The sequence below is a fragment of the Chanodichthys erythropterus genome, chromosome 11 (assembly GCF_024489055.1).
Source record: "Chanodichthys erythropterus isolate Z2021 chromosome 11, ASM2448905v1, whole genome shotgun sequence".
NCBI classification, from domain to species: Eukaryota; Metazoa; Chordata; class Actinopteri; order Cypriniformes; family Xenocyprididae; genus Chanodichthys; species Chanodichthys erythropterus.
Genome location: NC_090231.1, coordinates 23,001,703 through 23,065,598, shown reverse-complemented (window position 1 = coordinate 23,065,598; position 63,896 = coordinate 23,001,703). Strand labels below are relative to the sequence as shown.

The window sequence follows — 63,896 nt, the reverse complement described above, 5'->3', positions numbered from 1 at the left end:
AGAAAATTAAACAGAATGATGTCTCTCCATATTTACAGTGACTAAAATTCCAAACATTTACAGAACATTTGGGACGTTCCTAAAACGTCCTCTTTTGGTAATGAAAGTGCTGCAGTTCAAGGTTCCTTATATGAGTTTAGGCAGACATTCCATTTTGGTTAATTTTATGGTCATCTAAGAACCAGAGGTGGGAAGTCCAGGGGTCAGAGAGTAAAAGTCCTGCCATATTTTTATTCCACCCACTGAAGCATTAGTGAGATAAATAAATGTTTAATTGAGTGATGATTGACTATTATTTAAGAAACCTGATGATAACAAGCAGAATCACCAAAGGAGAAAATCATTATTTTAAGTTACCATCATCAAGGTCAGGGTTTGTTTTAGTTGAGCTCTTGACCCTTGACTTTTTAATATTAGATTTTGTTTGGGCAGTTTTAACTGCCTTAAAACCAACCAGACAAGCAAAGTTAAAAGATGATCAGGTGGTATTGGTTATATTTTCACATAATCATTATTTGATCTGAATCACTGAGCTCATTTGTTTTGATTACAGTAGCACTGTGATTCTACAGCAGAAAATCAACTTTATCAATACAATTTTTTTTTTTGAAAGTTGTCCTTATCACAAAAAAAAGAAAAGTTTTAGACACACTGACATCAAGAAGCAGCCTGTGGATCTCAACAATGGTGATGCAACATATTCTGATAAACAGATCAACTCTGAACATTAGAAAACAAGCTACTAAAGAGTCACAGAAAAACAGCAAAATTTAAATAGTGAGAATAAAGAAATAAAGACAATTCAGCTCATAATTTATGAATGCAGCAATGCATGATGGGAGGCATGGATGAATTTGATTGGTGGCACCTAGAATGCATTGCAACACGCTTTATTACTCTCACCATTGTTGAGATTCACAGACTGATTTTTGATGTCTGTGTGTCTAAAATAAATCTTTTTTTGTGATAAGGGCAAACAAAATTGTATTGATAAAGTTGATTTTCTGCTGTAGAATCACAGTGCTGCTGTAATCTATAATGTAAATCTAACTAAAATTGAGCTCTAAATGAGTTTAGTGATTCAGATCAAATAATGATTATGTGCAAACATAACCAACACCACCTGATCATCTTTTAACCTTGCTTGTTTGGTTGGTTTTAATGGAGTTAAAACTGCCCAAACAAAATCTATTATTAAAAAGTTAAGGGTCAAGAGCTCAACTAAAACAAACCCTGACCTTGATGATGGTAACTTAAAAATAATGATTTTCTCCTTTGGTGATTCTGCTTGTTATCATCAAGTGTCTTCAATAATGGTCAATCATCACTCAATTAAACATTTATTTATCTCATTAATGCTTCAGTGGGTGGAATAAAAATATGGCAGGACTTTTACTCTCTGACCCCTGGACTTCCCACCTCTGCCAGGAATGTTACAAAGAGGACATTTGGGAAGTTAACAGAACGTCCTATAGTTATAGTCCCCTAAACATTCCCAGAATGTCCTGAATGTTCCCTGAAGCTCCATCAAATAACATCCCCCAAACCTTAAAAGAACTCCACATCGTGACCATCTCTGAACTTTCTAGGAACGACAGGTTAGATGTTGATGTTTTATAGAAAATAATAAAGTTTAAAGTCACCGAAGGTGAGCGTTTGCTTTAGATGGGCTCTTGATTCTTGATTAGATTTTAAAAAAAAAATTAATACAATATTTTGTTTTTTTAAATACAGTATTTTTTTTTTTTGTTTTCTTAAATTACATACAAAATGTATATAAAAAATGATCAAATGACTGGCAGCACAGGGTGTCAAACAAAAACCTTAAAATTAAGATAAATTCTGCTTATTTAAAAAGCTGAAAACACTGGCACATGACTAGCAACAACAGAAATTATCTCTCTATATCTCAGCATGTTCACTTAATACCGTCCAGTTTGACTTTATTTCTGTCAAAAAAATCTTAATGAGAATGAACAGAGGTTTTATTGTTGATGTTTTATTGAAAATAATAAAGTTTGATGTCACCATTATGGAGGTAAACATTTGCTTTAGTTGGGCTCTTGACCCTTGACTTTTTAACATCAGTCTTTCTGTGGCTGTTTTAGCTCAGTGTTTCTGAAACGTATTAGTAAAAATAGCAAGAGGAATTCTGGTCAGATGAGATTGGTAGCTTATTGATAAGAAATCAATCATCACATTGTGGCCTGTTTCACTGATCTCTTCCAGAGTTTGATCTCTGAATATATTAGCCTTGTGACAAAATTAACATTAAAAAAAAAACAAAAAAAAAACGGGTATTTGGACGTTTAATTCACTATATAGAAAGTGTTTTCAGTTGTGTCTTTTAGGCTCACACAGACATCAAGAATCGGCGTATGAACCTCTACAATGGTAGCAATCATTAAAAAGCTTTTTTGTGACTTTATCTTGTTTTGTGACGTTCAGAGTTAATTTGTTTATCTGAAAATTGTCACCATTGTTGAGGTTCATACACTGATTCTTTATGTCTGTGTGTGTCGATATGACACTTTCCAAATAATTCATACATAATGCCTCAAAAACTTCCAAAATTTTATAACAGAATAGGTTTTACACATTCATTAAAGGTCCCGTTTTTCGTGGTTTTTTGAAGCTTTGATTGTGTTTATAGTGTGCAATATAACATGTGTTCATGTTTCGCGTGTAAAAAAACACAGTATTTTTCACATAATTTACTTATCTGTATACCGCTGTTTTCACTGTCATAAAAACGGGCTGATGACTTCCTTGTTCTATGAAGTCCCTCCTTCAGAAATACGTAACGAGTTCTGATTGTGCCAGCGGTTCCTGTGTTGTGATTCGACAGCAGCTTAGCGCTCCTTGCCCGGAAAGGTCACACCTCTTACCATAACGTGTGCTGCACATAGTTTTACATGTGGATTATAGAGTGCCCCAGGGATGACGCGTTTTTGTAGGCAAAACCCGGAAGCGAGTTAGTATTTTAGGACTTCCGGTTCCAACACCATCAAGTCTATGGGTTTTTTGAATGGGCTTTTGCTAAATCGCCTGAAATAAGGTCTGTGGTTAACAAAGCCTCTAAATACTTTCACGTTTTGATCTATGACATAAAACACACCAGTTATAACCCGTGTGTGATTTTTTTTTAACATTTTTTACTGTGACTTAAAATCGGCGGTTGCTAACAAATTGCTAAAAGGGACTACTTCCTTTGGCGGGGACTTTAGACGTCATCATTCAAAACGGGACATTTTGGACAGCATTTCTCATGAAAAAGTGGATAAGTGCTCATACACAGCACAGATCATAATCAGCGAGCATGTTTTTAAATAGAGTTGTTTTCTAAATAAAGTTTGAGGACGCTTGGTGGTGACGACGTTGATCCGCAACCATGGTGTGCTGTAGTCCGTTTATAGCCTACTGTTAGCTTTTTATATCTGACTACTTTATTTAGGCTTCAAAATCTATAAATGTTATGTTAACTTGTAAAGATTATCTTGATAGACAAAACTTGTAAGTGTCATAACCCTTTGTTAAACACAGAGCTTATTTTCTGCGATTTTGAATGAATTCTGCGAAAAATGAATAGGCTTTCAGTCGAGGGAACCCGTGCGCCGCTAACTTCCGGGTTGGCCTACAAAAACACGTCATCCCTGGGGTATTCTATTGTGGTGTTGTGCCGAATGAAAACAAAAGACAATAATTCCCGAGAGACTGAACTCTTTAATCTCCACAAGCAGCGACAGAAAATGCACAATGTTAGCACTCACTCAGAAGAGTACCTCATACGGAAAACAGCCATATACATAAACATAGTCCCCCCCTTGTGGCCATTATGTGCACTGCAGTCCAACATTAACTATTGCAGTAAGGATACCACAATAATAATTTTTGGGAACCGAGTTAAACATAAATTGTAACCATTGATCTCTAAGTACAGCGTCCCTGGGAAGGCCAAACAAAGGTGATTGGACTGCGGGATGAAAATAACACTGTTTCGACAACATGGCGACAAACACACTCTACAAACGCAACTCTTGCTCTTCTCCTTGGGAGCGCAACAAGACCACGCCCCCTTTTTTGTGTATTCCTGTGGGCGGAGGTTAGTCAAAAAAGTGTTTTAGTGACATCATTAAAGAAGGAAGTAGAGGGATGTAGTCCAAACTGGCCGTTCGATGTAGGCGACTTCTGTTAAATAAAATATCTCGCTTGGCATTGAACTTTGAGCTTTAAAATTTTACAGATTTTATTTATACTCTAACAACAACATTACACACTAACTAAAGCTTGAAACATGGGATCACGAAGAATGGGACCTTTAATTACGAGAAATTTTTAAATCTAAACAATGTTCTCAGAGATCAGATTCTGAGAGAGATCAGTGAATCATCAATAAGTAGCCAACAGCATCTGAACAATTTTTTTCTCACAAAGTTGTTGTAACAAATGTACTTTAGAAACACACAGTTACAGCAACCAGAAAAAAAAAAATTAAAAAGTCAAAGGCCCAAATAAAAGCAAATGTTTACTTCCATAAAGGTGACTTCAAACTTTATTATTTTCAATAAAACATCAACATGTAAACATTATTTCATTCTTTCAAAGCTTCTTATTAAGAATTAACTGAAGTCAGAGTGGTTTGAAATAAATAAAGATGCTGAGATCTAGAGAGATCTGTTAGTGTTCAATGTTTCTGTTTCTGAGTTTTGTGAGGTTACCATTGTGCTGGAGAGCAGAGCCTGTGCTTTAGTCAGTGATGAGCTCAGAAAAACTGATGTTATACTGTAAGTTGCTTTATATCAATGATAGTTATAGTGATAGTTATATCAGCTCATTTATGTGTATTGTTGCTAGTTAATTGTTGACTGCAAAAGATTTACATTTTACAAAAAAATGTTTCACAACAGGCAGAAGCTTCTTCCAATCATTGTCCATTTCTTTTTTTTTTTCTTTAACTGTTATTTTCATTACTGATCAACATTTGGCACCCTGTGCTGCCATGCATTTTTAATGTTTATTTTTATTTTACAGTGACAGCAACATACTTTTTTGTTGTGCACAGTTACCTCTGGCAAGTTTCAGAGAATTTGCAGTTTACCAACAGATGTAGATTTAGGGCTTCCAGATGGACAGAATGTTTCCTGAACCATTTTGCTCATTGACTCCTGTCATTCATAATGCATTACGAGCCTCTCACTAGCACTAATGTGGATATTTCTCTCTTTATCTCCTGCCTGTTTGCATGGTGGGCTCACAGAAAGCGTCCTGAACAGATGGCCTGTGCCATAGCTCTCACCTTAATTAGCCTCTTATCCCAGAGCTCCTCTTCTATTAAACTATACCAGAGGAATACATATCAGCCAGAGCTGACACACGTGATCCACACAACTATATCACACTAACTACTCTACAGAAGTAAAAGTTATTTTTAAAGAGACATGTATTGTTACATGTAATTAATATTAATTTTACCATCTACTGATTATTTGGTTACACTTTTTTGACATTACAGTGTATTAACACTAGTATTTAAATTTATTTGTATAGCGCTTTTCACAATACATATCGTTTCAAAGCAGCTTTACAGAAAATGTCATGTCAACATTACAATTTAGAGTGATCTGCTAACAGAGGTCATTCTGTGCAAGTTACGTAATTTCAGAAATGTACATATACAAATCACGCGGTTAGCTAACAATGTGTTAATTTAAGGCAGAAACAATGAGCTCATTGAACTAATGAATGCATGTTAACAAATGATTAGGATATATAGATCAATTTTGCATTGGTGCATGTTGATCCAGAGTTGCGTCATCTGAAGTCCTCGCAGGGGTTGAGGTCGTCTCGTCACGGGTGTTGAGGCATCTGAAGTCTTCATAAGAGGCTGGATCCAAACTGGAGCTGACGTACTCTCTAGTTACCTCAGGATGGGCATCCCGAGACAAAACAGAAAAGCTAATGGAAAATAATTATTGTAGCTGCTGTTCATAATAACATTAACTGAAGGTAATCATGTAATCATGCATTTGATCTGATATACTGAGTAATATCAATTAACTATGACCCTGTTTCACAGAAAGGGGTGGATTAAGCCAGGAGTAGGCCACAGTTCAATTAGGACATTTAAGTACCTTTTATAAATGTGCCTTATGTTAGTCCAAGTTGCTTTCAGTGAAAACAACTCAAAAATGCAGTTTAGTCTGGAACTAGGCCTAAGCCTTGTCTGTGAAACCAGGGATAATTTACTGTTTTCAGTATGGTTAGCACATTAACTTGTAATTATGTCACCTTAAAATAAAGTGTTACCAATTATTTTCAGGCCAGAAAAGGTAAAGAAAGTGAGATTATGGAAGTAGCTTCTTTCCCTTTTACATATAGTTTTTGATATTCAAATCATTTTTGAATTATTCTCTAGCACCAATAACAAACTTTTTATTTGGTGACAAAAGTGCTTATAATACGTTTTCGCTTATTCCATTTCCGCCACTAAAAAAAAAAAAAAAAAGCCACTAAAAAAAAACATTAATTGCAGTTGCGAGTTATAAAGTCAGAATTCTGAGAAATAAAGTGGCAATTGCATGATATAAAGTCAGAATTCTGAGTTATAAAGTCGCAATTGCGTGATAAAAAGTCAGAATTCTCAGTTTTTTTCTCGCAATTAACTGATGGTCAGTGTCTCTGTCTGTAACAGTGCATCCAATGATAGTCATGCTGCAGTTAAAGGGATAGTTCACCCAAAAATGAAAATTTGATGTTTATCTGCTTACCCCCAGTGCATCCAATATGTAGGTGAACGCAAATTATGATTTTTAACTGCAACCGCTGCCGTCTGTCAGTCAAATAATAGCAGTGATTGGGAACTTGAACAATAAGAGTCGAAAAAACTTCCATAGACAAATCCAAATTAAAACCTGCGGCTCGTGACGACACATTAATGTCCTAAGACACGAAACGATCGGTTTGTGCGAGAAACCGAACAGTATTTATATAATTTTTTACCTCTAATACACCACTATGTCCAACTTCGTTCAGCTTCCTGTTAGTGAGGTCAAAAAACGCGTTGTGATGACGGAAGTGATGTCTTGCCCATATACTTCAATGAGCGCGAGACATCACTTCCGTTGTCAGAGCGCGATCAGACCTTACTAGCCGGAAGCTGAACGAAGTTGGACATAGTGGTGTATTAGAGGTAAAAAATTATATAAATACTGTTCGGTTTCTCGCACAAACCGATCGTTTCGTGTCTTAGGACATTAATGTGTCGTCACGAGCCGCAGGGTTTAATTTGGATTTGTCTATGGAAGTTTTTTCGACTCTTATTGTTCAAGTTCCCAATCACTGCTATTATTTGACTGACAGACGGCAGTGGTTGCAGTTAAAAATCATAATTTGCGTTCGACTGAAGAAAAAAAGTCCTCTACATCTTGGATGCACTGAGGGTAAGCAGATAAACATCAAATTTTCATTTTTGGGTGAACTATCCCTTTAAGTCTGAAGCTGTTGGAGTAAAAAAAAAGTGTGACTTCAGCTTTGTCTGATTTATTGCGCCTCCGCCACAGCTGATTCTTATTATTATTATTATATTGTTATTATTGTGTCAAATTCAGTAGTGTATCCATTCTGTTAAAAGCAACTTTTATTCCCCAAATACCTCGACTGTAATTTGCAGAATTGCATGATTCTACCCTTGAGTTGCAAAGTTAATGAAACATGATAGGTATTGGTTGTTTTAGTATTAAGCCCACTAGATGGCAGTAAAAGCTTTTTTTTTTTTTTTTTTTTTTTTTTTTTTTTTTTGAATTTTTTTAAGTGGCGGAAACGGGCTTCCATAAATCAGTAAACACTATTACTGTGAAATATTTTTACAATTCAAAATAACTCTTTTCAACTTTAACATATTTTGAAATGCAATTTATTGTTGTGAAGGTAAAGTTGAATTTTCAGCATCATCATAGTCTTCAGTGTCACATGATCTTTCAGAAATCATTCTGATTTGCTGCTCAAGAAACATTTGTTAGTTGAAATAAGTTGTGGTGCTTAATATTTTTCTTTTTTGTGTCTATGATGAATAGAAAGTTCAGAATAACAGAATTTACACATACTTGCCTCATCAGTCTATCTCTCCCCATACGTTACTGTGAGATATATCACATAACTCTGTATCTCCACATGGAATTTCCTTTTTTGCAGGCTGATCTTACAAAAAGTACTGTGACTGTCATCAGATTGTAATACCATGGTATTTTGAAACTATTCTACTGAATGTTTTTACACAAGAGTAGGCTACTTAAAATGTTCCATAACATTTTTTTCAGGTTAAGCTGGGTTTTCCCCAGGGATACCCATTCATGGATGATAAGGTATTTTCCATTGTGACATTACTAAAAACTGTTTTTGACCTGAATAAGCGTTAATTTTGTGATACGTCGCCATCTTCTGGGCATTCTTACGCTGAAGTCATGAGAATTAGGTACTTCTTTTCTGCACTAGATGTCAGTAATGTTACCCACATTCGAAGGAAGAATAACAATGGTGACTAGGTATATCATCAACCGTTTCTCGGACAAATGCAGCTGGTGAAATTAAGTGTACTTAAAGATGTTTACTATATAGGCCTACGTATTTCAGATGTCTGTTGAGGCCAAGATAAACATGAGATCGCTATTACATCGCTGATGCCTGTGATACAGGACCGTTTCGCTTAATGGTCATGGACATTTATAGACATGCAATCCTTTTATTAAAGTAAACCTGGTCCGTGATTAAACTAGAATCAGAAAATATAGGTTATTGATGTTCTTCCGTATTTGCGTCGTTCGCGATACCTGCATATTCATCATCATCACTCCTTATTTGCATAGCCTACTACTTTCGCTTCCTCATCGGGAGACAGGAGTTGATCAACTTGATCACTTTCTGAAACAAACATGACCAACAGCGTCGACGATCAAACGCCGGTTTCGCGGAAAGAAGTGTTCGTTAAGTATTTACAGTACTACGACAAAGTTAGTTCTGAAGGCGATCTGAAAGTGTGTTCAGAGACACAGGTGACAGATGAAGCCAGGCGCGTGCTGCTGTTGTCGGAGGAAGAGCCGCGGAAGAGATTCAACACGCTGGACTTCTACGAGACTCTGTATAAGTACGCGCAGTACAGAGACTGCCAGAGACACGTCCACGACTTTAGAAAAGCCGCTGAGTTACTGGAGATGTTCTGTGTCAACCTGTTTTTGTTTCCGTGGAAGAAAGAGATTAAAACATTAAAGGTAAATAAAGCTGCTATCGACAGGTCTATTCTCTCTACTCTTCCATCTGATGACAATAACTGCTTAAACTAGCCACAAACGGTATGCTGTTCTTCTCTGTTCTCCTAGCCTGGTCTGGGGTACTTTTCAGTTGGCCAGGCCAGCTGTGAGATCAGTTAGACCATCTAAAGGCAACTTAGCCAGGCTGGAAGGCAAGCGGAGACCAGTTAAATCCAGGATTTTACACTGTTTTAAGATTTCTTTTGTTATTTTTTTTAGTGTGGATGAAGCTGAAAACAGCTTAAACCAGCATAAGATGGTTTTGCTGGTCTGTTGACAAGTCTAAACCAATGAAAAATACCACTGGTTTAAACTTTTCTGGCATAACTTTTATAGCAGAAAATTTATTATTATATTGTGTCCATTATATTACTATATCTTATATATATATATATATATATATATATATATATATATATATATATATATATATATATATATATACATACATACAGCCTGAAAATATATATTTATATGTATAGCCTATATATGAGGCTAAATTTCAATAACATATCTCGACTGTCCTCTATTACTTTTATTTGGTGTCTCAAAGACACTGGGTATAAAAATAAAGAATTCAGTGATATTTAAAATCCAAATTTTTTTAGGTGTTTGCACTCTTAATCTCAACAGAACATGAAGGTTATTATGGATGGTTCTGTTACATTCATTTGACACAAAGTCAGGACATAAGGTTTAATTATTTTAGAAGTGAAAAAAGAGATCTGAAACTTGTCAAATACTACCATTAATTTTGACTGTTTTTTTCTTCTTCTTCCTGTTCTCTCAGACATTTACTGGACACTTTGTCTATTACATCAAGCCTGTATTGCCTTTTGCCAGGAGTATTCTTCAGATTATCGGATACTGCATGGAAACAGACACTGAGTACAGACTGTCTGAAAATTTTGACCCTGAAAAAGCCAAGAGTATGGGATTCGACCTGTTCCTTGCCAGGTTAGAGTGTGAGTATCTTCTGGAACTCATGAACCAGAGATCACATGTAGAATGTCTGGAGATCCTCCATACAAGAGCTTCTCCTTTGACCTTCAGTGCTGGGGAAGATGTTTCAGAACCTATCAATGGCATCTGTAATCTAAATGAGGATGATTATAAGGATGATGGGCATGTTGAAGGTGGTTCACTGATAAACCCAGGGGAACAACAGCAACAAGAATCACTTAAAAGCCATGAACCTCAAAATCAGGAAGTCGACAAGTCTCAAGACAGTACTATATCTGATGTAGAAAGACCATCCAGCTCATTCATGACTGATGATAAGTCTATCTTGGAGATGCGGGAGAACTACCCAGACCTGGCTATCCGACAAAAGCCCATTTTCCAAAAGTCTCAAAGAATTATGCAGCCTCTCAAGGCCCAGGAGTGGGCTGGATACAGGGGCCACAATGCAGGCCTGTTCCACGAGGTCAGTACTGACATGAGTGGCCCCCAGTCCATAGCCATACACAACGAGACCACCCCAGGTCATAGAAAGCTACACATCTCAAACACACTTGTAGAGGCCCAGCCCTTAGATGACAAACCGTTAGTGCTTCAATCCGGGACACCGCTGCAAGGACGCAACCGTAAAGGCTCAACGGATGACTGCCTGGTTGAGCTCACTGATCGAATGGGGAAAATGCACATGAAGGACCTCAGTGCAGATGAACCCCTTAAATACCCCATAGAGGAGACCGCACAGGCCCAGCCATTCAGTGGACATAATGAGGTCATCAAAACCCCACCCACAAAATCCCCAGATGGCATGAGTCTGCCCATCTTGTGCAGCCCATCCCAGGAGCCAGTCTGCAGCATTGCAGGTTGCGGGAGCTGTACTGGATCTGATGGCGATCTTGCACAGGAGGACACTATCAAAGAGCCTCCTCAGTCAATCTACATCCCTAACGAATGTACAACAGTGTTTGGACCACCAACTCACCACATTCAGACTGCCAATGAGGGCTCAAGCGCACACAAGAGTCCCACATCTCAACAACCAGAAGACGAGCTAGACCAAACATACGTGATGGTTTAGAGACACGAAGTATTCAAGGTTTTTCCTTATCCGTGCCAGAGATTTTAATGTGTGCTACAGTGTGACAGTGCAGTGAATCTCGAAATAATATCTTTGTTCTAGTAATGTATGAAGCATTTTTATTGATAGCAAGTTTTTAAATTAATAAAGCCAATTTCAGAATAGCTTTGGTATCTTACAAATTCTGAAGGTAATGGGAAGAATGTCTGTGTGTGCCCTAACTTGTATCATAGATTTTAAAGTGAAGGATTTTTGCTGCTATAATTTTCAGGAACCCAGCTAACATTTCATGGTTTGTCCATGGATTCTGTCTGTCCTATGTGAATTAGCCCCAGTAGGGCCAATATCTCAAGCCCTTATCACACCTACATTGGCCCCACCATTAAATGTTGTCTGGGAGCTTGCTTGAGTCAAAATGATTCTTAGAGCTTCATTTTTAAATACTGTGCCTTACTAAATGTAGAGAGACAGCTAAATGTGCACTTGTCTTAATGGAACATTTGTTCTGCAGGAATGAATGTCTAACCTTGGATTCATGTAGGTTAATATAAGTGTTAAAATATGGTGTTCTGGTGAATCTTATACTGCCTATTATTGAAAGTAATAAGGTGCAAACATTTTTGTATTGATCTTACAGTACTACTGAGGCTATATTAGAGCATGTCATAAAAATTATGTGACTGTGGATATAAAATGTAATAAAATCAATATTTTCAAATATTTCATGTAGTTTATTAAAACTTATTGGTCACAGTAACACCTTCAGTAACAAATTAACAATCAGGATCTGTATTTGCTAGTGATGGTATCTGCAAGTGGCAGAATGAACAGAACTGAAAAAAGAAAAAAGGAAGGGATCTTTCATTAGACCCGAGTATGATGATGTAAATGTAAAATACCTGTCCAAATCACAAATAATACATTTCCATGCCCTGAAATAGCTATTCTGAATTAAAAATGTCCACTCGCGTAACAAAAGAACTGATGGAAATATTTCCAAGTGCAGTAGTTTCAGATCATATGGAATGATTTCCATAAAACTAAAAATAAAAAGAATTTTCTGTTAAATGCTTAAACCAAGTTTACAAGGACTACAAATGCAAATACACATAATAATAACAACAACCATAAAAGGCAGCATTCAAATAAAACCCATCATATAAATGTAATTTACAAATCCTACTATGTAAATCTACTTCTATTGCAGGAGGAATGTTTGCACAATGTGAATTCAGTTTCAAGTCAAAACAGTGCTTGTTTTATCTGTCTCTGAGAAAGCTCAAGACATTTATAAACTGACAAGACCATCATTCTCTCTGATCCTTTACTCAAGAGCAATGCACCTTCAGTATCTTCTCTCTGTTCTCCTCATATTTATGCAGCATCTTCTTAAGATCATGATCTGCTGGGATTACCTGCCCACCAATGTGTGAAAAAAAAAAAAAGAAAAAGATATAGTGCATGGAACATTATTCATGAGTTTGTCTCGTCAACATTATACAGTATATCACAATATATATCATTTGATGCAGTAAGGCTTTTTAACCTATGAGTATTAGCAGAAACTCACAAGAACTGGAGCAGGAACTTCAAATGACTTCTGATGAATCAGCCAGTCTTCATACAGGTTATGGATGGATTCTAGGTATTCCTAAAGTGTGAAAATCAGTGAAAGCATATCTTTCAAAATATATAATGTGTAATATTTGTAATCTAGCCTTCTGATAACATGAAACATGAGCAGGAATAGAAACTACTTTGGTTTTTGTTTCAGATTTGTTATTTATTTTGCATGCACAATAGTTGAATTATAGCTCAACATCAGCTCACCAAGGGAATAACCTTTTCCTCTTCTCTGCACCTCTGCTTTAGTCTCTCGTAGCATGTCTGTGGAGAGGTCTGCAGGTAAACTGAATAAAAACAGACGTGAACACACATGTATTAGTAACATTGCGCAACAAAAATTACAAAATTTAAATGTATCCACATCTAACAAGCAACATGCAGTGAAATACAGAAATATTTGCCATACCAATAAGGTCCACAGGAATAGCAATGTTCTTTATGATCCACTCAAACCATTCACTTAAAACAGCAAAGTCCACCTCAGGCATCTTTCCACTGTCATCCAAACCAAATAATACAATTTTCTTTAACATTAGTAGCGAAACATTTAATGATGTCAAATAGTTAGCATATAAAGTTATTTCAGACTTCTAATAAAATCTACCTTTTAAAAAGGTTTTCCACAAAAATGTACTTAGCGCTGTAAATAGATCTTTCCAGCATTCTGATTGGCTGTGACTGATGACAGAAAAACAACAGGTTATTGCAGTCATGATTAGTAATCCATTTCCTCTGTTCACAGGAGCTCATTTCGGTATTGCGGAACAGAAACAGATACATGTAAAGCAACTAAACAAAACTGACTGTAGGGATGTGAAAGAGGACTTGTACATGCCATTGGTGAGACATGCCGATCCAGCATTGTGAGTTGCACATATGTCTGAAGAGTGAGCCCCCATCTGGTTGGATCCTGGTACATCAATCCCTGTGACACAATAGAATACATTTATAATGCCAAATTTACATCGCAAAGGTGGAACAGTTCTAGGGGCTAAGGTGGTTCAGAGCAGGCTTTTATGTGGCAACAGAATTTTGTGCAGGCACAGAGCAGCCTTATATGCATGCCTTAAAATAATCAAAAATAAGTCAAATGCCAAATTTACACTGTAAAGCGGACGCAAGAAGTGTTATATAAGTGTTATTACACAGATTGTTTAATGCTGCTCAGAGGTGGCATAAATGCATTACACAACAATTACAACTGTATGATTACATACTAAGGGCTGAGGTGGGTCAGAGCAGGCATAATTAAGTCTGGCTTTTATACGGCATTGCATCTTTACACAGAATTTTAAGCAGGCACAGAGCAGCCTTAACTTGTTCGTGTAAAGATGCCTTAATGCAAAAAAGAACAGAACAAGACGAAGAAAGACAAAGCACATTAAAGGGTTACTTCACCCAAAAAGTAAGATATTTTTGATGAAATCCAAGAGGTATATGGTTCGTCCATAGGCAGCAATATAATCAACACTTTCACGACACGTGTGTGATGCTGACACAGGAGCCGGCCAATAATGAGTCCGCGTTCTGAAGTAGAACCTGGAAGCGCTGGACGACGTATGAGAATGACACAGAAGAGAAGAGATTGTATTCTATAGTATAAAAGTATTCTTGTCGCTTCGTAAAATTAAGATTGAACCACTGCAGTCACATCGACTGTTTTATCAATGTATTTAGTACCTTTCTGTACCGTGATGATTATATTGCCGTCTATGGACGAGTCATATACCTCTCGGACTTATCAAAAATATCTTAATTTGTGTTCCGAAGATGAATGAAGGGCATACGGGTGTGGAACGACGTGAGGGTGAGTCATTACTGACAGAATTTTCATTTTTGGGTGAACTAACCCTTTAAATCCATAGTAAAGTGCTACTGGATCCCTACCAATGGATTGCAACCCTTCACATTTCTCCATTTTGACACAGGCTCTGTCAGCACCTGAAACACAAGACACGTTTAGTCGTCTATTAAATAAATGAATAACAAGAATAGAGGGAGAGAGATTACAGGTACTGTGAGAAATATTATTTATTATACATTTACTGCATTACCTCAATGTCACTGGTTTTGCTGAAGTACTCCAGACATGTTGTCTTTCCACTTGCAATATTTCCTTCTAACCAAATCTGAACAAAAGTGGATGTAAATTTCAAAACAACATTTTAACAATTATTATGTTCGCTGCGTTCTCAGCCGTTTAAGTGATCCTCTTTCAGAAAAGTAACTTCATCTTTGGTAACTCACCACTGATTTCTTCTCTTCACCGTTTCTAACCAGTTTTCCTTCAGAAGAAGACAACATAATGAGTCTCTTCTTGGATTCAGATCTCTATGGCAACAGTCAAAGGATCGAGGATGCACAAGGCAACAAGCTTAAGCTCATGTCAGTACTATTAAAGCAAACCTGCCTGCATAATGTAGCTCGGTTAGTGAAGATATGAAGAAGATCTATAAATATTATAAAAATGTATATGAATGAATGTTGTGGTCGCCGTAATATTACGTAGAACGGAAGCTGGCGCATGACTTACTGTGAGTGAGAGATGTGCTGCTGCGCGAATGTCCGATGAAATGTGATTCCATTGCAGGTGTTTGTCGGATAAGTACATTTGTTGACAGAGATTTGTGTGAACATAGAGGCAAAACAACGCGACAAAACCTTTTTAACGAGTTAACAATCATCTCGCTTGTTTAATCGACGTTTAGTAGTTACATATACAGATATGCTAGTGTGATGATGCTCATGATGCGCATAACTTGCGGTGTTACGTGCTACACTAATGAGCAACCAAAACATGTCAAAATAAAAGTCACAATTTTTAAATCGTCACTAAAATATAAAATGACAAAATAAGTACGCATTATTATTGTTGTTGTTATTATTATCATTATACTTGCCTACAGAAATTTCGAGCAAGTCTTTAAGCATAATTTAAGAAAATTCTATTTATTACTTGAATTCACAATGCTACACAAACAGTATTGTCTTTATTATGCACAGTTGCAATACTGTGGGTGTTCCTTACACACAATTACAATTGCACAATTGCATGTTCTCTCTGTTAGTTCACTTAAGAAAGCCTTTTCAAAACTAATTAAAAAAAAAAAAAAAAAAAATGCTGCAGTGATGACATTTTTTTGTAGATCAACCCAGAAGTTAGCATAACACTGGTTCCCTTGACAAAAACCCAATAGGATTTTTCAAAAGGCTTTTAAATTATTGCAAAAATAAGCTTTGTGATCAACACAAGTTCATGATACTTACATGTTTTGTCCATCAAGATAATTTTCACAACTGAATACAACTTTTATGAATTTTTAAGCCTAAATACAATTGCCAGAAATAACAGGCTAACCTCAGGCTATAAACTAACTACACCAGAGTTAGTTTGCAATAGTGAAAGCAGGCTAGTTCGTAAATGAGTTTACCTATTTGGCTGGTGACGTTTAATGTCCCCAACAGCTTCTGTAGTCCCATTCAGCAACTTCTTAGCAACCGCCTTTTACAAGACACGTAAAAGCTTGAAAGAAAATCACTTACTGGTGTGTTTTATGTTGTAGAATAAAATTTGAATATATCTTGAGCTTGAGTTAACCACAGACCTTATTTCAGGCTTTTAATCAAAATCCAATTGAAAAACCCCATTGACGTCAGGACAGTGGAACTGGAAGTGCTAAATGATCATTCATTTCCAGGTTTTGACCTACAATACATCATCCCTGCAGAACTTTATTTCGGTTCTTCAACCCCCGGTTTCAATTGAAAAATGTTTTAATTGAAAGCAACTTGTACTGACATATCTTAACACAAGTCAATGCCATTGTTTTGTCTCAAGATACACAACAGTAATTTTTTTTTCTAAGGCACATTTATAAAAGCTACCTAAATACCCTGATTGAACTAAGGCCTAATCCTGGTTTAACCTAAACCCTCTGCGAAAATGGGCTCAAGTGTAGCCTGTTGAAAGCATTAAAGGGATAGTTCACCCAAAAATGGAACAGAAATTATGATTTTTAACTCCCAACTGTTGCTGTCTGTCAGTCAAATAATGCGTGCCAATGAGAACTCCATCTATAAGAGTAAAAAAAAACATGCACAGACAACTCCAAATTAAACCCTGCGGCTCTTGACGACACATTGATGTCCTAAGACACGAAACGATCGGTTTGTGCAAGAAAGTCACCTACATCTTGGATGCCCTGGGGGTAAGCAGATAAACATCAAATTTTCATTTTTGGGTGAACTATCCGTTTAATAAGGTAATGCAGAAAAACCACACACATTAGAAACCGTGTGTTTGCTTCATATTGTTTGTCTGTCACAATAGAATTGATTAAAAGGTCTGTAAAATAATGTGTGACTGCTTAAATTAAAAGAGTGAAATCAAGTTGACTTTTATTTTGATTGGCATGAATATATGTCACCAAGTAATTAGATCAGTCAGAATCACTGAGCAGAATCACAGTGCTCTCTTGAGTCTTTTGTCTAAAGACAATATATCCTTTTTTGCATTCACTTTACTTTTACTTGTTAATTTTCAATGCATCCAGAAACATTATCACCAGATTTAAGATTTTTCTAAACGCATCAATACTGATGAAAAACTGCTGAGTTCAAACAGCATTTAAAAAGAAAAAAATGTGAATTTAGTCATTTCCTGATACTAAGAGGAAACACTCAGTCAGGAAGTAATGTTTCAAGTCTGTCAAACTATTATGAGAACAACTCAGCGGCATAAAATATGAACAAAGACCATATTAGTGCCACAATGGAAGTTGATTTGCCCTTTTTGAAGTCCACAAGAGGTCTACTGAAAATAGCAGAAATGGTGAGACATTTATGAACATTTAACATGGTAGTTAATTGCATACTTTATTCTTTAATACGTTTTGGCAAGGACAAATGCTCAGACAATCACTGACTTGTTTAAATAGTACAGTGCACAGGCATGGCCTTGAAACTTTGAGTCAGTCATGTAACAATTTCAATCATGTAACATCTGGTCTAAAAGCTTTTTACTTAACCTCTTACTAAATTTCTTACTTAAATCCCTTGGAAAAACTCGTATGTATTATTGTCTTGACAGGTGTGTGTTTTTGTGGCTTTTGTGTGTTATGCGGTGGCATCTAGGCCTCCCTACATTGCCGTAACATGCATGGAGTTTTTCATCACATTTGGTTTTCTTCTGCTCTACCTACTGAAACTCAACAAGATGTTCACTTTCTTCTTCTGGCCCCTTATTGTAAGAGCACAAATCTAATACATTTGCAGTGTTAACACTATGCAAATATCTGCAACTGCAGTTGTTATTGCAAACACAACTGTTGGTAATGCACTTTTGCTTTCACAGGATGTGTTCAACTCATTCTTTGCAGCTGCACTGATGTGTATTCTTAGCCTGGTAGCAGTTTCTACATACACAGTGAAGGGCACTCTGAGCGGAGGGGTGAGAATGTACACACATCCTCCATTCCTGGAACTCTCTCTTTATCTTTTTTAGTAATTATGTAGGCCTTAAATCTATATCAGACCTTTTCAAACCTAATCCATCATTGTGAATGACCCAAACATTATGTTTCTGTCTTTTGGTTGACAGATCGTGGGCTTTGTGGCTGCAGCCTTTTGGTCTTTGGATGGATATATCCTTTTCAAAAAAATCACATTCAACAAGTCAAGAACCACCACAGAGGCCCAAACAGGGAAAAATTAAAGCTCTGCAGGACCAGATCTCTCATTTTGTGAACAGACCATTTTTATAACCAATGTAAGATAGTAAAATAGGCTTGTATAGTAATCATTTACTTCCCTCACATTTGTCCATGTGCATCAAATTGAGGATCACATTGTTATTGTCTCAAAACGGTTAACCCTGATTGATTTTTTTTCCTCATTCCATAAGTAAAAATGTACTTTTTGAAATATTATTGTTACCAGAATTATTATGCAAATTTGGGGTCCACCGCAGCAAGAACACTCTATTCAAACCATATTCAGTAGGCCTATAAACACATACAGTGTATATTTAAGAACGTTGTAGAAAAGTATTCACAAAATAGGTTAATTATGCTACATTCAGTGGTTGCATTTATGACTTATGCCTGACTGACCTCACATACATTTTTTTTTTTTTCCATGATAAACTTCTAAAAACATTCTGAAAACTCTATTATCTGCTAGGAACAACACGTTAGCCAAAGTTATAAAGTATCAAAAACCTTCCATGTTTTTGAACTAGCCTTTTGATAGGGGCTTGAAGTCACACCCCAAACCTGTTTTACAGTCCATGCCCCAAAAAGGCTTAAATCTGTCCATTCGTTCAGATGTAAATTGTATGCAGTTGTTGCACGGATATACAGTTGCTTCTTAGTCCTGTGAGAGATGTCTCGCCCACATGCTCTGTTAACTTATTAACGGTCTCCAGATTTCGGGAATGCAGATTCTGCTCTTTTGTGCGCTTCGTTTCCGCAGTCATTATTTCCGTTTCCACTCCGTGGAAAGTTATGTCGATTTGAGAAGAGTAGCTGTCTCATAGCTGATAGTAGGACGCACCACTGTGAACTTTATTCGGGAACAGAAGAGTTTCGTCAGCGTGATGGGGGACATCGAGGCGTCGGATAGTAACCGATCACGACAGACTGTAATTCATTCTCTTCTCCCTAGTAAAGAATTCATCTCCTCCCGAAAAGGACTACTGCTGCTCGGTGAAGTGGTACGCTTTTCGACTTTTATTTGTTAAATTCATCCATGATAGTAAGTCATAGTCGCATTGTTTTGTGGAATTTTATTATCTGCTTAATGTTTAATTGCATTTTATTTATTGTGCTGTTGGCAGCTGGATGCAGTCACTTCACACATAAGTGCTTTCTGCGACATAGATCTTGCAATTCTTCTGATTTTAGTTTTTTTTTTCTTCTTCTTTTCTATCTGCATGTTTTTCACTGATTATTCTTTAGGCCTTATTATCTTTTAATGTTTGTTCAGAAAAGTTTTCTGCTGCTTTGCTGAATGAATAAAGTAAACGAGAACGAGTAAATGAGCTGTTTTCTATAGTATATAGGTCAAACACTTTCAAGTTTCCTCATTCATCTGAAGGGGGAGTTTTATCTAGGCTAGTAGTCTACTGGGTTTCTTATAAATGTGTGCTAAACAAGTAATTAATATTGTGTTATTTACATATATAAATAATATATATTTTGAATTCAAAATTCTGCTGTTTGTGTACAAAGCTCTCAACAATCTTGCTCCTCCATTCCTGTCAGAGTTGATTATGTACACAATCCAGCCAGATCACTCAGATCACAGACTAGGCATCTGCTACAGGCTCCCAGATCCAGACTGAAATGCAGGGGTGACAGAGCCTTTGCAGTTGCTAGCCCCAGGCCATGGAACAAATTGCCATTATCTATTAGAAAAGTTACATTGTCTGAGTTTAAAAGCCTCTTAAAAACCCATCTCTTTTCCCATGCTTTTATTGCTTTGTGACTGTGTACTTTTTAAATGATGGGAACATTTTAATGTTGTGATTGGGTCTATGCAAACTTAGTATAGCATTTTCGTCAACTTATGTTGTTTTAAGCGTGCTTTATAAATAAATTGAACATTGAATAAAAATTTGGCCAGTTGTTAGGCTATATTTGTTCTTCACCAATGTTAAATAATGATAATAAATAAAATAAAATAAAAAGGTCAGCATTAAATTGAAATTTCACAGCAATCTATTTTCCAAAATTCATATTATAGATCTTTTTTCTTTTCTTTTTTTTTTTTTTTTTGACCTTGTAATTTTTAATCAAAATGTCATAACTGGATCTTCTGGTGAAAACGACAGACTTCTCTCTGGTGACGTATGCTGGACTTCTCCAATCATTTAATCTGCTTAAACTCACCTCTGTTAACTCATGTTTGTCTGCCTCCATTTTTGAGTGCAACATCCACATCTCAAAATCCAGTCAATAACCGACAAATAGAACCAAGTCCCCACCCTGCATTTTTTTTATTTTCTGATAAGCTGTTACACTTGGTACACATCAAAATATGTTCAAGTAGTGACAGAAAAGATCTAGTAAAAACATTTCCCTCTCCCTATTCATTAGTGAAACCCAACGAGAGCGATCACAAAGCCAGAACATAGACGACTTCCCGATGTTCCTACAACTTTTACTAATGTTTCACTATGTAAATTTTGGGATGAAAAACTTAATGTAACTGGAAAGTCCTTATGTTGATATCATTTCTAAATGTTCTCATAATGTTTGGAGAAAATGTTCTTGCAACAAAATTCTTGGAACATCCTTTTAACATAAGAATGACAACTAACTTCAAATGACTTTTCAAAAATCTGCTCCTTGATGCAAGCAAAATAATCCTGCTTCTGTTAATGTGGGAAAACCGACATTTCACAGCTAAGTAACCACTGACAAATACCCCTTACCCCACCTTTAAACCTAACCATACCAAAAACCTGCCCCTAACCATACCCGTATCCCACCTCAATAGGAGCAAATGTAAAATATGAACACAACTTATGAATACGATAAAAAATGTGACCTTTTCTGCTTCATTGATTAACTGTAAGTCTGATGTTTTTGTCTTTTAAAAGTTTTGCACACTCTCCATATCACAAATACTGAGCAATAGACAAAATAAAGAACAATAATTAAATAAAAATGCATCCTCATGTTTCCTCAGGTGCTGTCGTTCATCAGCTTTGTGTGTTTTGCTGCTTCAACAGCCGCTGCTTTCGTCACGGCTCCCTTCATTGAGTTCTTGGCAGCTCTCTTTCTGCTGTTCGCTTATTCTACAAAGTTCAATGAGAGATTTAAGGGCTTTCACTGGCCCCTCATGGTAAGTTTACTGACCCATGAAATGACTGTGCTGGATCAAATCATAATATTTGGTCATGAATACCTAAATTCTGTCCTCCTTTTAAAATCTCCGTGTCTGTTGTTTTATCAAGGACTTCCTGCGCTGTGTCAGCGCCTCCATCATCTTTTTCATCATTTCTATAATTTCTGTGTCAAAATATCCGGATGGAGCCTCAAAGGCTGCCGGGGTAGGCTCACATCAGTTCAGTCAAATTCTCTTTATCAGCACCATCAGTGACAGCACTGTTTATTCATGATTTATAGTTATACTACATGTGACTTGTGTGATGTTTAGATTGGTCTCTGTTTTTCTTTCTCGTTCACTTCTTAGGTCTTTGGCTTCTTTGCCACAATAATCTTTGCCCTGGACTTTTATTTCATCTTTAATGATCTGGCCAATTTCCTCAAGGGAGGTGACTCCGGTGAAGAACCACCAAACACACAAGGTATTATACAGGGCTCTTATTTGCAATACCGTTCAAATGTTTGGGGTCAGTAAGATTCTTTTTATGTTTGACAGAGAAATTAATACTTTTATACATTAAATTGATCAAATGTGAACTGTTTTAACATTCTGTTCATCACAGAATCCTAAAAAAAAAGTTGTTATAGTGTCGACAAAAATATTGATTTCCAAAAGGATCATGTGACTCTGAAGACTGGAGTAACGGCTGCTGAAAATCCAGAATTTATATTATAATTTAAGCTATATTAAAATAGAATACAGTCATTTTTTAAATGTAAAGAGATGGGGGGAAAAAAAAACTTCCAATGTTTGAACAGTAGTGTCCTCTTGAGATCTCAGCGTATTCTCTTTTCTCTGCTGATGAAATGCTTGCACAAACCTCTCCACATCATACTAAACCAGTAAAACAATTAGCAAGACTGCTCACAGGAAATGGAAGGGTGATGTGGTTTCATAACTTCATAAATAATCATCCACAGTGTAAGCATTTATTGTAGTTATGTGACCAGGCTGGTTGAACTCCTTCAGTATCATGAATTAACCCCAAGCAATCTGTAGTAGCAATCCTCTAGCATTGTCATGTGCATTAAACGTCCATGGCAGATTATCTTCACTGGGAATTCCCCGTCTATTTTTTCTTTTTCCTGTTGTTATTCAGAGGCTATGCTTCTTCGTTTCTTTTCCAGAATAACATATTCTTCTTTCTCACAGATGATGACTCAGACTCTGACTCGGACTAAAGCTGTGTTTGTGTCCAAAATCCTGGCGTGTGACCACTACAGTGCCTGATAACCAAAACAGACTTTGGTATCATTTTTTTTTTATTGTACATAATTTTGAGCTTTTTGTGACTATAATTAAACAGTCTAATTCAATTGTTACATCACAGAATAGTAGCTATAGAGTTTTCTATAGTATATGCATCCATACAAAGTCCCTCTCATTCGATTTTCCCAAAGCTGTGAATTATTCCAGTGATAGTTTCACATCAGTCAAGCTAGGTGACTGCTTTTTGGAAGAAAGGACAGTATTGTGCCATATATAATGTTAATGTTCTGCCTCCAACAGCTTAGGTGTACTCATAGTATGATTACACGCGTGATCGCTTCAAGTTTTTACAGCATGTACCAGTCTTTTTAAATTTCCTTATTTGGGAGCTCTGTGTGTGTATGTTTACTTATTAGAACTATTCTGGGAGAATGTTTTCTCAAAATACGTTCTCTTAAATTGTCTTTTTAAAAATAATGCATGACGTGGTGATGAAGCCCTGTATTGGGAATAATAATTGTAATGTTTTGTAGCAACAAAATAAGTTTACATCATAAAAGAAATTAGCAGGTGGTTGGCTGGCCACAGTTACCTGTCTCATTTCCACACGTCTACACATTGGTTTTATTCTTGTAATGTCGATATAATTCCAATGTCTTGCCAAAGTACTGCAAAAAAAGGCAAGATTTGTCCCATCATGTTCATCTTGCAATGTAGTTTTCTTACAGTGGCACTGCTCAGCTATTGAACCTGTATTATAAATGTGAGCTTCAGCAGTGCATAAGGGAGCGTCTCCAGGTTTACCACAGTATTATAAGGCATGCTGCACGCATCCACATGTAAACCACCTTCTAGTGTTTCTGAAGAGTGGATATGCTTTAAGAACATGCTCTGTCAGATTGCCACATCAATAAATATTTTTGTGTGTGTGTGTGCAATTATTGTAGTATTGTTTATTTTAAGCATATAATTTTGCCAGTCATTTTGAACGTAGTGGTGAAATGTGGTGTATTTCTGTAGATCTGAATTAAAATGCAGTGGATTCCATATAAATGCAGTGTACCATATTAAGGGTTTTTCATTTATAGATCAACGTCCATCCATCCATTTATTTGAGGAAAAGATTGCCATCACAAATATTTTCAAACAATTAGCATTTTGTAAGTCTATGCACAACTCTATAAATACAAAAATACAAATTTATAGCACTGTTACATGGAATAACACATTGTTTTCTTGAATACGGGCAATGTCAGCAAAAAACAGTACAATCATAATCAAAATTTGAGTCCCTCAAAATGTCAGCATAGCTCCTTTTGAAATATTTCAATGATTTATAAGTTGAAAACACAGTCCGAACCATATGGTCAAAATCTGGAGTTATTTTGATGCTAAAATCTTCCGATAAGAAGTTTAGTAGCATAGTCGAAGCACAGTGAAAGCTTTTACACATTATTAAAGCATAAGCACACAGTATTGCTTTCAAAATAGGAAAAAAAAAATATCAATGACTTTAATGCAGAGACTTAAATCATTCTTGTGATTGTCTTTCAACATTTTCAAGCCCACACAGTGTTCATCTGTGACTATAATGTGAGTCCACACCTCAAAATTACTTCATTTCAACATTGGTCTTATTCCAAAACGTAAAAGTGACTTCACTAAAGAACTTTAGAAAGAAAGACATAAGTATGACTATAAACGAATATTACGAATGATCGTTTTCTAGGGGGTAAAAAAAATCATTCCACTAATTGCACAAGACCTTCAAATCTGTGGTAAAACATACATTTCGTTCCCCTCACAATGTCGTTCCATGACACTCCTTTTAAAAAGACCCATTAGAAGATCAATAAAGCACTTTAGAAATACCACACCCACATAAGCTGTTATTCTGCTAACGTTGTAATAACATTAGTGTTCGGAAGTTGAGCGTTTTGACTAGTCAAGCTTCTACAATTAAGGCACACAGAAAAGATACACAGTTTAGCTAATGCATTCATATGTACTGCAGTACACTTGTTCCTTCAAATACAGTCTGTTAGTTTCAGTCATAAGAATTCATACAAACAGGAACCCTTCATGAATGTCATATCATACACACAGATACGTAATATATACACCTTCTTCAAAAACTCTATCCTTGCTTAAATCAATATATACAGATAACTGGACAGGGTTGAGTACAGAAACAACCACATAGAACAAAAACAATAGACAAGATTTAGTATCTAAAAATCTGAAGTATCTAAAGTTTAGTATCTAAAAGGTTTCATAAAACTCACGCCCCCATCACCCACACACACAATTTGAAAGCTGTTGTTGTCAGTTTTAACACAGGGTCACATTCACGACTACATTTGGTACAATGTAGCTACCAAAGCTGTGGTATTATAAAAAATATTTTACATTAAAATAAATACTGGTGCTCCTAACATCTAGTTACTTCATCTCTACAGACAAACGGTCCAATCCAACTGCAGTTTACTCAGATGTGTTTGATACAGGAACACAATAGCAGAGAGAAAAACAGTTTTTTGTTCATAAACACTCCCACAAATTCCCATTCCACTTCAGTCAGAAAGATCACTTAAATCAGCTGATCTTTGATAAGACACATTTTAGAAACAGTCACAATCCTTTCATATTAGCCAGCTGGGAATGGAGCTAAATAGAAGTGGTTTCAAGTGGTGACTGACAGGCTTCGTCTGTTTTATTGCAGGCATTATAAAAAAAACGCTCAGATTCTCTAATGGGAGAAGTTTAGGAACACAGTGGAGTGAGTTTCTGTCAATATTCATCCAGATCATAGTAACGTAAAGCCCTTAATTAGCGGAAAGATACAGTATTTAAGTATACAGTCGAATGACGGTAGCCTGAGGCTGATTATAATGAAAATGCCATAAGTTTGTTTCACTTCAGACTGTTCACACAACTGTTTGTTTGTTTGTAAGTGCTCATCCTTACCGCCCGCCATCAGGCTTTCATCACGAAGATACACAGAAGAACACACTGTGACAGTAATGCAGACGGGGCTTGGCTTGTCTCAGTCTCTATTGGTGCTTTAATGCAGTTCAGGCCGTGACTCCACCTCTCCCCTCGAGGCTGTGCGGGCTCGGATGTACTCGCTGGTCTGCAGGGGTCCGTCTCGTGAATCCCCTAGACGCCATCTCCGTACTGCCAGATATGTGTTCAGGCCATATACTCCCATCACCAGGAACCCAAAAATCTGGAGAAAACACACACAAAATAACTATAAAAGGACTGGAGGGGGATGTTTTCAGCTTTAAACTATGAATATTAAAGGGAGTGTTTACCCAAAAATGAAAATTCTGTTATCATTTACAGAGCTTCATGTTGTTCTAAGCACATAAGACTTTGGTTAATCGTTCAAACACAAATTAAGATATTTTTAATGAAAGAGGTTTCGGTCCCTCCATTGAAACAGGCCAGGTAACCAAAACTTAAAAGATCCAAAAAGGTTATACAATAGGGCACATCACATTAGGTAAACACAGAAGATCAAACATGGAGTTTATATGTAAATAAAAGCCTACATTAAATCTGTTCATCATATAAAGCAATCGTATCTCTTCACAAGACTTGAATTAAACAGCTAGAGTCATGTGGATTCATTTTATGAAGGCTTTATGACCTTTTGGAATCTTTTAAGTTTTGGTTACCTGAACTTTTAATGGAGGGACATAAACCTCCAATGTTAAAAATATTTAAATTTGTGTTTAAAAAAAGGTTAACCAAAGTCTTATAGATTTGAAACGACATGAAAGTCAGTAATGATTACAGAATTTTTATTGTGAATGTTAAAGTATAGATTTAACATTAAATCTACTATATTTCTAAATGATATCAATATGTTTTAAAGCAAATGGCAATATTAAGTGAATGAGGCTGATAACAGCAAATATTCTCTCTGGCAGGCTGTGAGAGCTGAAGGAATTTGCAGAGCCCTGTGGTTCAGAAAAATCCCCAGGTGTTAAAGTGGTTTCCCGCTGAGAACATCTGTATCATAAAACACTCAGCACAAATCCCCAGTCTATGACTTCTAGGGTGTTGTTGGATATTGTGCTGAGCTCAGGTTCTAAAAGTGTCAGAAATCATAAAGGTTAGGATCTGAGTAAGAGATCTGATCCTGTTTCAATATTGGGAATCATTTCGGCCTTCTGCTTCTCTTCACTGAGCATTTACAACAAACCTCTTCACAGAGGTCATGTCGACAGCCTCGACCAAAACACACAACCTAACTGGAAAAGTATGTGCATAGTACGAGATGCTTATGGCAGCTTCAGTTCTAACATACTGTAACACGCAATGCCAAACGGAGTTGGTGGTCTTTTCTTTTCTTTTCTTTTCTTTTTTAAGCATTTTCTTTGGGGGTTTTGGAGGAAAATCAATGGAATTCTTAAAGAAGCCTGTTTCTGCCTTAAAGTAAAAAGGAAATAAAAAGGTGACTGCAACTTTTTTTTTTGTCACAATGTGACTTTTTTTTTTTCTTATTTTAAACTTTATTTCACTACTATCTTGTTTTATTTTTTACTTCCATAAATTCTGTGAAATGGACTGATCTGAGAGTGCCACACTTTTACAAACAGCTGAAAACATTCAAATTAATACAATTATTTTATAAAAAATATATATATAATATACATTACTGTGCAAAAGTTTTAGGCCACCATTGGATGTTGCTTTTGCAATGGTATAATGACCATATATAATTATTTATCAGTCTCTTTATTAGAATATAACCAGAAAATACAGAAAATGTGTATGCAGTATCAAAACAAAACAGACAGAGAGAGAGAGAGAGAGAGAGAGAGAGAGAGAGAGAGAGAGAGAAGGCTTATATGGGCTAAAATGTCAAGTATTTAGTGACATCCCTGTACACTTGAGCAATAGCAGGAACCTGGCTCTCTTAAACCTAAATGTAATGGAAAAGGACTGGAAGGCCAAGAAAACTTTCAAAATCTGATGAGAAGTTTCTCAGAGTTCTTCTTTGAAAAACTGGAAGAAGTTCAGGAGGTCACACTAAATACTGATTTTGCTTAAGCCATTTTGTTCTGAAATTGTATTTGTTTATTATTATTATTTTTATTATTATTTACATTTTTTGTACATATTTTCTGTATTTTCTGTTTGTATCTTAAAGGGTTAGTTCACTCAAAAATGAAAATTATGTCATGAATTACTCACCATCATGTTGTTCCACACCCAGAAGACCTTTGTTCATCTTCAGAACACAAATTAAGATATTTTTGATGAAATCCGAGAGGTATATGACTCATCGACAGACAGCAATATAATCAACACTTTCAAGATCCAGAAAGGTGCTAAAGACATCATTAAAAAAGTCGATGTGACTGCAGTGGTTCAACCTTAATTTTATGAAGGGTCAAGAATACTTTTGCGCAAAAACAAAACAAAAATAATCTTCCCTGTCATTATCCTTATGCAGGTGACACAGTAAACATAGTGAAAGCTTCCATGTTTACGTCTCAATGCTGGCTCAGTATTGGCCAAAGCTGATCATGTGAGCACCACGACACTTGTGTGATGCTGACACAGGAGCCAGCCAATAATGAGCTGGCATTATGATGTAGAACCTAGAAGCGCTGGACGTAAACAACATGAGAATGACACAGAAGAGAAGAGATTGTTGAATAAAGTAGTTAATTTTGTTTTGCTTTTGCACACAAAAAGTATTCTCGTCGCTTCATGAAATTAAGGTAGAACCACTGTAGTCAAGTCGACGGTTTTAATGATGTCTTTAGTACCTTTCTGGACCTTGAAAGTGCTGGTTATATTGCTGACTATAGATGAGTCATATACATGTCGGATTTCATCAAAAATATCTTAATTTGTGTTCCGAAGATGAACGAAGGTCTTCCGGGTGTGGAACGACATGATGGTGAGTAATTAATGACAGAATTTTCATTTTTGGGTGAACTAACCCTTTAATAAAGAGAGAAAAAAAAATAAAAAATAAGACTTTTGCACAGTACTGTATTTGTCCAAATTCTGTGGGAATCTGCAGAGCTTCTGTGGATCTAGTAAAAAGTGATACAGTAAAAACTTGACACACATTCTAAATTCTGAGACAGAAACAACATGTAAGAGCAAAACTGTGAGTGAAAAGTTGGATGGAGAAAGAGGAAAAGAGGAAGCAGTGAGATTTTCAGTGTTAAAAATCAAAGAAGCAAAGCAAACAGTGTAAAACATTCAGATGGATCATGACTAAGATTTCTCCTAACTTCCCGCCATCTGCCTGTGGACTCTCTCCAGGAATGACTATGTGCTCCATTTCAGCCACATGAGGGCAGCAAAACCCTTCCAGATTAGGGCCCACTTAAAATACTTGAGAAATGACTAAACATTTGAATTCAGCCACAACCACAGGGACAGAATTCATGAAATAAAGAGCTGAATAAGCTTGATAGGTACCACAGCTGCAATCTCTGCTCCAGTTTGATGGTTGAGAGCTGCCAAAACCACTGAAGCCAGAAAGAAGAACAAGGTGCTGGTGGCAGTGTTGATTAGATCCTGCAAGAGAGAAGGAGAGAATGTGATTAAACTGGGCTAAAACACAAGTTGTCTTTTCTTCCCTATTGTGTCATAATTACATGCAAGTGAAACGAACTATGAGACTTCTCGCACAAGAAGAAATGTAGGGTGGGACTTGATTTCGTCCATCAGGAATTGATTGGATCATTGTGGTTTGCTATTGCTTTGATCTCAGGCTCCAAATCAGTCTTTTAGAATGATTTCTAAAGGATCATGTGATACTACAAACTGGAATAATAGCTGTTGAAAAAAAAAAAAAAAAAAATTGCACAATGTTTTCAGATTCAAAATAATCTCTGATCTGTTAAAACAGACATATACAAATGCAAAGTTTTGGGAGTGACAAGTGGGAGTGGTGTCGAAATTTACAAATACGCAAGACATAGACTTTCATTGCTGTTCCAGGAGAAAAGAGACACATCTCCTACAAATAACAAATTCTAGTATACAGATTGAAAAGGAAAACTGTATTTATCTGCAGTGTGTGTATGTGGCCATGGATGTTAGCTCATGAAATAATAAAAAAAACATGAGGGAGGTCATATCAACATTTACACATTCACAAGTTTGAAGTAATATGGTACTTCAGAAAACCCTTTAATGACCAGAGTCACAACAGTGGAGCTGGCAGTGAGGCGTGGTCATGCTGCAGTGGTGCAGTTTGACAGGCAGGGGGAGCCAAATGCACCAACTAGTTACTTTTTTAATTAATTAATTATTTTTTTTTGTTGTTTTTACTATTTACTATATTCATTCTCAGAATGACTTTGTTGTCATGTGATTAATTATACCTGTGGTTACACTATCAGTGCACTTCTGTGAACGATTTGTTACATATATTTTGTCATGTGATGCAAGAATTAGTTTGACACCAATTGTTTTCTTCACCAAGGATGCATTTTGATTAAAAAAAAAAAAAAAAAACAGTAAAACAGCAATATTAAATATTATTAGGAAAAAACAAAACAATTTTCAGTGTGATTTGATTTTTCAGAAATCATTCTAATATGATGATTTGGATAATGAATAATCATTATCATGTTGTGTTGCTGCTTGATATTTTAGTGGAAACAATCATACATTTTTTGCATGTATTTGCATTTATTTGAAATTGATTTTTTATTTATTTTTTTTTTGTAACAGAAGTCTTATCTGCTGTTTTTGATCAACTGAATGTGTTCTTGCTAAATAAAAATAACATTAATTTATTAAAAAAATGAATACAAACTTTTGAACAGTAGTGTACAATTTTTATTAAGTGTGGCTTAAGTGCTCAACTACCTTTTAGGTCCACTGTATATAGACTAAAGGTCTGCATATGCAAAAAACATACAAATGTAATAGTACGCGTCCAAGCTTATCTCGTAACAGTGTACTAAGCATAGCTTCTTTCAGATGTCAGTTTCCTTGTAACTTGTGATTTAAACCAATCATTCAGAAACCAGTTCAGGTCTATCAAGAGTAAACTGGCAATTTTCGTGATAACTAAAACCCCATAACTCAAAACCTTGTATAACCATAGGATTTTGTGAGAGCCACAAGTGAGCTGCATTTAGTATTACCAAATGCAAAAATATGGAAATATAGCTGTGTGCAACCTACTGTATTTGCCATCTGCACAATTTTATTAGACCTTTTATTTGGGCCATAAAGTCATTCATTTACAGTTTTGGGGTTATGAGTTGACGGTTGTGCGTTGGTAGAGGTATGTGAGTTTCTTTCCCATTTTTGTTTATTGCTGTAACAGTTTTCCCTCAATTAATCCACCCACTACTTTACAATGATAGCGTCACGGTTTAGTTTTAATACTTTTACAAATCAGAGTCTAAGCTTTCAGGAGAGAGTGAGAATGAAAGGAACCAGTTGGAGGTTTCTGAGAAGAGGCCAAATCGTACTCTGCGCACTCCTCCTTAGCATTCAGAGTCTGGAATAGGGGTTTTTGTCTGAGCCTTGGCTCTGTGGGAGGTCAAATGTAACAAGCCCTTCAAAGCACATCGCAAACTGAACCTCACTGGCCGGCACCTCGAATTTCACATCCCAGGCCGACGCACAATGAACCTGCGTCTGGCTTTGATGTTTTCAAGTGAACACAGACCGTCTTCTCCCCTCTGCTCTTGTACATGTAGTATAACGCTTGTGGGCAGTGAGACGTGAATTTGCTGGATAAGGAAGGGATGCACTGTGTGATCTAATCACAGACTACGGTTCAACCACTAAAGATGTAAAAGACTTTTTGAACTGTGCTGCCTTCCCTACATTTGTCTACCATTAATTGACCATGTACATGTTTTTCTATCTTAGGAAAATTAAACAAATGTTTTCTGTGACGTACAGTATGTTGAACAGTCATTTCGAATTACTAAGATAAGTTAACAATTGCAAAAAAAAAAAATTATGATAATCTTTGATGTATCATTAAAAATGAGTTGAAAAATATAGATTTTTGATGTAATACAAACTTTTTAAACAAATCTCAACAGTTTAAAAAAAGGACATATTTAATATATAATTAATTATATTTATGGTTTTCCACTTTAAGTGAAAAAAGTATGTTTTGATGCAAGTACATATTAGTGGGACTATTTAGTTGAAGACTGAAGACATATTATATATATACACATATATATATATATATATATATATATATATATATATATATATATATATATATATATATATATATATATATATATACATATATATATACATATATATATACATATATATATACATATATATATACATATATATATACATATATATATACATATATATATACATATATATATACATATATATATATATATATATATATATATATATATATATATATATATATATATATATATACATACATACACACACACATACATACATACATACATACATACATACAGAACATTAAAGTCTCAGTTATATAATTATAATTTTATATATATATATATATATATATATATATATATAATGTAAACATACAGAACATTAAAGTCTCAGTTTCTCTTTCTTTATCCTTATCCTTAAAACCTACATAAATACACACGCTGAGAGGAGAGAAGGGATAAAGCTGCAAGGGTGGTTTGCCTGTGTGCAGCCAGTAAGCACTCCAGCGTGACTTAGGCATGGCCTCCCATGTGACAAAATGCATGATGGGAGTGATTGTCCACACTGTCTCACATGATACTGTCTTTCGTTCTTTCTCATCCACACACACACTCACTCAAGCGAAACCATGCTCATGCACACACGCAATATAGAGCATTAACTAATATGCCAAAACCAGGCTAAGGTCTCAATCATTCAAACACTTGCCAAGCCAGCCTTTGCCTTCACACATACTTCAACAGATGGATCAAATGCAAGCCAAACCAAACTCTGAAACACACATAATGTTAAAAACTGCTGGCGCATTTAAAATATTCTAAGTGTAAGAATACAAAGCATATGCTTGAGGTTAAACTAAAGTACTAAGTCCACAGAATTACTTAATGATGAACATACTTCACAATAGCTTCATAAAAATAATCATGGAGGTTTACTACATAAGTTCATGTAAGTAATATGAAATTGTACACAAAAGCAGTCATGAGTGACCTTGAAAAGCAGGAGTGTGTGTGTGTGTGTTTGTTTATATTACATTGTGGGGACCAAATGTCCTCATGATGTAATATAAACCTGAGTTCACCTACATCGTGGGGACCAGCCACTGGTCCCCACAATGTAAATTAATTAGTAAAAATACTAAATGATGTTTTTGTGAGAAAATAAAGGTGTGCACAGTTTCCTGTGATGGTTAGGTTTAGGGTTAGGGGTAGGGTAGGGGGATAGAAAGTACGGTTTATACAGTATAAAATGCATTGCAGCCTATGGAAAGTCCCCACAATTCACAAAAACAAAAGTGTATGTGTGTGTGTGTGTGTTTACTGGCGGACGGCATGTAGAGAAAGCAAACTGGCCTGGCCTCATGGGGTCTAAAATTAGGAAATGTAGTGTTCACACTGGGTTCAGATCTCTTATGTATTTAACAGCCACTGCAGCCCTCAAAGGACTTTTTTGGAAGAAATAAATACTTTTATTGAGCAAGGATGCATTAAATTGATCAAAACTGACAGTATAGTAATTTAATGTTCATAAATTATTCATAAAACTATTACAACTATTCATAAAAGAATCCTGAAACAAAGTATCAGTTTCCAAAAAAATATTAAGCAGTACAACTGTTTTCAATGCTGATAATAAAAAATATTCCTTGAGTATCAAATCAGCATATTTAGAATGATTTCTGAAGGATCATGTGACACTGAAGACCGGAGTAAATATGCTGAAAATTCTATGCATCACAGGAATAAATTGTATTTTAATTAAAATATATTTAAATAATAGAAAAAAGTTGTTTATATATATATATGATTATATTATCATTTTTACTTTATTTTTGATCAAATAAATGCAGCCTGGGTGAGCATGAAGACTTTTCAAAAACATTACAAAATCTTAACGACCCCAAACTTCTGCCCAAAAAGTTATTTATGCATAGGATATTATATATATATATATATTATTTTATGCCATATTCAAGCAGGGAATCCATGTAAAACATGCATGCATATGTGTGTAAGAAAAAGAGAAACAGAGAATTAGGTGGGGTCTTAGCAGAGCTTCTGCACCGTATACAGCCTGCGCCAAATATTCTCAGTGGTGCGTTAATACTGAGTTACAAACTGCTTTAGGCAACAGGAGGCCCATAGATCTAGAAAATGTGAAGGAAAAAAAAAAAAAACTAATTCCATTCCAAGTTTGCAGGGCGAAATAACCTGAATCCTGAAGGTTCAGTCATATCTCTTCATCCGCTTCGGTGGTGAGATTAGCTTTAAATGAAGCTGCTAAAAGCTTTTCCTAGGCCTTTATTTGGTGTGCTGGGGCTGATGCTCTTTGTGTAGAGAGACAGCATGCTGCTATATTAACCCTTGTCCTCCATCTGGAAATGCTCCCTATACAATTAGTTATTACATCTACATCGGCTGCATCCGAAAGCCTGCCCTGCTGCCCGATCAGGCAATGACTTCGCAGGCAGTGTTTACGCCCGAAGGTACCTCACAACACTGATTTTGGACAGACTTCCGAGGCACGGAGGCAGCATAACGGTTTAATGAATTACAACAAAAAAGAGAGAGCTTTGGTGACAACTAAGCAAATATTTAATCACTTACAAAACTGACCAAAACTACAGAAATGTAAAAAAAAAAAAAAAGTTGGTCAAAAACGTGCATTGATACACAATCTGACCAACAACCTCAACTTTCAGCTGCCATTTTTATTTTATAGCCGAACTATTACTGTATCTAACACACCATATATTATTATTATAGGCAGCGAAGGATATCTATGCTGCCTTTTAAAATCGATCAGATGAAGGTATCTCTGTAGACAGGATGTGGCACTATCATAGGATTCAGAGACATGCCATGTTGCCTCCCTACCTCCCATATGCTGCCTGTGGAGGCAGCATGTTTCAGCTTTTGGGTGCAGCCATAGTTATTAGAATAATAATAATTTTTGCTGTCTTACAAGTCTTAATGAGTCCCATTTCCACATGACTTATCTTTAATGCATCTTTAGCCCTCTCGCAATCGTTCTGTAGCTCATGTTCAGTAATGACACATAATCATAGGTTTACTGCAAGGCGTCTCAAGTCTCAGAGAGGCCATTCTATCAAAGCACACAATGTAAAACCAATCATTATCCCGTCACCTCACAAAGTCAAATCTCTCCTCATTTCCTGTTAAAATACACCATCTATTTCTAGTTGTGTTTAGTGAACACTGGCCATGCTTTTCTGTGTATGTATGTATATGTGTGTGGTTAGAGAAGGTTTGTGAATGGGTACAATGGTGCCAGAGTACCACCGCGAACTGAATGTGCTCATTCTACTGACCTATCACTTTCAATAATGTCAGTCATCATGCCAGCCCCCTTTGAGCCTGGCACTGAATCACACCATCAAAGCACTCAGCAGGAGTAGGGGGTGCTGTACAATAGACGGACCGTCCCTCACAACCGTCCCTCTGTAGCCAACTGCCGAAACGCTTTGCGCGTACGATCAGCTGCCATGTAAAGTAAATCAATGTTGGTAGACATGCACTGATTTAGTGCAAAAAAGATTTTAAAGGTGTCCTAGAATTAAAAACTAGAAATAACACTAGAATTAATTAAATAACAAGAGTTCAGTACATGGGAATGACATACAGTGAGTCTCAAACTCCATTGTTTCCTCCTCCTTATATAAATCTCATTTGTTTAAAAGACCTCTGAAGAACAGGCGAATCTCAACATAAAACTGACTGTTACATAACAGTCGGGGTGTACGCCCCCAATATTTGCATATGCCAGCCCATGTTCAAGGCATTCGATAAGGGCAGCCAGTATTAACATCTGGATGTGCAAAGCCGAATCATCAGACTAGGTAAGCAAGCAAGAACAATAGCAAAAAATGGCAGATGGAGTGATAATAACTGACATGATCCATGATATCATGATATTTTTAGTGATATTTGTAAATTGTCTTTCTAAATGTTTCGTTAACATGTTGCTAATGTACTGTTAAATGTGGTTAAAGTTACCATTGTTTCTTATTGTATTCATGGAGACGAGCCGTCGCTATTTTCATTATTAAACACTTGCAGTCTGTATAATTCATAAACACAACTTCATTCTTTATAAATCTCTGCAACAGTGTAGCATTAGCCACGGAGCATAGCCTCAAGCTCATTCAGAATCAAATGTAAACATCCAAATAAATACAATACTCACATAATGCGACGCATGCATGCAGTATGCATGACGAACACTTTGTAAAGATCCATTTTGGGGGTTATATGAGCAGTGTAAACTTTGTTTATACAATGTTTAAGGCAAGCGTGAGCTCCGTGGGCAGGGAGCGTGAGCATTTAAAGGGGCCGCAACATGAATCGGCTCATTTCTAATTATGCCCCAAAATAGGCAGTTAAAAAAATGAATTAAAAAAATCTATGGGGTATTTTGAGCTGAAACTTCACAGATACATTCAGGGGACACCTTAGACTTATATTACAAACGTTAAAACGTTCAATGGCACCTTTAAGACTTAAAACACACAGTTCTGCTCTTTATAGGGAGAAGTTTAATTGCTGCTGGGTTTGGGAGGACTTTATCTCAAAATGAAAAAAGGGGGAAAAACCCTCTTTTGAGACCACAATTACAGGACCAAAAGGACTGTTTACTTTTAGCACTGTGTTATGTGAAAGATCCTGAAGCACAGCAGTGGTGAAGTTACGAAAGTCAAGAGATACAAACATGAAGGAGGGCAGGAGAGCAAGGCTGTTACTGAACAAATCCCCGTCCCTGTGCATTCATTCCAGAACAAATGAGAGGCCTGGGCCCAGAGGGTTCGCCTGGCAGGAGATGATGCTCAGTCCAAAACCTCCAAAGCCCCACCACAGCTGAAATGGTCCTAAAGATCACAGTTCTCCCAATGAGCCATGGCAATACTAAGAAAACCCCAACTCGTCAGTATTCAAAATACACACAAGCATACATACTCACACTCATCGAATGGACATCTCGAAAACCCTGTTTAACATCTCCCCCCATGACCTACACAATCTGGCTCTCAACATTTCTTGATCTCATTCCATCTTTTATCCCCCACCATTTCTTCTTATTTCTCCACTGATAATAAAATAAAATGATACACAAAAAAGTCCAAAAGTGCCAAAACAAACAACTTGTCAAAGCATTAAGACAGAGTAAAGGTCTAGTCCTAAATCAAAATGTGATGCTCTATGCTTTCTTTATACATGTATATTTGAGGTTTAATTAGGGCTGCACAATAAATGGTTAAACTGATAATCATGATTATTTTGAAAATTATAAAAAAGTTCATCATAATTATTGCACTTTCACAAAAGCACAATCAAGAGAAAATAAGCTCAAACTCATAAGAGTTTATTTGACCTCATCTAGTTTCTTGATTTATTATACTTATTATATACATTAACACACTCCCTACATTATGAAAACTGGTAAAACCTTAAGAAGCTTCTGACAAAAGTTAAAACATTGAAGTTCCTAATGTTAGTTCCGATAAATCTAAAAGTGTGTTAACATTTTTCTATTAAAACAACAAAAAGACTTTGTATTAGCACAAAGGTTGTGTGAATGCATCTATTCAACACCAATAATCGCAAACAATATAGTCAAGATTCATGTTTGGATTTATTACAGTTCGTCACTGACAAGGTTTGCTAACGGGTTTAGTCGCAGCAAACAGACTGGCTGTATTACACTTTTATTTGAGCAGAATATCGCAATGGAGATACCTAAAATCCAACACATATGTTTGTCAGTATTTCCAGATCATCAGTGCTTTTTTGCAGGGCAGTTACCAGGTTGAGATTTCATAAAACACTGGGTGGGGGATTTCAGCTCTTGGCATCTGGCAACCTCAAGCATGAAAGCTTGTGGAGGCTTGTTACCAGTGCAAAATAAAATAAATGTCAAATGGAGAAAAAAGAAAAAGTAAGATAAATAAACAGTGAGACAATATCACAAACGATGCTTAATAACTCAAGAGTGATCATGATTAAAAAGCCCTATGCTAAAAGCATAAATTAAGGACTTTTTGAAACCAGTTTGCAAACAAGGGTTCAACTTTTTCCATCTACTGTTCATCTGGGAGGGCAAATGAAATATTAAAGAAAACACAGAAATTTGAACGTAAATTGGTAGAGGCACTTTCTTCTTGTCTGTGTGAGGTTAAGCACATATTCTTGTGTATACCATAATGCAACGTGATAGTTATCATTGGATGTGAGTTGCTGTTACTTTTCTTGGTACATGCACAGCTCTGGAAATAAAACTCTACACAGCCTTTTCCATCATAAGCTCTGTAATAGATCCACATCACTGAGGTCCAATTATGCTGAGCTTTGTGAGTGAGAGTGTGTGTATAGGCAGGGGGACAAAGGGAACCATGCCTTATTAATCTTTCAGTGAATCAGTAAATTCATCTCCCAAGAGCAGCCATTCAATGTTTGCTAGAAGCGGGTTTAATGAGAGCTGTGAGCACACAAGCTCCCATTCTGAGCAATACGAACCCTGTGCGCATGGCCTCCTCCGCGGCAGCACTAGACACAAGAGAGCAGCTTATTTTTCTAATTATCAGCATGTCATGGCAACAGAAAAACTGTTTTATTTATGGAGGCAGCTGATTGCCACAAATAACTAATCTATTATCACAAGTGTTTCTTAAAATTTTATCCAAACCTGCTCCTGGAGGGCCACTGTCCTGTAAAGTTTAGCCTCAACACACCTGCCTGGGAGTTTTTAGTATGCCTAGTAAGACCTTGATGAGATTGTTCAGGTGTTTTTAACTGGGGTTGAAGCTAGAAACTGTAGGATGTTGGCCCTCCAGGAGCAGGATTGGACCATATATTATGCCATAAAAAATGTGATTGAAGGAAAAATGCTGCTCCACATCAGAAAATGACAGAAAACATAATTAAATAATGACTTAAAATGAAGTAATGCTAAGATAGTCAGTTTTGGAACAAAATGAGGGTAAATAAATGACAACAGAGTTTTCATTTTTGGGGCGAGCTATCCTTTTAAAAGTCTAAAGTTGTGAAGGATTTGTGTGGAAATCAAATCATTAAGTTAATAAGAATGACATACTGTTAGACTCCAGTTGACATGCGGCACTTTGGTGTGCAGGTTCAGGCTGAAGATGAGGAGCAAGACGCCTGTGACAACGAAGGCACTGCAGCTGACAAACTCAAAGAGGTAGACGCCGGCACAGGGCGAGCACATCATGATAGTCTCAATAAAGATGAAAGAAATGAGAGCCAGGACCTGCAACAGAGAGGAGAAAACAACAAGCATTTGTCCCAGCAATAAACAACTCACTTTATTTTATCATGCAGAAAATCAAAGCCAGCATCTGATGTTGACTTAAACGATACAACTATGCTGATTTATCTCTGTGAAAATCATGGTGTCTGATTTAAGACCACAATATAATACAATGTAGTCCTTTGTGAAAAACCACAAGAAAGTATTTTTCTCAAAAGGCTGTTTCAAGGTATAAATGACTCATCTACATTCAGGGCTTACTTTGTAATGCGTTTTCCACATGGTCATAACAGGGCCTTGCAGAGTATGTTGAACCCTACTGAAGTCGCAGAGGGTTCACCAATGTTTTCCTGCCGCATTTGTCAGTAGACCACAGCACGGGAAGAATTCTGAGGTTAAAATGCTATTTAGGTGTTATGCAGCCTTGACTCTCCAGTATAAAACCTCAGACAGATTACAGGTTGGCTCGCTCCAAAAGAGGAGACAGAACTACTGCCACAAAACATTCCAACATCCAGACGGGGGCCATTTCCAGCTGGCCTGGACCGGATGCTGTCATACGGCAGATGCACACATCTAGAAATGGAAGCACAATGTGGAAACCTCCCAGCAGTATGAATGATTTCTGTGATGAATAAAGCATTGGACGTAGGCTTGCTAATGGAACAACAGTGATAGTCAGCCAACAAATTTAGCTTCTTCTGATGCTGAAAAATAAAAGCAAAACCATCCACTAGACCATGACAATATAGGGTATCCATTTTGTCATTTTATGGTTCATAAGAGTGCTCAAGGTGAAGCTAAAAAACAACTTTTGTGAAGTCCACACTGGAATTAAAGGGTTAGTTCACCCAAAAATAAAAATTCTGTCATTTATTACTCACCCTAATGCCGTTCCACACCTGTAAGATCTTCGTTAATCTTCGGAACACAAATTAAGATATGAAAATGAAATCCAATGGCTCAGTGAGGCCTCCATAGCCAGCAATGACATTTCCTCTCTCAAGATCCATTAATGTACTAAAAACATATTTAAATCTGTTCATGTGAGTACAGTGGTTCAATATTAATATTATAAAGCAACGAAAATATTTTTGGTGTGCCAAAAAAACAAAATAACGACCTATTTAGTGATGGCCGATTTCAAAACACTGTGTTATGATTCTTCTGTGTCGAATCATGATTCAGATCACGTGTCAAACTGCCAAACTGCTGAAATCACGTGACTTTGGCGCTCCGAACCACTGATTCGACACGCTGATTTATTATGCTCCGAAGCTTCCTGAAGCAGTGTTTTGAAGTCGGCCATCACTATATAAGTCGTATTTTGTTGTTTTTTGGCGCAGCAAAAATATTCTCGTCACTTTATAATATTAATATTGAACCACTGTACTCACATGAACCGATTTAAATGTTTTTAGTACCTTTATGGATCTTGAGAGAGGAAATGTCATTGCTCCCTATGAAGGCCTCACGGAGCCATCGGATTTCAACTAAAATATCTTAATTTGCACTCTGAAGATGAACGAATGTCTTACGGGTGTGGAACGGCATGAGGGTGAGTAACAAATGACAGAATTTTCACTTTTGGGTGAACTAACCCTTGATGGCTGGGTCTGCTATTCAAGTTTATGCATTACATGACCAAAGTGTGGAGTCTATGGAAAACTGCAAAGGGTCCCATTTGAGAGGGACCAAAAACAGTTTTTAATTTGTGGACTAAAATATTGAATGCTCAGGGCCTCTCAATCAACTTGTCAAACAATAAAGAAAATAAGACCCAACAAAATTCTGCATTCTTTCTTCGAGGCTCATGCTGTGCATTTGAAATGCAAATCAAGTCAAGCACAGCCAACATGATGCAATTACTGTATGAGACCAGAAAAGATCAGAGATTTTCCATGGCAGCAGCAGTCACTTGATCTACAATGCAAAAAGACTTTCCTCTTTTCTTTCACAAAACAAATATCAAAAATAAAACATTTAATAATATAAAGAGCATTTGTTATACAAATCTTATCAACTTATCAAACTGAATTAGCAGTTTTATAAAGACAGATCATTTCTTATTGCTTTACTATTAGCTTAAATAAATTCACAACAAAATATGATGTGTTAATATCATTGCTATAAATTGTGTTATTTTAACTTCATGAAGACACTAAATCAAATTACGATTTACATTCTCTTCCTAGTACTTTCCCTTCCAGATGGTTGATTTATTCTGACTGAACCATTATCAAAGCAACCAACAGTAAATCTCAAGAGGACAGTTTACCCAAAAATAAAAACTCTGTCATCATTTGCTCATCCTTAAATCATTCCAAACCTGTATGAATTCCTTTCTTCTGTGGAAAACTAAAGAAGATATTTTGAATCATGTTGGAAGCCAAACAGGTTTGGTGACCACTGATTTCTATTGTGTGGAAAAAACTAAAAAAGTAGTGCTGTCAAAAGATTAATCGCATCCAAAAGAAAAGTTTGTGTTTACATAATATATGTGTGTGTACTGTGTATAATTATTATGTATATATAAATACATACACATGCATGTATATATTTAAGAAAAATTTGTTATATTTATATATAAAATATATATATATATATATATATATATATATATATATATATATATATATATATATATATATATATATATATATATATATATATATATATATATATATAAATATATATAATGCACTCTGTTAAAATAGCCACCAGCAGTAGTTTTCTTCCAAAAATTCTCTGTAATTCTCTGGAAGGCTGAATGTTATCACAAAGCGTCAACCGCTTATTGCAGCTTATCCATCCGGCTTATTTGCACTGATCACATTAGGGAAGTGTGGACCAAAGATAAATGACTGCTCATATCATCACTTTCCTGTCAAAGTGCCAGCAGAGCCAGCATCACTGTAGTTGACTGTCATGCACCATCAAAAAGAGCTAAAGATGTGTATTTGGAGATGAGGTCATTGATCTTGATAAATGCAGTAGAGCGTGTGTCCCACAAGACAGCAGGTGTCAGGCGCACAGAAAGCCTAAGATTTTAAATAGTGTTTATATGTCACCCTACTCCTCCTTCTGTCATCCTTCAGAGCCCCCCCTACATTAGGCAATCAGCAAGTTCCTTGTAGCAATGGCCACATGGAGTCAAATCCCCAGTTTGTACACACACCATCTGTTGTGCCCAGAAAATTAATGGTGGGAGGATTGGTCTGACAGCTTGCGTTGTGTTCCAAGAGCTCCTCCTGAAACGGAAATGAGCCTTTCAGCTCCCACCCAAGTCTTTTCCTTGCCTAAAGGGAATTGTTCCTTGCACAAAATTTAAACCACTATTTCAAAGCTTCTTGACCTTGGACATGTTTGCAGACAAGCAAACTCTCCACATTACATAAGTTTCACAAGAGTGAGTGGAGAAGTGCACAGGCGAAAAGCATCTAGTAAGTCCATCAACTCTCTAAATTAGAGCTTTCATTATATTTAACTCTCCATTATCAAAAACTCTATCTTCTAAGGTAAAATGCCAGTGGCATAAACATAGCCATTATGTTAAGACAGTGTCTTAAGATCGAGTATGACCCACTATCAGTTCGTCAATGGGGCATTCAGTCTTACTCTTTTTTTTTTTTTTTTTTTTTTTTTTTGTATCAAATTAGGCAAATCTACATTTTTATGTAACCGATTTTTTTTTTTTTTTTTTTAAAGTCTAACTTGTAAGACCAGTCTTAGCGGTTTATGCAACCGGCCCCCAGTGGCTTCATTTTCAGAACTCACATAGACAGTGGAAAGGTCAATAGTTTTGCCCTTCAGGGCTGAAACTACATTCTAAATAGACAGGGTCCTTCCTGGTCAAACTGAAAGAAAGCCATAACAAAAGATTGGAAAGTCTCTGTGCCAAAGGACATTTAAAGGAGTTTAATTTAGGGACAAGAAGTAGCAACTGTTTAGTTGATTAGTGAGGTCAACTAGTTTACCGAGATTTTTTCTTATATACTACCATTCAAAAGTTTGGGTTCAGTAAGATTTTATTTATTTATTTTTAAAGAATTAAATACTTTTATTTAGCAAGGGTGTGGCAGTAAAGAAATGTATATTTCTTTATATAACAACAATTATAATGATTTCTATTTCAGATGAATGCTGTTCTTTTGTACTTTCAATTCATCAAAGAATCCTGAATAAAATGCATCCATTTTCGACAAAAAAAAAATAAAGGGTTAGTTCACCCAAAAATGAAAATTCTGTCATTTATTACTTACCCTCATGCCGTTCCACACCTGTAAGACCTTCGTTAATATTCGGAACACAAATTAAGATATTTTAGTTCCATAAAAGGTACTAAAAACATATTTAAATCGGTTCATGTGAGTACAGTGGCTCAATATTAATATTATAAAGCGGCGAGAATATTTTTGCTGCACCAAAAAAACAAAATAACGACTTATTTAGTGATGGCCGATTTCAAAACACTGCTTCATGAAGCTTCGGAGCATAATGAATCAGCGTATTGAATCATGATTCGGATCGTGTGTCAAACTGCCAACGGCTGAAATCACGTGACTTTGGCGCTCTGAACAGCAGATTCGATACACTGATTAATTTATGCTCCGAAGCTTCCTGAAGCAGTGTTTTGAAAATTGGCCATCACTAAACAAGTCGTTATTTTGTTTTTGGCACACCAAAATATTCTCGTCGCTTTATAATATTAATATTGAACCACTGTACTCACATGAACTGATTTAAATATGTTTTTAGTACATTAATGGATCTTGAGAGAGGAAATGTCATTGCTCCCTATACAGGCCTCACGGAGCCATCGGATTTCAACTAAAATATCTTAATTTGTGTTCCGAAGATTAACGAAGGTCTTACGGGTGTGAAATGACATGAGGGTGAGTAATAAATGACAGAATTTTCTTTTTTTTTGGTGAACTAACCCTTTAAGCAGCACAATTGTTTTCAACAATGATAATAATAAGAAATGTTTCTTGAGCATATTATGATGATTTTTAAAGGATCATGTAACAGAAAACTGGAGTAATGGCTGTGGAAAATCCAATTATTTTAAACTGTAATTAAAATGTTATACTGTTTTATTAATCAAATTAATGCAACCTTGGTGAGCATTAGAGGCTTTCAAAAACCTTCAATTAAAAAAAAAAAAAAAACTTAACCAAGTGATAAGAATATGCTTATTTTATTGTATAGTTATTTACTGTTAATTAAAAATGTATTTTAGCACTGGTTCTTTAATTAGTATGCTTTTGCTTTACTGTAAATATCAGACAGCTTGCATCTCAATCTTTTCTGTCTAGATTTGCAAAAACACGTTATGTAAACCCTAAGAAACGCCCACTAAGAATAATATTTTTGTAGAAGCCCAACAGATTATATTTGTATACAAAAGTCCAATGATTATTTGTGTTCTTGTGAATGGAATGGGGTTATCCATTGACATTAGCCAAGAAAACCACATCTGCAGATGGACAAAACATTTCACAAAGATTAAACAGTCAAAAAGTCTCCTCCTTATCCTTATCCCACGGGGGCCTTAGGTAAATCATTGGCCACTACATGGAGAAACAGCCATGGTTGAATATCCTTGGCAAGCCAGCTGCAGGAAACATGCAGCCATGTGAAAAGTCCTGTGCTACAGATCAATCTACTTCAATTTCCCCCAAAAAACATCTTAAACAATCAAAATGCACTCAAGATTGTTAGCAGGACAGAATGGGGACTTATCCAGTGCACAGCGCCCAGAGTCACCACACACAAAAACACGATAATGTGACAAAAGCAAGAACCTAATAAAACTAAAGTCTAACTAGCAGAGCTCGACACAGCCTCCCTCATATGCAATGCATGGGTAATATATTAAATCTCTGTTTTGAGGAATGATTGATCACACATTCAAACAATTCCGAAATTTTATGGTCGCAGCTCAAAACACCTCAAGGGATATCACTGGAATGTTGCAATTTAAAAGATATGTGGGAACATTCTGAATCATATCCTGTTTAGTTTTTAGTTCAGTATTAACTCATTCCCTCTCACTAACCTGTTCATTAATTCAATACGAAACGTACTACCCGTGCCTGTCTGTAATTTGACTCTACAGGCAAATAAAGCTTCTGGGTTCACATAAAACAGCATAGATAGAACGACACTCATTATGCTCATAAAGATAAAAGCATCGCATGTACTCCACATGTCCACTCTGTCAGCTAGTACGTGTGCTTCCATGTATTATCATTTAATAAATCTGATTAAAATCTGTCTGTGAAGTAATTTGCCTTGAGACACACATAAAAGCAGAAAACTTGATTCATTAAGCAATCTTTGAAGACAAGCTATCTTCTGTATTTGGCACACAGGTTGTTTCCTTTGGCAGCGTACACAAGACTTTGTTTCGCATAATGACTTCCTTAGTTTCACTCCATTTTCCCCCTGTGCATGCACTTTCTTAACTGTGCATCACCATGAGGGCCCAATCTGAGATGCTTTGCTTTTGCTGAGCTAGCAGAACAACAGAGAGACATTTTTTTTTTCCTCTCTCCTTACACTTCCCACTCCTTTTTCAACATCTGGCTGAGGTTCACAGTCAGAAAGCTCTTATATGAGTTTGTTTTGTTTGACCACAGTGACTCTGTAGCTTTTTGGTGTTTTGCCAATCAAGGACACCTAAAAAAGTGCAATCTGAAAGTTAATTCATTCAGACTCCAGACATCTTTCCCCTCCGTCACCAATGCATTCCAGAGATTTTGATGCCTGTCGGCACGTATCCAACAGGAAATATTTTTATTTCAAACCCCCCAAAAAGAGGAAATCTGCCCTCCTCACACTAATCCAATATGAGAAGAACGTTATCAGGAGTGAATATCTAACTGAAATATGTGGAAAGCAGATCTGTCATCTTATGCAGAAAAAGTTTTTTGTTTTTTTTTTTTTTTTTTTGGATGATGATGACTGTTTGGATGATGGAGACATCCGTTTTGCTTTAAATATTTTACCTTGAATAAAATCCCAAAGATGGGAAATTTGTCTTGCTCACAGCCTAACATGAGAAAATATGTAAATATAACATAAATACAATAATCTCTGAAAGAAAGAAAGAAAGAAAGAAAGAAAGAAAGAAAGAAAGAAAGAAAGAAAGAAAGAAAGAAAGAAAGAAAGAAAGAAAGAAAGAAAGAAAGAAAGAAAGAAAGAAAGAAAGAAAGAAAGAAAGAAAGAAAGAAAGAAAGAAAGAAAGAAATGGCACTGTTGATAAAGTCATCTTTACTTTTGCTGTCCTGCTCAAGACTGTTGCAATACACCTTGCTGAAGTTCAGTAATGAAAACACTTCTAGGGCTCATACCATTTTCATGGAATGGTGAAACACCATCACTATTTGAACTTACCACTTCGATAACTTTTAAAATACCGAAAATTGATTTGAGATAGTCCAGGTCACACCTGATGGACCTGAACACGTTTCTGGAGTGCACGGGCTCGGTGGTCGGCTGATACGGACTAGTGGCTCCTGAAATCATCGAGGTGTTGGAGGCCTCGCCATCAAAGCCCTCTGCCTCCTGGTTATTCCTCATGCTGAACTCTTTTATCTCCACGTCCCGCCCAAATACAAGAGCAGATCTGGGGCTGAAACAGCGATCCGCTGGTCCTCTGAAAACAGCCAGGCAGAAAACAATGTCTCAACAAAGAACAAGCCTTGTTACAAAACGTTCACCGTAAACTCCAGCCGTGTGTATGACCTACAGATCCCGAGCCCAAACACTACATCCACCTCTCCAATCCCATTCCTGCCTTTGTGCTGTGCTTGGATTCTGTTATGAATAGAGCTGAACGAGCTCGAATGGTCACGACTGATCTCATGGCAGTGTCCATATTTCACAGTTTCTGGATGCAGAATGTAATGTTGCTGCGAGTCTCCGCCCCCAAACTACATTCCTGTTTGGAAAGACGCTTTCAAGTAAAGTCTTTACGACTGATGGCAGAGAAACAAAAGCACACAACAGTCATATTTCTAACGTCAAGCTTTAAGTTCTTGTCTTCTCGTATGCAGGTGAAGATCGTTAGATTCATCAAATGAGGAGACGACACACGGTAGATTAAAGTGTCGCTATGGCAAGCCGTTTTAACATTTATTCATTAAAATCAACTTCAAATGGAACAATTTGACATTGATATTTACAGGCATACTGTTCACTACTGTATTCCATTTGTTTCTGGTAAGTGTTCCAGCTTTTCTATTAGATAGGGATGAGCGGGGCTAGTCGTAACACATGGTTTAAATGTTTTCACACAAAAACTGCACCATTTATTTTTGAAAGGAAGATATTGCTGAACATTTGATCATAGTGAATACCTTACTGCAGTTATTCTCAGATTTTATTCTCTGTGTTTATTTAAAATCTGCAATTTTTTAATGCTTAGCAAACTAGCAGAAGACCAGGTTTGTGGGGCATGGAATTTCAGTTATACCCTACTATTAAACCTGTTCTATTCTATGACATTAGCAATTTAATTCACATATATCATTTTTATGAATTCTACTGAGGAACCAAACAGATGAATAAAAACAGAGTCCATGTTCAACGTTAAGAAATGATAATTTCAAGAAATTTAAAGCATTATGGCTTCTCTAGCTATTTGTCTCCTGTTCTGTGACAGCTGTGTGTGAAGGGAGGGGGAAGGATATGTTCAGCTGTTTTTCTGATGGTCTGAATGAGATTCTTTATCTGTTTGCTTACATTGTTTTGAACTATGTTGTATCGTTGTGTTTTGCAGTGTGTTCATTGCCAAACTCCTAAATTACACCCCTATGGGGCATGCTGTCATGTTGTTGAGGTAAGGAAAAAAGTATACACTGTATTAATGAAACAAGACCACATAGTTGTTAAATAATTGTTAATTCAGCTTGCCACATTGTGCATATTTTTAAACCCTACTACTCAGCCTTCCAAGACAACAATGCTACTTTTTCAGATGTTAAAATACTTTCTCCCAGCTTAATATGTAGAGACAACTAGTAAGTGGCTAGTAGATTGATTTAACCAAAAAGTGTAAATGCTGACAGTAGTATACATAACAATATACACACACTCAAGTATGTAGGTATGTGTATATATATGTTTGTGTATGTAAACATAACATGTATGCATGCACACATTTACATCAAACATCGTACACCGACGCCAAAAAATGGATAATGGGAGAACAGCACTGCCCCCTACTGGTTTGGTTCCCAAAACTAATGTCTCTTAAACCGTGTTTCAAACGATCAGTCCCAATAGATGTACTGACAGACAAAATATTAAATATTTGTAGGTCTTAATCAGTATTGTAATGCTGTTGTCTTCTAAAATGCTGAGCATTTTCTAAAATGAATGACATGACAAGCAAAAAAAACAAAAACAAAAAACAATCACAAGATGGTTGTAGTCTGGATTTGTATTTTATTTAAGCCAGGACTGAAAAAAAGACATTTCCTTATCTTGTTTGCATTAAAAGCAAGATTTCACATGGCCACATACTGCATCAAGTTAAAGCCATACAATCAGACTCACTTTACGGTATAGCACACAAACAGTCCTTTGTGTGAATAGAAAGGTCTTTCATTTCCTGTATAGAAAATTTTGGAAGCCAGAGCATTTTCTCAACATTTTCTTACTTACAGGGGTAAGTGCATATTAGAAGAATTATACAGAACAAAGCGGTCAACTTCCATCCTAGTCTGAATGAAATACATACAAAATGTGCTGTTCATTATATAATTGCAATCATCCCTAACCGAGGGAAAGAAATCAATGAAGCTGAAGCCAAGTAACCTGTTTCTTTTGGTGGCCACCCTTAAACCTTGTATCCATTGTGTGTCTCCTTTGGGAAAACAGATGGGTTCTGAGTTAGGAAGCTTTTTCAAGTACTTCAGGCATCTCAGCAGCTTGTTAGTTTTTCAATTTCTTAGTCCTTTAAGTTGTTGTCTATATTTGCACCAAGCTACTAGTAAAATCAGTAACCGCCAAAATTTGTGCAGGAAAAAAAAAAAATGAAATGTTTAAATGTTAACAAGGTGTTGCTTTTGAAAATTTAACTAAAGACAAATTAATAACAGTACTTCACTTTCAGAAAAACGGTTACAACGCCACGTCTTTTGGTGAAAAAAAAAAAGAAGCCATGTTAACAGGAATGTGTCAGTGATACTTAGTGAGATTTCAGTCATACAGCAAATGCAGAATTCAATGAAATACTTAAGTGCATCTTAAGTGCATTTAAGGTTATATGAGTGGTTTTGTAAGCAGGTAGAATGTTATGTGATCGGAGGCTTCATTAGTGACAGCCCAAGAAATTCTTACAGTCTGAATGGATGAAAAAGCTTAACCACTAAAACAAGAGGTATATAGTCCAGACTTAATGTTGTGCTTGAATATCAGCAAATGCTTTAGCCCTGCCCATCATAAATGGAAACCGTTAAGCAATATTATGCAGAATAAATGCAAATTTCATTCAAATTCCTTATCTCTAGTTTGGTAGGAGATTTTTCTTTTCATATTTCTAGCACAAGTTCATGCAAAACAACAGTAAACTCTACATATCTTGTGGTCTATTCCCTTGAAAAAGCTTAAAAAAAAAAAAAAGACAAAGACTTCAAACTCTAGTGGAAAAATCGGACATTGTACACAGACCACCACAGTAAACAGAGGATCCGTTTTGGAATGATGGCTTCTCCAGGCTCGGCCAAGAATGGCCACCTGGGAGAAATTTAGAGCAGCTACTCGACATAGACATAACATGTGGATTCTACATCTTTGGTTCCAGATTCCAATTCTCTGCGTTATCCTTTTTCATCTGAAAATGTAATGATCATTTAAAAGCCACTTTAGCTGCTCCATTTACAGTTTCTCTACTTCAACATCAAGGTTAAAAACCTTAAGAAAACCATTACATCATGCCTGTGGATGATTTGTCAAGCTAAATCAACAAAATTAGTTACATGTTCAAGGGCCAAAAAAGAAAAACGGTTTGATACAGTATCAGTAGTGGAAGAAAATGTTGAGAAATTTAATATGAAGACGGACAAGGCTGTTGTATGGACTCAAACCTACCCTGAGTGAAGAGACAGAGCATGTGGAGTGACAACAGTGAATGCTACACTGAAGGCAAAGTCGTCACTTCCAGTGGGCACTGAGGCAGGGCACACAAAACAAACATCGCAAGCGTCGCCTACAGAAACACCTACACTGCGCAAGAAACCGGTAATGTTTAATGTTAAACAGTTCTCAAGTTTATATTATATAATATATATATATATATATATATATATATATATATATATATATATATATATATATATATATATATATATATATATATATATATATATATATATATATATATATATATATATATATATGCGCTAACAAACCTGATATCTCATTTGTAAAGGACTGACAAAAGACATGACGTACAGTCTGTCACTTGGCCACATGAGAATGGTAGTAGTGGTTTAAACCACAATTTCAAACTTGAGGGTGGGACGAAATGTCCCGGCAAGATGCTAAACACGTTTTATGTGGACACTGACATTCACGAAAAGAAAGGCAAGCTCCCTATGGCAGCAAAAAAAGAATCTAGGCCACTGAAGTAAGCAAAATGTGTAATTTTAGCAAAAAAGCAAGGACCACAAAACAAAAATAAATTACATGAAGCTGGACCAAAAAAAAAAAAAAAGAAAAAGAACTATTGACTGTTGATGCTACAGTGCAATTACTCTTTTAGAGACAAGCACCTCCACTATAACACAGGCACTTGGGAGTTATACTAGGAAAGATGCTGCCCTGCCCCTCTCCTCCAAAAACAACCATAGCCAAAAGAAAATGCTCAGCCTGATACTCATCAATGCTTGTTTCATCTGAAATAGTTCTCCATAAATTGTTAAAATAATTCAATTTAATACAAAATCAAATCAAAGCTCGTATAGCAAATATTTAGCGCATATTTACATAATTCAAAGAGGCGGTGTGGCAATGTCTGCCATTCCTGTATGCTGAAGGCCAATGGGTATGTGTCATTAGTGTCATGACATCAGTGATGTTAACCATGTTAAGTGAAGCTTAACGTCTCACTGATAAAACACAGAGAGAAAATAAAAGCTTGATTTGCTTTCTTCTTTATAAATACATCAGCATAAATGCAACTACGTTTGTACACACTATATACTTTTTGCAAGTACTTCTTGTTTTCGATGAATATGTTTAGGCTTTTAGCAGTAGTTGTAGCAGATTGCAACACTCGAAGCGACTGCTCGTTGAATGCAGCAGTGCGTTTCTGCTCTTGTCAGGAGGAGGGGAATGGGTGCAGTTAAAGGTGTCCCAAGCCAAGCAAGGCCCCACACTTTAGAGGTTTGACTGCCTCCTTAAGGAGAGAGCACCCATTACCTGACCTACCATGCCACACCAAAAATTAATCACCACAAATAAACAAACAAACATAGAAAGGGGTCTGGAAATGAAAACAAAGAAAAGCAGTTGCATCTTTTCAATTATCTACCTCTCTTTCCCCCACAACATCAGAGCCTATACATCTGATAGAATCCCAACACTTTCGGTCTGTTTGCTGATTGATACACAAGGTGGGGGGAATTTTGGTCATGAATAGCATTTTTTTTTCTCCTTTATGTCTTTACATGTTGATTTCCAGATTGGACAATGCTGTTGACGCGCTCATGCCTCGTTCTCCGTCGCTGGGGTGTTGTTGGCCGTTACCATCGAGTCGGGTTTACGAGTCATTCGGTCCAGTTCTGCCTGGACGTCAGTCAAACCCGGCTTCTGCCCTTGGAAAAAGGAGAGCAAGAAAAAACAGAGTAATCTCCTGTAGTTTCTGTGTTGTATATAAAAATAACACATGCTAGTTATGTGGGAACCAATTCGGTGGATGTGGATGAGTGCTGCATGCTGGTATGCATTCAAAAGCAGCATGCCGTGTGGCTACACGAATGCAAACTTACTGAGAAAGACATGAAAAAGGAAAGAAAGAAAAAAAATTGCATGGGGTTCTTTATCAAAGGGAAATTTCATTTACATGCTGGGCCATAATAGCAGGTAAAGAACAGAAACGTGTTAATATATTAGAACTTCATGTAAACAACTAACAAAATATCATAAATGAAAAGTGCAGTTGGCATGAATTTCACATCCTTCTAAGTATGAAAACCAGCGAGTATGAGATATCACCATTCATGGTGGCGTCACTCACACAGGCTTTTCAGCCCATTCCTTCTGGATACTCTCTCTGGCTCTAAGGGTAAAACTCCAAAATAAACAGCATTTTCCAGCAAAAAACATGACAGAAGGTGATCAGGTGAACCTCATGAAGGATTGTACAAGTCATAATTCAAGCCAAAATCCAAAAAAAAAAAAAAAAAACTCCAATCAGATTTTGCATCCACACAATTCTTTGTCTCCACATCATGCATTAAATTAGTTTAATGTACAGCTAGCCATTGATTATCCTATATTATAAAATGTAACGCATATTTAAGGCAAAAAATTACTGAAGCATGTGGAATTGCGTCATAACGTAATTTACGTCACGCAGTTAGATGATCTTAAAGTCCATGCTGATTATATCAGAGAAGGCAGAGAGAATTATTCATTCCAGTGTCTGATTCGCTTTAAAACACAAACTCTCTGTCATGTTGTGTCATTGTATCTGCAGAGCGCGAGCCCTCCCGCATCACGCTGTTGCTGTCTGAACGGAACGTCGAAACATCCCACCGCTGTAAGGCCACATGATATGAAAACTATGTTTCTCGGCTGGATAAAGCAAATCAGCTTCTTGCTTTGAAAGTTTTGATGGATGAGGATTGCAATCAAAGTAAAGACCATTGTGGCGATGTACAGGAGTCGTACATTAAGCACGCGTGAGTCCGTTATGTTGATGCGCATATATCAGCATGAAATCATATATGAGCACTCTCGACGCACTGATCGCACATTGTATTTGTGCAGAGACACATTTCAGTACATTCATGTTGTTTTCACACACATTCAGGATAATGTTTGGATTTGTCCTGTGTATGTTGCTGTGTACTTCATATATATATATATATATATATATGACTCATACATGGCAGTACTTTGTGAGATTCACCTGTTCCTAGACATGACGCTGGCAAAGGAAGAATTTACCTGTTTTCTTGGCAGAACCTTGTACAGCCGCTCCTGCCCCTGCCCCTGGCGACCCAGGACTGCCTGGAACACCTGTCTTTTTACTTAGCAGACTGTTGAAGAAGTTGGCCAGCACTCCCTCATTTGCTGCTGCTCCTATAAACATACACAAATTAAATATCATGACTACAAGTTACAATGGGGAGGCCCAACTGATATTCACTTACACGGAGGTATTCAAAAGCACATTCTCTGTCTCTTCATAAAATTAAGCTTGAAGCACTGCAGTCACGTCCACTGTTTATTTTAATGATGTCTTTAGTACCTTTCTGGACCTTGAAAGTGGTGGTTATATTGCTGTCTATGGAGGAGTCAAACAGAGCTCAGATTTCATCAAAAATATCTTAATTTGTGTTTCAAAGATGAGCAAAGGTCTTACGGGTGTGGAACGACATGAAGGTGAGTAATTAATGACAGAATTGAACTAACCCTTTAATTTCAATGACTAACTACAATGCTCACAAGCTGGCTATTAACTGAAAGATAGTGCAAAATTAAAAAAATGTGAAATATGATACCTGATACCCTACAGGGTGGTTTAAGATTCAATTAAAGTATATTTAATAAATAAGACAAATAAAGTGACTGAATCTATTCCTGCTGGATTTTGATATGCTGTCCAGCTGAGCTTAATAATGGGAAAATTTCATTTTTCCCCACACCAACTGGAACCAGTAGGAATATAGTGTTTAGGGAATTGTTCCAATGGTCTCCTCAGGGGGGCAGTGTTTTAAAGAGAAGAACACTGCAAGACAGAGGCAGAGGGGTGATCCAGCAAAATGAGATGAGTGTGGAAGAGAAAGAAAGAGAGAGAGCAAAGTGCTCATATTTAGACGCTCACAAAAACACTGTTTTTGCTTGACTGCACAATCATGTGTTATTTGTGCCATCCTGATGAACAGAGAGCCATGAGATCACAAAGCTTCATTTAGGTTCTGCATCAAGTGGTGCACGTAATCTTGTGAGGCAAGATATCTTACCTTTCATGTTAGGGTCTGGTTTCTTCACCGCGGTCATGGGTGAGACACTAGCCACATTGGTGGGCCCTGTTCGGCCTGTCGGCCTGGGTGAACCAGATGTTGTCCGGGCAGGTGACTCCTAGATGCACACAAACAAACAAAAAACAGGTGTCAGGAAATTGCAAAGCAATTCAGCAGATTTAGATTTCACACTACACAAAATTATTACTTATATATATATATATATATTATATAAAATGCAATTTAAACAAAGCGAAAGGATTCAGTGGCTTTTGTAAAATGATAACGCGTAAGTGTCAAAACATTTTCACACAAAATCCTCAAAGCAGCATAACAGTGTCACACTTAAGTGTGTGAGGTGAGCGTGCAGTCCGAAGTCACACTTACTGTTCCTCTTGTGGGTGTGGCTGGCTGCTTGGCTAACAATGACTGTAATAAAGTAAGGGAAGACAGGAAAGCTGAAATACTGATATGCCAAACTTTAATAAGAAGCTTAAATCATTATTTTGAAATACATATACTACCGATCAAACATTTGGGATCAGTTAGATTTTTTTTTATTAAGAAATTAGTACTTTTATTCAGCAAGTATGCGTTATATTGATCAAAACTGATAGTAAAGACATTCAAATAAATATGCCTTGGTGAGACTTTTCTTACCGATGCCAAAATTTTGAATGGTAGAGTATTTTAAGTGAGTATTTTACTGACACTATGATGACATTTTAATAAAGATACTTAAATTATTATACAACTATTATCTAGCTGATACACAACACTTTGTTTGTATTCCATGTCACACACAGTGATCTTTTTATTTCAAAGACAAGGAAATGAATGTTCTTGGTGAAATCAAAAGCAGCCGCTTAATAACGTTGACCGTGTTTACATGCTGCCTAATATTGTGTTAAAGACCATTCTCAATAAAAGCCCCTCACATAAACACTTCACAACTGATTAAACCACATGGAGCAGTTCAGGATATTTGAACCACAGTGAGCATCCAGAGAAGTTTGCTTATAATGTCCATTAGGAATTAATCATTGTTTTAAAATTATCAAATATTGCGTAAGTAAACAGTATGTAGCACAGCTGACCCTGGGTCAGCCAATTAAACAATGAAAAGGCTTCACCAGCTCCTGGCTGGTCAGAAAACTGTGGAACCATGAGGGAAAATAAACAAGTCAAATGGATTTCACTGTATCTAATCAAACTAATGAGGGACAGCAGGAGAGCTCTGTGAGAGATACATGATGACGTCAGAGAAGAGATCACTTGATTGGTGGAGGTTCGTCTTGGCTGCCTTCCTAATGTGTAACTTCAGCATTGAACGAAAGAAACCTGAACCTAAAACTGAAGTCTGTTCTCATACCTGCTGTTTCATGAGGAAGACCTGCTCATCCTCTGCACTGATTTCCTTGTCATGCACCAACTTTAGAGTCAAAGGAGACAAAAAGGCAAATTTTACACAAGCAGTAGCCGATAACGTGAAATTCTCATTCCTAGGTTTTCTCTCTTCTCACCTTTCGTACAGGAGGTTTTGTTATAAAGTCTTCAAAGGGATCTTCAGGTCGAACTGTTGTGAAGTTTTCATGCAGGATGGCAATTTTCTTGTCATTGTCCCATCCGGATGGACTATGTAGAGATAAAAAAAAAAAGAAAAAAAAAAAAAAAAGAAAATCGCACTAAATTGAATTAGACATTGTTTTCTTACATAAAAAGATAAATAATAAAAAGATAAATGCAATGTTTTTAGGGGATTTCAGAGATCTCACATGAACACAGTGTCCTTCTCCACCACTAAGGCAGGCGTTGTAAACTGGAAGTCGTATATTTTGTGCACCATGTATTTGTAGAGAAGGTCCAGGTTCTTTTCCTCTTTGACTGAAGTGTAAATCAAGCCAGCTCCATCTTTGAGGCTTGATTAAGGGTAAGTACACAAAAAATGTTTGTAATTTGTAAAAAAAACAAAAAAAAAAAAAAAAAAACTGTAAAAAGGACATTCCCAGAAGTCCCTGCATGATACATCACATATTTTATGTAAATATTTTGAATTCTTCTTATTGTTATCAGTATAGAACATTAAGGGAGTTTGTGTTACATTTTTTGAGTTAATGTCTAAACATGAGCATTGGACTTTTTTTTTTTTTTTTTTTTTTGATGAACTCACTCATCATGTAGCTTTCATTTTTACCACCTGGTAAAAAGAAAGGTAAAGAGCAGATTTTTGTACTTCAAGTAGATTGGTATATTAAAATTAAATAACTTGATGAAATATACGATTATAAGTTGGAAAATGTACAGAAAATGTACCACGTAATACTGAACATTACAATAAATTTCTGCCAACCACAGCTGCCATTTTTTTGCAGTAAATTTAAAACGACTTTTTACAGTGTACTTTATAGGGAAAGTGTAATATTACAACAGCACAAATGTTGAGACTGAGTGTGTAGGATACATTGTAGACAGAACCGCCGGATGTGTGACTGAATGAAGTCAAAATGCTCCTCCTTGTAGTCGTGCTCCTTCTCTAGTACACTGACAGCATCACACTAAATGACAGAGACAGAAATCATTCAGGAGGAAAAACTTAGGTCTTAGGTTCAGTGTGTCTTAACACATCATATTTGATATATCAAAACACAAGAGTGAAAATTGTCATTTTTGAGTGAACAACCACTTTAAATGTATTGAACCTTTAAGTTCCTGTTTGTTTTTAAAAGACAGACACACCATCCTAAAAATAGCAGACGAGCGCACACATGCTTAATGGGATTCATTACGAGGCAGCAGCCATATTTGTGAATGACTCAGGTTGTGGCCGATTGCCAGCCATAATCGTTTTGGCAGGAAGAGGAGGTGCCGACTAGGCTGCTTAAAAATCCAGGAGGCTGCCATGACCATCACTGCAAATGCAAACTCATCTCTGCATGTCACAGACACTGCTGACCTGAACCACAGGACATACTATCTCACTTAATAATAAACACATCCTGTCTAGAACACTAAAAAAAAAAAAAAGTTAAAAATGTGATAACACAGCAATGCAATTTATAAATATAGTAAGCTAAACCTACTCCAGATATCTTTAAAAAGATCTTTAAAAAAAAAAAAATCAATGGCATCCAATGTTGTTTGGACCTCAGCATTCTTCAAAATATCTTTTGCGTTAACAGAAAGAAGGGAGTAAATGACAATGTTCATTTTTGGGTTAACTGTGTTGCAGTAGGCCAGTGAAATGCTGCTGTTTTTGCAGATCTGTAACAATGATACTAATGCATATTGATAAAAACGAATTTTGTGCTTTCAAGAAAACTGGAACTGCATTCTGAAATTCAATCAGGCTCTATTCTCCTCTATCCCAGGGTGAGGCTGTTTGATCACTTTGCCTCTTGTTATTGAAAAGAACAAAGAGCAAACATTTTACTCTCAGACCTACACCACCTCATTTAAAAAGGGGTTGTCTTTCATGCACCCAGGGCTGGAGGGAGGCTAACAATAGAAGAGAACACTGAGCATGTTCTGATCCGAGAGAGCATGTGAGGGGAGCATGGTGAGTCTGCAGCTCTGGACCTGCAGGCTACTGAGACTCCATAAAGAGAGCTTTTCATCCACTTAAAGACACTCAATGATGCATCAGAAACAAAATTCCCTTAACACTGAGCAAAACAACTCAAAATATCTACTCAAATTTCCAAAACTGTATACCTACACACTACTATTTATACACAGGACGTACACTATCGTTCAAAAGTTTGGGGTCAGTAAGATGTTTTTTACTTTCTTGAAAGAAATTGACTTGACTTTCAGCAAGAATGAATTACATTGATCAAAAGTGACAGTTTATAATGTTTTCCATTTAAAATTAATGCTGTTCTTTTGAAAACACAGTCGATCATTTGCACGTTTTTAGCCTAATATACCTGCTGCTGTCTGCTTTTAATGTTAATCAAACAAACTAAATAAATAAATAAAATCGCTGACTGCTCTTGACTGAATAACTTTAATACAGTGAAGACTGTGCAGTGATATTTTACATTTGATTACCATTCCTGTACCTGAAAATCTAGTTTAGACCTACATAAACCTGAAAAGAACTGTTTATTTCAGTTGTATATGTTTGCTCTACTGTATTTATTTGTGCTATTGCTCACAATTTGATTATTTGTTCTTATTTTATTACTGCCTGTTTTTAAAATTATTATGAGTTAGGCTAGTAGTTTTCTCTTAAAACTTAATTAAAAAGTGTGCTTCAATAATGTGATTAATTTAGAAATATTTATTACAGTTATTATACTGATATGTTAAGAAAATAAAACACCTACTGGACCCAATGTGACGTGATTTTATCACCTTTGTGCAAACTATGAGCACTGGAATGCCCAAGTTGTGTGTGAGGACGTTGTCTCCCAGGGGCAGCAGCACACTCTCATCTTCTCCCCCAGCTGCTGGCCCTCGTCTCTGGGGAGAGCTTGGCGTGGCTTCCTCTGGTTCTGCATACTCCTGGAAGGCCTTAACCACTGCAGAGAAGAGAGAAAGACAAAAGCAGGGTCAAACTTTTATACATATATTTACAGTAAACAGTGTTCGTAGGTACATCATACAGTTGACAACAAAAGCATCACATTACACATTACTATTTACATCATACTGCAATTTAAACCATATTATTTTACAAATAATTCAAAAGAAATTTAAATAAGCAGAGGCTACAGATCATACAGAGATACGATTTTTTTTTTTTGCAATAAGCAGACGATGGGGGTTAAACAATATACTGGATTGATGATGACAACAACAAAAATCATTTATACCTCCAAGTTTGACTCTCATTATTTCTTTAAATGGCACAACAATAAATGTCTTAGTTGACCTGCAAAAATTATATAATCTACAAAGAAGACTGCATCCAGGCTAATGTTAGCTTACTACCAATAATGAAATGACTGACATTTGAAAGTGACAGATAACTTTATAAACATGGAGCTTGACACACAAGAACCTATGATGTTTGTTCTCGTGCATCAAGCAAGCAAGTCTGAGCTGCCATTTTTTATCATATTTGGACCACAATGGATAGACAAATCATGAGTGAAATTTAAAAATACAGGGTTAGTAAATTAACAGATATTTCATTTTGGGGTGAACTATCCCTTTAAGTCTTAAATAGCCTCAACCAATAAAAACCCATACAAATATAGAGAACATCCACAGATTTAGAACATTCCAGTCAGGTTACATAAGACCAAAACAGATCTAATAAAAGTGAAAAAAAAAAAAAAAAAAAGATTACACTACAAAATTAATAAATAAATCTTAGCGTAGGCAAGGATTTGTAGCATTGTTTTTGGCCCCAACAGTTCATTATCTGTTGTGTAACAAACTGCCTGAAATCATGACTTGTTGTGGACACATTTGAACAGCCAATGCCTGTAGAAGAGCAGCTCAGATGTGAACAGATCTGACAGCATATTCTCAAGAAGACCCTGTCTGTGCCCTACATAACTCCTCATCCTCACAAAGCATTACAGAACACAGGAACATCAACCAAAAACAATGTTAGTCACTGCTGGTCTGATACACAGTATAAGAAGAGGGCATGGTGGTGATGTGCAGGGTGGCTGGAATGGTCTTTTATTGGCTGTAAATAGAGGGGGTGGTGAGGGAGGGAAAGGGGGAGGAACTTCCTCAGGAACCTTAAGAATGCAGCTCCAGATGACCCAGAAACCAGGCAAGCTGCACAACTTCCTTTAACGTACTGTTAATGGAACAACATTCTGCTGGAATAACAGACACACCAGTCTTAAAAGCAGATTTAATATAAACTACCATTTAAAAGTTTGGTCACTAAGAATTATTATTATTTTTTTTTTCCACTAAGAATTTTTTTTTACCGAACAGAAATTAATACTTCTGTTCGGTACATACCTCGGTTTTGAAATCACGGTTCAGTCTGGGTTCAGTACAGCATGGGGGACAAAACTAAACATAAAATTGCTTTTTTAATTATTATTATTAAAAAGTGGTTTACTGAACAAATTGTGTCTCTGTCTTTAAATGAATTCAATTATAATTAAAAGTTTAAGGGAAAATAAATATCTCTGCTAATGTGGTAAACTAAATAGGGAGCCCTTACTTGCACATTACTATAATATTAAAGGTTAACAGAGCCCAAACTATTAGCCTAAATTCAGTTGCTACTTATTTTTAGATATATCTTATTTTTTTTTTAGCATTAAAGGGATAGTTCCCCCAAAAATGAATATTATCCCATGATTTACTCACCCTCAAGCCATACTAGGTGTATCTGACTATCTTCTTTCAGATGAACACAATTGAGGATGTATTTAAAAATATCCTTAATCCTCCGAGATTTATAATGGTTGTGAATGGGGAGCCGCGTTTTGAAGTAAAAAATAATGCATCCATCCATTAAGTGGGTTAATAAAGGCCTTCTGAAGCGAAAAAGAATTTAAGAAAAATATCCATATTTAAAACTTCAATTCAAATAACTAGCTTCTGGCAGACGACCGTACACAGAATGCTCAAATCGGCATGCACTTAATGAGTAATCCTCTGACGCTATGTATGACCCAGGATGTTGGAGTTTCATAAGCTTAGACACCTCTCACGGCTCAAACAAATAGGTTCCACAGACAGAACTTTGAGTTAAGGTATTTTGAAGGCTGACGCTAACATCACCACTGAAGAACTGTGCTACACTACTACCTTCAATAAATTCTTCTCCCCACAAGAACTCTGGTCGAGCTTATTTTATGTATTAGAGAAATCTAATACATTGGCGAGCCACCCAAACGACTGCACGGCCAAATACAGCAAAATCTAACAATTTGGCGAGCCAGCCAGGAGAGACTGACAAGAAGAGAACTCACCAACTGCAACAAGAAGTGAACACAAAAGTCTTGGAGAATCTACAGTTTTTATGTTGAAGATCAACAGACTGCATCTGTGGATACAATTTATTTCAATCAACTGGATTCTGTCTCAAATATCCTAATTTGGTGAGTGAAACTTATCAGCTCTCTTAGAAAGAAAAGAAAAGAAAAGAAAAGAAAAGAAAAGAAAAGAAAAGAAAAGAAAAGAAAAGAAAAGAAAAGAAAAGAAAAGAAAAGAAAAGAAAAGAAAGAAAAAAAGGAATAATAAGTAGACCAGTAAAATTTGTAGTGTAGTCACATACAGTGTAGCACTGTTGAGAATTTTAGGCTTGGGCATTTCTTGTGAGTCTGTAGGAACCTTTTAAATGTTTAGTTCATTCTTCTGAGACTGTAGGAGTTATAGAAATAAGATTTATAGCTTGGCCCTGTTCTTTTAAGTCTGTAAGAATCATTTAAGAAAAAGGTTTAGTCCATTCTCATGAGATTGTATTCCCACAGATATATAGTACACGGTTTGGTCCTTTCTCTGGAGTGTGTATGAATTGTTTAAGAAACAATATGGTCCGTTCATTAAGAGATTGTAGAAGCAAAGGCTTGGTCCTCTCTCTTTGTGTCTGTAGAAATTGTTAAGGAAACAGTTTAGTCCATTCATCCAGAGACTGCAGAAACCATAGAATGTCTTGGAACTGATGTTGCTGGGTGCTAATTCAGTAGCCACTATTTTAATTTTGAAATAAATGCCCTTACTGGGTGAAAAGATGATGGCACAAAGCCTTGGAACTATACGTTTATTTGCCTTCCGATGAAAGATATGGAAAGATCTAAAGCAAATTGAGACCAATTTGAACTAAATTCAGCCTTGTGAGCTAGGACTCAAAAAGAATAAAACAAGTCTTTTCAGTCAGAAGTTTTCAGAAAGGAAACAAGGAATGTTTTGTCTTAAAATGTAGTATTGAAAACTAAGCTGAGTTAGCAGACTAAAAAGAATAAAATTTAACTATCATTTAACATTGGATTGTTAGGAAATTGTTAGGAGTACAAGTAGAGTGTATAATACACAATTTTGTATTTTGGAAACATATTTGGTTTGTCCATGTATCTGAAATGGTCAGTCTAAAGGCCAGAACACACCAAGCCGACGCCGACGAATTAGTGGCGACGAAAACAAACTGTGGGGTTGGCTCACGTCGGCAGTGTCTGTGTCCAAAGTAGCCCTGCCACACCAAACCTACGCTAAACAGCCGACAGCCAAGCAGCACGTCAGTTCTGCGCCTGCGTGAGATGAAATGCCTTTCTGAAACAGCAGGCGGCAGTAGCTGAGCAGCCAATCAGAATTTTCAGATGGCCCGACGGACCGACGAGCTCCAACACCGATTCAACATTTCGAATCGGCCGAAAAAAAGCCGACGAGGACCAACTTCAGCCGACGGTGCGGAACACACTGAGAAAACTTAGTCGGCCGACGAAAAAAAACTGCCCGACGGCCGACCGTCGGCTTGGTGTGTTTCTGCCTTAAAAGATTGCTGAGAATTTAAATCTGATTAAGCACCTAACGCCTCCAACACCTTTTGTTCTGTTTCACACCTCTGAGGGCACATCTCCTGTACTTGCCATGGCTGAGTCTGCACAAAACAATGGTAATGGCCCTGCATTGAGGCCAACAACAGAAAGACATGGAACAGAACCTCCAAATGTTACTATTGATCAAATGATGGAAAATCTGAATGAATATTTGGACAAAAGGCTGGGACTAAGGAAGTGCCAGGGTGACATCTGCCAGAAGTACAACATTAGGCACTCTGGACATAGAATGGACATTGGGCCTTGCCGGACATTAAAAGAGCTTATGGAAAGATGCAGCGCTTAAGAGCAAATATCACCAGAGATGGCTTGTCTGTAATTTTGGTCAAACAAATTCAACAGCATCTGCAGAAATGTGAGGCTGACAAGTTACTACGTGAGAACAAAAGCAAAGATTAAGAAAGCAAAGGTTCGAGCACTGGCTGAACAATTGCAGAATGAAAAGAAAGACAAAGAAAGACTACTAAATGAGAAGGCTAAGTTGTTAAATTTGCTTTCCAAACGATTGGAATCAAAAGACTGTTCTGGAGAAAGAAAAAAAAAAGTCATTCCATAAGATCTAGCAGCAAAGCAGAACAAGTGTTTCTCTATCCATTCAGTGATCTCCAGAAGAATGAGGATCAACAAGACCTTTATCTGCTTGAAGAAAGTGACAGCAGTTCCACAGGGAACTCTGACAACGATT

At 36.5% G+C, this 63,896-nt stretch overlaps 5 protein-coding genes across 14 annotated transcripts in view; 2 read left to right on the top strand and 3 right to left on the bottom strand.

The window, feature by feature from the left end:
• Nucleotides 1–5,273: 5,273 nt before the first annotated feature.
• Nucleotides 5,274–15,759, bottom strand: tk2 (thymidine kinase 2). 6 transcript variants are annotated; one of them, XM_067402073.1, is made up of 11 exons: nucleotides 15,497–15,759; nucleotides 15,211–15,248; nucleotides 15,018–15,092; nucleotides 14,851–14,904; nucleotides 13,799–13,888; nucleotides 13,568–13,641; nucleotides 13,370–13,458; nucleotides 13,168–13,247; nucleotides 12,908–12,988; nucleotides 12,681–12,752; nucleotides 5,274–5,955 (listed from the first exon to the last, which is right to left on the bottom strand). In XM_067402073.1, exons 1-11 carry the CDS (start codon nucleotides 15,645–15,647, stop codon nucleotides 5,923–5,925), a joined length of 837 nt encoding a protein of 278 aa, XP_067258174.1. In that variant the 5' UTR covers nucleotides 15,648–15,759; the 3' UTR covers nucleotides 5,274–5,922. The 6 variants fall into 6 exon arrangements, with proteins under 6 accessions (XP_067258174.1, XP_067258173.1, XP_067258175.1 ...); XM_067402072.1 differs by lacking the exon at nucleotides 5,274–5,955 and adding an exon at nucleotides 12,031–12,170; XM_067402074.1 differs by lacking the exon at nucleotides 5,274–5,955 and adding an exon at nucleotides 12,031–12,170 and having other exon boundaries at nucleotides 15,211–15,294; nucleotides 15,497–15,713.
• si:ch211-189a15.5 (uncharacterized) lies at nucleotides 8,395–11,339 on the top strand. Its single transcript, XM_067402070.1, has 2 exons — nucleotides 8,395–9,263; nucleotides 10,093–11,339. The coding sequence occupies exons 1-2, from the start codon at nucleotides 8,928–8,930 to the stop codon at nucleotides 11,335–11,337; spliced, it is 1,581 nt and encodes a 526-aa protein (XP_067258171.1). The 5' UTR covers nucleotides 8,395–8,927; the 3' UTR covers nucleotides 11,338–11,339.
• Nucleotides 15,760–17,506: 1,747 nt separating the features above from the next.
• Nucleotides 17,507–24,027, top strand: LOC137031251 (CKLF-like MARVEL transmembrane domain-containing protein 3). 2 transcript variants are annotated; one of them, XR_010896515.1, is made up of 5 exons: nucleotides 17,507–17,794; nucleotides 18,053–18,208; nucleotides 18,317–18,412; nucleotides 18,563–18,730; nucleotides 21,655–21,789. XR_010896515.1 is itself a non-coding variant. In XM_067402069.1 (5 exons), exons 1-5 carry the CDS (start codon nucleotides 19,559–19,561, stop codon nucleotides 23,034–23,036), a joined length of 513 nt encoding a protein of 170 aa, XP_067258170.1. In that variant the 5' UTR covers nucleotides 18,691–19,558; the 3' UTR covers nucleotides 23,037–24,027. The 2 variants fall into 2 exon arrangements, 1 of the variants encoding a protein (XP_067258170.1); XM_067402069.1 differs by lacking the exons at nucleotides 17,507–17,794; nucleotides 18,053–18,208; nucleotides 18,317–18,412 and adding exons at nucleotides 21,923–22,018; nucleotides 22,162–22,276; nucleotides 23,008–24,027 and having other exon boundaries at nucleotides 18,691–19,675; nucleotides 21,655–21,810.
• A 119-nt stretch (nucleotides 24,028–24,146) lies between these two features.
• On the bottom strand, nucleotides 24,147–47,611 carry cmtm4 (CKLF-like MARVEL transmembrane domain containing 4). 3 transcript variants are annotated; one of them, XM_067402067.1, is made up of 6 exons: nucleotides 47,282–47,611; nucleotides 46,927–47,188; nucleotides 39,349–39,525; nucleotides 38,772–38,801; nucleotides 29,521–29,619; nucleotides 24,147–26,293 (listed from the first exon to the last, which is right to left on the bottom strand). In XM_067402067.1, the coding sequence occupies exons 2-6, from the start codon at nucleotides 47,110–47,112 to the stop codon at nucleotides 26,129–26,131; spliced, it is 657 nt and encodes a 218-aa protein (XP_067258168.1). In that variant the 5' UTR covers nucleotides 47,113–47,188; nucleotides 47,282–47,611; the 3' UTR covers nucleotides 24,147–26,128. The 3 variants fall into 3 exon arrangements, with proteins under 3 accessions (XP_067258168.1, XP_067258167.1, XP_067258169.1); XM_067402066.1 differs by having other exon boundaries at nucleotides 46,927–47,611; XM_067402068.1 differs by lacking the exon at nucleotides 38,772–38,801 and having other exon boundaries at nucleotides 46,927–47,611.
• A 3,317-nt stretch (nucleotides 47,612–50,928) lies between these two features.
• dync1li2 (dynein, cytoplasmic 1, light intermediate chain 2) overlaps nucleotides 50,929–63,896 on the bottom strand; it is a 24,089-nt gene continuing 11,121 nt past the window's right edge. Inside the window, exons 5-13 of one of the 2 annotated variants that reach the window (XM_067402064.1) lie at nucleotides 59,088–59,254; nucleotides 57,193–57,286; nucleotides 56,507–56,642; nucleotides 56,255–56,366; nucleotides 56,104–56,163; nucleotides 55,119–55,160; nucleotides 54,732–54,849; nucleotides 53,713–53,847; nucleotides 50,929–52,355 (exon numbers count right to left, since the gene is read on the bottom strand). In XM_067402064.1, the coding sequence (XP_067258165.1) occupies nucleotides 52,246–52,355; nucleotides 53,713–53,847; nucleotides 54,732–54,849; nucleotides 55,119–55,160; nucleotides 56,104–56,163; nucleotides 56,255–56,366; nucleotides 56,507–56,642; nucleotides 57,193–57,286; nucleotides 59,088–59,254 (974 nt within the window). In that variant the 3' untranslated portion in view covers nucleotides 50,929–52,245. The remainder of the gene's footprint in view (nucleotides 52,356–53,712; nucleotides 53,848–54,731; nucleotides 54,850–55,118; nucleotides 55,161–56,103; nucleotides 56,164–56,254; nucleotides 56,367–56,506; nucleotides 56,643–57,192; nucleotides 57,287–59,087; nucleotides 59,255–63,896) is intronic. The other variant, XM_067402065.1, reaches the window with a different exon arrangement.

Coding starts and splice junctions, on each gene's coding strand:
- si:ch211-189a15.5 (XM_067402070.1), top strand. CDS start 8,928: ATGACCAACAGCGTCGACGATCAAACGCCGGTTTCGCGGAAAGAAGTG. Junction 9,264..10,092: donor AAGAGATTAAAACATTAAAG/GTAAATAAAGCT, acceptor CTGTTCTCTCAG/ACATTTACTGGACACTTTGT.
- tk2 (XM_067402072.1), bottom strand. CDS start 15,647: ATGATTGTTAACTCGTTAAAAAGGTTTTGTCGCGTTGTTTTGCCTCTA. Junction 13,889..14,850: donor TGAAGGGTTGCAATCCATTG/GTAGGGATCCAG, acceptor ATTGTGTCACAG/GGATTGATGTACCAGGATCC. Junction 13,459..13,567: donor GTGGAAAACCTTTTTAAAAG/GTAGATTTTATT, acceptor TTTGGATGACAG/TGGAAAGATGCCTGAGGTGG.
- LOC137031251 (XM_067402069.1), top strand. CDS start 19,559: ATGGGGGACATCGAGGCGTCGGATAGTAACCGATCACGACAGACTGTA. Junction 19,676..21,654: donor TACTGCTGCTCGGTGAAGTG/GTACGCTTTTCG, acceptor ATGTTTCCTCAG/GTGCTGTCGTTCATCAGCTT. Junction 21,811..21,922: donor GCTTTCACTGGCCCCTCATG/GTAAGTTTACTG, acceptor TGTTTTATCAAG/GACTTCCTGCGCTGTGTCAG.
- cmtm4 (XM_067402066.1), bottom strand. CDS start 47,112: ATGAGGAATAACCAGGAGGCAGAGGGCTTTGATGGCGAGGCCTCCAAC. Junction 38,802..39,348: donor ATGTCAACTGGAGTCTAACA/GTATGTCATTCT, acceptor TCTTGTGTCTAG/TGCTGCCGCGGAGGAGGCCA. Junction 26,294..29,520: donor GAGCAGAGATTGCAGCTGTG/GTACCTATCAAG, acceptor TGTTTTCTCCAG/ATTTTTGGGTTCCTGGTGAT.